This window comes from Trichomycterus rosablanca, chromosome 2, assembly GCF_030014385.1.
Source record: "Trichomycterus rosablanca isolate fTriRos1 chromosome 2, fTriRos1.hap1, whole genome shotgun sequence".
NCBI lineage: Eukaryota > Metazoa > Chordata > Actinopteri > Siluriformes > Trichomycteridae > Trichomycterus > Trichomycterus rosablanca.
Genome location: NC_085989.1, coordinates 44,568,111 through 44,640,199, shown reverse-complemented (window position 1 = coordinate 44,640,199; position 72,089 = coordinate 44,568,111). Strand labels below are relative to the sequence as shown.

Sequence of the window (72,089 nt, the reverse complement as noted above, 5' to 3'; positions counted from 1 at the left end):
ATTTGTCTAAAGAGTATTTAAGAGAGACAAGACTAGAGAGTGTTGGTCAATACATGGTACTGAGTAAATGAAGAGTGAGGTAGAAAAAACATATTCTGATATGCCAATGTAATGTTTCAAGTATTATTCCGACATATAATGTTTCAGTTTAGAATTTTTGTATAATGTCCAGATGTGCAGGTATTGTACAGAATAAGTTATGTGTATCAGTCAAGTCAAGTCAGACTCTGATTTATATATTGCTTCTTACAATGAACATTGTCTCAAATCAACTTTACCCCTTTTGAGCAAGCGGAGGGCGACAGTGATGAGGAAAAACTCCCTTAAAAATTACAGGAAAAAACCCTGAGAGGAACCAAGCTCAGCAGGGACCCATCCTTCTTGGGTGGCCTGGAGGAGTTCTTTATTGTTTAATCCAGTCTGTGAAGAAGACCTGGACATTATAAGTTCTGGACATTTTTGGTGCAACATGCCAGGTCCGTCCCATCTAGTAGGAGCACGCCAGGTTCCCGTGCCATCTAGTAGGAGCACACCAGGTCCCTTCACATCTAGTCGGAGCACACCAGGTTCCCGTTTCATCTAGTAGGAGCACACCAGGTCCCTTCACATCTAGTCGGAGCACACCAGGTTCCCGTTTCATCTAGTAGGAGCACGCCAGGTTCCCATCCCATCTAGTAGGAGCACGCCAGGTTCCCATCCCATCTAGTAGGAGCACTCCAGGTTCCCGTCCCATTTTGTAGGAGCGCACCAGGTTCCCGTCCCATCTAGTAGGAGCACACCAGGACCCTTCACATCTAGTAGGAGCAGCATTGTTGGCCCTGCAGTCTCGACTTGCAGTCATTAACCTTGGGAGGGTAAACAGGTTTCCGTCAGAACCACCTCGGGGTAAAAGAACAGAAGATGTAGTTACAATGTGGAATCGTTAAGAGCAAAATATCAGTTTACAGAGAGTAGCGGCAGGGAGTAAATCTTAAAGTAAAAAGAGTACAGGGCACCTACAGGAGCCATAGTAACAGGGAAATAAAATGAAGATGAGGAGCATGTGGAGTTGTATTTAATATTTGGACATGTAGGGAATAGAGGAGGTTATTACAGAGAGAGAAGACAGATGAGTGCTGGAATCGAGGGAAAGAACGAAAGATGACAGGAAGGGATTAATAACCGATCACAGATAAACGGGGGAAGGGGGGATGTTCAGTGAAGGATAAAGGGTTTATGGGACATAATGGGAGGAGGAAGGGAAAAAGGGTGAAGGACAAAGTCAGCCATCCATATACATGCTCATCAAGGACACACACACAGTCCATAATCAGTGGTGACATCCAGCTTTAAATGTTTACAGGCAGTAGAAGTAGTAGCTCAGCCTAGTAGTTAAGGTACTGGACTAGTAATCAAAAGGTTGCTGGTTCAAAACCAATCACTGCCAGGTTCCCACTGTTGGGCCCTTGAGCAAGGCCCTTAACCCTCAATTTCTTAGACAGTATACAGTGGTACCTTGAAACTCAACATCAGTTGGTTCTGGGAGTGGAGTTGAGTTTAAAAGGCGTTTTAAGGTATTTTTTCCCATAAGGATGTTTGGGAAACCTGTTAATGTGTTCCATGGTCCCATAGAACTGAATATATTTTAGGATAACGTAAAATAATGGGGTTGTTTTTGACTTATACACTAAAAATAACACAAATATAATATAAAAACACTGAAATAAAAAGCTGATTCTCACAATTTCTCAGAACCGAGCTGTAACACAAGTTTAAAAGTGAAACAGTGAAGAAAAATCCAGCTAAACACAGATACATGTGGAGCTTTCAGAGTGAATCTGATTGTTGTTCCACAACAAATGCAGATTCGTCTCATATTTGCACTTTGATGCCGTTTTATTGAACAAAGCAACGGTTCATTATTAATTTGAAATTAAATAAAAATTTAAGGGAATTTAGGAGAGTTTAAGGGAAAGGTTGAGTTTAAGGGTACAAATTTCTTGATAAAGGGCACTGAGTTTCGAAGATTTTGAGTTTAGAGGACGTTGAGTTACAAGGTACCACTGTACTGTCACAGTACTTTAAGTCACTTCGGATAAAAGCGTTTGCTTAATGCTGAAAATATAAATGTTGATCTCGTCTCCCAAAACATGCATTAGGTCAGGGGTGTCCAAACTTTTCTTGTTGGGGGCCAGTTGGAGTAAAAAAAATGCCACAGACTCTTTTGTAATAAAACAAATAAACATATAATAGAGCTCCCTGATTACTAACAAGCACTTTGTAGTTCTACAATTACTGACTGTTGTCCATCTGTTTCTCTGCATGCTTTGTTAGCCCCCTTTCATGCTGTTCTTCAATGGAATGGTCAGGACCACCACAGAGCAGGTATTATTTGGGTGGTGGATCATTCTCAGCACTGCAGTGACACTGACATGGTGGTGGTGTGTTAGTGTGTGTTGTGCTGGTATGAGTGGATCAGACACAGCAATGCTGCTGGAGTTTTTAAACACCTCACTGTCACTGATGGACTGAGAATAGTCCACCAACCAAAAATATCCAGCCAACAGCACCCCGTGGGCAGCGTCCTGTGACCACTGATGAAGGTCTAGAAGATGACCAACTCAAACAGCAGCAATAGATGAGCGATCGTCTCGGACTTTACATCTACAAGGTGAACCAACTAGGTAGGAGTGTCTAATAGAGTGGACAGTGAGTGGACACGGTATTTAAAAACTCCAGCAGCGCTGCTGTGTCTGATCCACTCATACCAGCACAACACACACTAACACACCACCACCATGTCAGTGTCACTGCAGTGCTGAGAATGATCCACCACCTAAATAATACCTGCTCTGTGGTGGTCCTGACCATTGAAGAACAGGGTAAAAGCAGGTTAAAAAAGTATGTAGAGAAACAGATGGACTACAGTCAGTAATTGTAGAACTACAAAGTGCTTCTATATGGTAAGAGGAGCTGATAAAATGGACAGTGAGTGTAGAAACAAGGAGGTGGTTTTAATGTTATGGCTGATCGATGTAATCCTAATGGGAAGATTTTTATACTTCTTTAAATTAAACATACCCACTTTAATTAAGATTCACTGAATCGAACACAGCTAAAATGTATCAAAACTCTGGAGCTGATGAGTGCAATCAGGATTGGCTGACCAGGGACATGTGATTATCACGTGAGTCCGTGGGAGCGTGCGAATTGTAGTCTATATTGTTAGAATCAGATCTTAAGACCTCCATCCACCCCCCAATCACAAGAGGACAAAATCAAAGCTGAGCTGAGTGATTACTTGATGTCCCCTAGTGTAGATACTGATACAGACTCACTTCAGTGGTGGAAACAGTAAACAGGCTTGTGTTCCTTTTAAGAAACCTGTAAATAACTTATATGGTTTTGCACTTTTCCTAATGTAAGGAGGTTCTGCTGCACATTATTTAAAGTGAGTTGTTTGTGAGTTATTCTTATAAAGGATATAGCTAATTAAGATTTCTATTTTGTTTTAATTATTGTTAATTATTGTTATACAGTTATTGTTATAAAGTTTGAGTTCCTTGAAAGGATAATTAAAGGTGGTGCTGTTACTATTTTTGTACTTCTGCAGTCTTTTAAATTAAAATGTAAAAAAAAAAAAAAAAAGAAATTTGAGTCTTTTTTCAATTGCATTATACAAGAACAAAAAAAAATCGAAATCGTAATCGAGAATCGGTAATAATTTAAAAATAATCGAGGTTTTTTTTTTTTGGCAAAATCGCCCAGCCCTAGTTCTAACCCAGTGGTTGCCACTGTTGGGCCCTTGAGCAAGGCCCTTAACCTTCTGGTGCTTAGACAATATATACTGTCACAGTACTGTAAGACACTTTGGATAAAAGCGTCTGCTAAATGCAGAAAATATAAATAAACAATGAGCTGTGACATATTGGTCCCCTGTCCTGTGTTCTTTTCTGCCTTGTGGCAGATGTTTCCAGGTGCCACCTGACCCTGGCCAGGATGACGCAGTTAGATACGTTCAGTGCACTTGAAGAGTTTTGCATGTGCTATCCTGGTCTGTGCTGATTTCTTTCAGGTGCACCAACTTCCTCCCAACTCCCCAGAATATGAGAGTAGGTGGATTGGCTTCTGTAAATCCCACTGCTCATAGACGTGAGTGAGTGAACAGGGTGTGATGCCCTTTAACGGATCAGTGCCTCATACAAGGTGTATTCCCAGCATGCAGCGAGTGTTCCTCATTGGGCTCTGAACCCAACACAACTCTGATCAGGATAAACCGATCACTAATGATGAAGTAATGAATATTATACTGTCATTTTAAGGTGGCGCTTTGGTGCACCTAGTACCCTGGGTACAATACAGCAACATGAAGCCTGGGTTCAGATCTTACCTCTGCTCACTGTATTAGTATTATGCATTGTATTTTGCATGTATTTGCCTATGTACTTGAGGATTTCCTTTTTGTTCGCTGGTTTCTTCCTACTTTTAAATCATACAGGAGGTGAAGGGAGGAATGGCCAGGGGCACGCAATGGATTGGCATCCTGTCTGAGGTGTGTTACTGCATTATGCTGAGTGATTCTGGGGAACCGGACCCACCACAACTCTGAAACCTCAGTAAAAATATTAGTTTAATTTGTTTTTACAACCACTTTATCCTGGTCAAACAACCTGTACGATGGGACCTTGAGGAGCCATTAATCATACTCACTCGCTCTTTTAAATTGTAGCTTGACCGAAAGAGCAAACAATGCTATTAATAAAATGAGGTCTATATAAAAAGGGTTAGCATTATGCAAATCAGGTCATATAAACTCAACACTGGGTCATGATGTGCTAAGCTACACAGCAAACTCAGGAACTGCATCACAGTATTTTTCATATGTGGTCCAATTTCCATCTGCTAAGGTGCTGTCATGCTAGCAGAACAAAACCTTCCTGTGATTTGCATAAACATTTAAAGAATATAAATAGCCATTCAACTCTCAGACTACAACTGATACCCCTTCAGATCAGAATCTTATAATATTTATAAAAGATTCTACCCTTTAGCATTATGGCTAATCCATGCCAATCTAAAAGTTCTACACACATGCAGACATTCTGTTGTGAACACCCCAGGTCGACGGATAAAGCAAGCTGTCAGGAGCAAGTAGCAGGTGGAAAACCAGTAGGATTATCACCACAAATAACATTTCATTGCCTAAGCAGAAATCTACCAGGTTTGGCTGTTTATAGCCTAATGAACAATCGCATTATACAGCAGAGATCGATAGTTCAGCTCTGTGTGGTCTCTTTTACTTTGATTTCCAGGGGAGAAACGGTTAAAGGCATGAGATAGAGCAGAAAGGAGCTGGGGGGGGAGAAAGCAGAAATGGTTAAAGGATGAGCGAGAGCAGAAAGGAGAAACGGTTAAAGGATGAGAGAGAGCAGAAAGGAGAAACAATTAAAGGGTTGAGAGAAAGCAGAAATGGTTAAAGGATGAGAGAGAGCAGAAATGGTTAAAGGATGAGAGCAGAAAGGAGAAACGTTTAAAGGATGAGAGAGCAGAAAGGAGAAATGGTTAAAGGATGAGAGAGAGCAGAAAGGAGACACGGTTAAAGGATGAGAGAGAGCAGAAATGGTTAAAGGATGAGAGAGCAGAAAGGAGAAACGGTTAAAGGATGAGAGAGAGCAGAAATGGTTAAAGGATGAGAGAGAGCAGAAAGGAGAAACGATTAAAGGGTTGAGAGTAAGCAGAAATGGTTAAAGGATGAGAGAGAGCAGAAAGGAGAAACGGTTAAAGGATGAGAGAGAGCAGAAATGGTTAAAGGATGAGAGAGCAGAAAGGAGAAACGGTTAAAGGATGAGAGAGAGCAGAAATGGTTAAAGGATGAGAGAGAGCAGAAAGGAGAAACGATTAAAGGGTTGAGAGTAAGCAGAAATGGTTAAAGGATGAGAGAGAGCAGAAAGGAGAAACGGTTAAAGGACGAGAGAGAGCAGAAAGGAGAAACGGTTAAAGGACAAGAGAGAGCAGAAAGGAGAAACGGTTAAAGGACGAGAGAGAGCAGAAAGGAGAAACGGTTAAAGGACAAGAGAGAGCAGAAACGGTTGGAAGGATCTGGGAGCGAGAGCAGTAAAGAGAAATGGATGGAGAACTGAGGTGATAAATTGAGGGAATTATGGGGGAGCTGAGACAAGAAATGGATGCAAGGGTGAGGAGACGAGAGGAGAAAAGAGTTTAGAGGAGAAGAGTAAACAAAGGAAACACATGAATGGAACAGACTGATTAACTGCACTGAAGGTTCATATATACTGTACATTCTCATCTGATTCACTATCTGACCAAATGATACAAATGAATCTTAAGAGAGCTGCACAGCTCCTGGGTCTTTAAAAAACTTGGTTTGAAACTACCAGACTTCGTTGTTTTTTCCTTTTCTGTTGAAAAAGTATAAAATGTAATTCAGTTTAAACCAAATTAAGGGCCGATATTAATCACTCACTCCTTTTAATAACTGTTTTATCTTTGTAGGTCTGAACCACCAGTAACCAGTAAGTGCAAAGCAGAAAATACACCCTGCATCTAATCTAGAGTAGCATATTCCAGACAGCCTCAGGATAGTCCAACACAGGGCATCCCAACATTAAAAAAAAAAAAAAAACACTAACATCTTACTGATCCAAGGTAGCATGAGTTATCTTGATCAGTGTTGCAGTGGGACAGTCTACCTGGAAACACTGGGCACAAGGCAGGAATACACCCTGCATCTAATCTAGAGTAGCCTATTACTCTTACCCAACACCAAATAGCGCTTTTCCACCAAAAGAACCATGGTTCTTGAACCGGTTCTGTTCGGGTTTCTTCTAACCTTGGTGTTTTATAGAGAACCGACCCGCGTTTCCACCAGTTTTTGGAAACCAAGCCTGCGTGATCAACGGTGGGCATTACACCACAAAAGTAAAGAGTAGTAACATGATGGCAGAATGTATAGATTATGTGCGAGCATTTGTGCTGTTGTAACAGAGGTTTGTTTTTATGCAAAAAGCATCGCTGAACTATTGGTGATAAGAAGACGTAGACGTGTTTGTCTCAGTTGTCGTTTTCTTTAGTTCATTGACGTGAGAAGCGTTTTGCGCTTCACTCTCACCGCGACCCTCGGCGCAAATAGCCGATAAAACATCACTAAAGTTCCACGACACGAACATCCATTTGTGTGAAATGACCATCAAATCCACTCTTAAACTCCACATGTATCTGTGTTTAGCCATATTAACTTTACATGTGGTGGTTCTGCAGCTCTGGGTTCTGAATCTGCTTCTCGGGAGAGTCGAAAAAGCTTTACACTAATAAAAGCGTAATGTGGCTGAATGTACTAAAAGTACCACACAGAAACACTAAACTTCTCTCTGTTATTACTGGTTATAAGTGCTCTGTACTGCCCAAATTCGGTCATTGTTTTAGTAGAACAAACCACGTTACGCTTTATTTTTTACGTTAAGCGTTTTTCGTAGTCCTGGAACCTCTTTTTTTTCGGTGGAAAACACACAGAACCGGTTCAAAATCAAGTTCACGAACCAGAACAGAGCCGGATCCACGTCGGTGGAAAAGGGGTACTAGTGATCCAAGGCAGCGTAATATTTATGTATTACTATTTTAACGTCATGTTTTACACTTTGGTTACATTCATGAGAGGAACAGTAGTTACTGGTATCATCAGTTCAAGTCTTTAATGTTAAACACAGTCATGGACAATTTCGTATCTCAAATTCACCTCACTTGCACGTCTTTGTACTGTGGGAGGAAACCGGAGCACACGTAGGAAACCCACACAGACACGGGGAGAACATGCAAACTCCACACAGAAAGGACCCAGACCGTTCCACCTGGGAATCTTACACAGGGCCTTCTTGCTGTGAGGCCACTGTGCCACCCAGGCAGAGTAATAAGTTATCCTGATCAATGTCACAGTGGGACAGTCTACTGCAGGAATACACCATGTGACCGGGTGCCAGTCTATCACAGGGCATTATACAGTATATATCCATTTACAGCTAGAAGCAACTGAGAATAGCCAATCCACCTACTGGACTACTGATTGGGTGTCAAAGGTTCACACCTTAAAGATGCGTAGATTGTATAATCTTACCGTTATTCACTTTGGATAGAAGCATCTGTCAAAGTAAAGGTGAACATGGGAGCTAACCAGAGTAACCCATGGGGAGCAAATGCAAAACACTTGATAAGAAACTGTGCAGCACAAACAGTATCTTGCACCATTATGCCAGCCACTGTGAATCATGTTGATACAGAACGCATTACCCAGTTCTACTGTAGATTTCAGGTAAACAATATCTAGCAAACTCATGGTAGAACTTGATTGAGGTACCATCTTCCCCTAGTGTACTTTTAAATGAGTTTTTTTAAACAACATCAGAATGTAAACAAGTTTATTAAAATAGCTAATGGCATTTGGCAGCCATATACAACCAGCTGGGAGCAATGAGAAAAGAAAATGACCAGGCAACAGCCCAAATACCATTATTTTCATAGAAATCTGTACCACCACGCTATAATATACCATCTAACTGACATTCTCAAAAGAGAAACATGAACAGAGCACATTCAGTTTTTCTGTAAAACAGCAACGAAACACATTCAATAGTTTGTTACACACTTTATTCAATTCAGCTTGCATATATATACACATATGTATAAACACTCACACCTTCAGTATTATCATTTGTGAAAAAATAACCTCAGCACATAAGAAACTAAAAGAATCTCAACATAAGAAATATAATAATCATTGTATACATCTTTTACAAATCCCTTATATTTTCTTTTGGAAAAAAAATTCACAACAAATATAGAAAATTGTAAATAAATTATAAACCAATGTAAAAATACACCCATTGTTAACCAGCATTAATGAAATATGGATCCCAACCAACCAAAATGAAACGTGGGGCATAAAGTGAAAGATATGGGGTGTAGATGAAATAGAAATGGACCATCATTCAGTCTGACAGCTTACAGATGTCTAGTGTTTGGGACACATTCAGTTAGGGAATTTGTTCAGATGTTAATCTCAAACCATTATATAATAAAAACCATGATATAATAAGAACAAAGAATCTGTCACTATTCCAATCCAAGCGTGCATCACGTCAGAGCACTGTGTACCATCTGCCGTTACATTATTCAGGTCTAAGAGGACATGATTGGTTAGAATGTACGCATTAATCCCTTACACCGAAACTCAACATAGATTAAATAAAATATAAATAACATCTCTAATCAATGTTTTATTTGGAATGTAGTCTTCTTACTGGATCTGCCTACACTTCTAAAAAAAACAAGTTCAGTAAGAACAAAACCAAACCCTGTTTATAATAAACCCAAGTCATCGTGTCCTGAATCAGTGAGGAGAGACTGGCTGCGTTCCAAAGTGCACCTGACTGTAATAAATTCTGTCCTGTTGTTGCACTATCAGTGATACTCTTACATACTGTTTGACATATAGGATTTAGGCTGCAGTAGGAAATTGCTCAGTAGCTTTCTGTGGTTAAAAGCTGTGTCATGAGGCAGTAGCGTCAAATGCCGTCAACACAGGTGGTTTGTTTGTTTGTTTATTAGGATTTTAACGTCATGTTTTACACTTTGGTTACATTCATGACAGGAATGGTAGTTACTCATTACACAAGATTCATCAGTTCACAAGGTTATATCGAATACAGTCTTGGACAATTTTGTATCTCCAATTCATCTCACTTGCATGTCTTTGGACTGTGGGAGGAAACCGGAGCACCCAGAGGAAACCCACGCGGACACTGGGAGAACATGCAAACTCCACACAGAAAGGATCCGGACCGCCCCACCTGGGGATCGAACCCAGGATCTTCTTGCTGTGAGGCGACAGTGCCGCCCCAACACAGGTGGTAAATGTAATAAGCAGATAGACTTGGTCTGTCTTAATGATTTATGCTTAATACAGATTTCTTGTAATGTTCAAACTATATGTTGTTACCCATAAAGAAATTGGAAATAATACCACAGCAATACACTGCCTGAGACTCAAAGCGACAATTCATTTAAGTCGAGTTGCTCGTCACATTTTGCAACGTTAGTTCACTTGTGCGCTGGAGTAAACTTTCAGATGCTAAACGGTCAGATTTTACATAAGATGCTGCTAAGAATGATTTAGTGGCATTTATTAACAGTCTCAAGACTCCAGTATTCTTCTGAATACTGAAAACTGTAGTTACACCTTGCCGTTACCTTCACCACAGCACTACTAAACCAAAATAAAAAAAATATAAATGCTTAATTCAGTTTTAATTGGTTTAGAGAGCAATAACATTGCATCAGTAGTGCTAGCAAACTGAAACAGCACACAGCGATTGTAATAGGAATAGTATTATAAGCTGCTATTAATAGTAGACATCAATGGGTGTGGGTTAGAAAGCTTGCCAAATAAAATGACCGTTCAGTTTTGAGAATCTCAGATTTAAAACGTTTATTGAAAGCTTGTAACTGGTAGTGGTGCTGTAGTGGGTCCCAAAATAATCAAATAATATGAGGAACATCTTCCCATCTGCAACATAATGTTCTTATTGCATCACTTTTAAGCATTCACTTTAAATAGAGCTTAGATAGAAATGGCAGTTCAGCATCCCAGACAGACTCAGTCATACATCAGATGCACATTCATGGTCTTATATTTATAACAATCCAAATTACTGGCAACCAGTGCCTACAGATGGACCTCCAGAGGATGCCTAGCTTAACAAAACAAGCACCATGTTTCGCAGCACTGGCTCGAGTTACTGTCAATTTAATCACAAGGTTACAGCCACCCATATACCCATTCTAATCACCCTGCCCTCCTCAGTCACGTAAAGCCATTTATCACAAACCCCTCTGCATCCTGTCCAGCTTGGTAAAGCCTTCTTACCTCCACACAAAAGTATAGGAACAACGCCGGTCCTGTTAACAGTCATCTCATCATTGATTTTCCATCAGTCAATAATGAGATGACTGTTCTCTTCACAGTGTTTATGGCTTTCAACTTGTTTTCCTAAACAGCTGCACAGCCCTAAAGCATTACTGCCTTTTAACATCTCAAGTTGCAGTTTAATAAAGGATAAAACCCTGTAACAAACTCAAAATACCCCAAAACGTAAGAGGGCAACTGGTTTGGGCAGCTAGATCCCTGTAACTGGTGAAGACTTATGTTGGAGAGTTCAGTAAATCAGTTGGTGACCTGCATAGGTGAACAGACTTTAAAATAATGGTATGAGTGAAATCAAGAGTTATCGCAATACTGCTGCATTTAAATGCGATGGCAATACTAGCCCCTGATGAGTTCACAACCTGAGCTTCAGAGCTAAATCTCAAACGTGCTTCCTCTTGATCTCTTTTTATTCAGCCCAATGCCTTTTGTAGTCTTACAAGCAGCCCGAAACATGGAAGTCTTCCATGTGCTGTAACGACAGTTCCTTTTTCACCAGTCAGATAGTATGGTACGGGTTGACCCAAATGCTAAGCTCCAAAGGAACAAAATTAGTATCAAGTTACAAGAATAAACCTGCACTGATACATCGAAACATCAGCGTGCAAATTTAAATTCAATGCAAAACATCTGTGCATGTTAGCAGGAGGCATGTTAATTTCCAGGCACAAACCAAATTACCCTTTTTTATGCATGTTACCCCCTTTTTCTCCCAAGTTAGCGTAGCTAATCTGTTGCTGAGGACCCAGAGGGAGTCCAAGGAGGGTGTATATTCACCGGACACACTCCCTCCCATAATTCAGTGGATTTGTGCATGAGGTCGACTTGGAGTACAGCCACCTTGGGCAACCAAGTGTTGATAATAGGGCAGTTGTAGCCTAGTGGTTAAGGTACTGGTTCAGTAATCAGAAGGTTGCCTCACCACTGCCAGGTTGCCACTGTTGGGCCCTTGAGCAAGGCCCTAAACCCTCAATTGCTTAGACTGTAGACTGTCACAGTACTGTAAGTCGCTTTGGATAAAAGCGTTTGCTAAATGCTGTAAATGTAAATGTAAATGTAAAATAACCCCACCCCTTAGTTCGGTCTTTTCCACCCAGCCGACCGGTAGCAGAGCAGACATTTGAACCCGGGAGCTCAGAATCTCGACACTGGCGCCTGAGCACCCAAACCAAACAACGCTTAAACAAAAAGTACTACTTTACGTAGAGCAACATGAGTGACTGCAGCATGACTGGGAATGTCTGACCTCAGATTGGTACAAAAACCTGAACGTTACAGTAAACCCCCCAGTCCTCTAATGGACCATCTCATTTACAAAGCCCAAACATGTTGATGTCTTAAACACTAAACAGACCCCTTTCTTCTAAATTTTAAATGATAAATAAAAAAGCTCAAACCAGATGCTGAGCTTTGGATGAACAAAATATTTACCCTCTACAAGAACATATCTAGGGATGAATCCAAACATAACCTCATTTCAATGTGTCATCTTGGAACAGGTTTGTGCCACTTAGTCAGGCTTGAGAGAAAAATGCCTTTGTAAGAAATACGCAAATTAAATAAAAAATCTAAACAAAACATCTGTGCAATGGGAGGTCAGTTACCCCAAGGGTTTAAGAGAAAGAAAATTAAGTTATCATTAAATATGAACAAGAAGTAATGCAGGTGGTAAGTTTAACAAGTCATATATTCGTGTTCAGTCATAACACCATTTGAGCTCTGTATTAGTAACAATTGGTGGAAAAAAAAAAAAAAAATCTCAAAAGGTTCAACAAACCAGAGCTTTTAAAACTCAGTTGGCCAACACTACAGGTTGGAAAGCTTGGCTGGAGTACTGCAGGTTGTAGCCACCTAGGCCATCCATAAAGGAAATCCCACCGCCACTGCTAAGAACACCAATAGCTTGGCCTGGTGGTGGGCTGGAATATGGGTCAAAGGTGCCATGTGTATGGACCGGGCCTTGAGGTGGGACATGAAACAGAGCGTTGTGGGTTAAGGGTGAATGTTCTGTATCAAAGTAGAAAGACCCTCGAGAGGCAGGGTAAACAAACTCTTTGGCATTGGGGGACAGTTGGCTAGAAACCGATCCAACCAAGGAGTGCATGGAGAGGGAAAGAGGTTTGTGCTTGACCAGCCCAGGTGGCGATATGGATGATAAAGTAGGGGAATGGGTGAGCATTCGCTGCTGAGGGGCACCGATGCTACCTGATCCACCCACTAGACCACTTCCCATGGACGTCTTCCTCATTTTGGTGGAGCCGAACTTGGTGGCGGCAAAGCTGGCTGTGGTAAAGGTGATTGGTTGGGAGATGGGTTGGTTAGCTGGGTGAGGATAGGGCATCGCTGTACTGAGTGGAGATGGAGAGGAGGTATTTGAGTGCACAGTGGAATCGGTTGGAGTAATCGGGCCTGCATAGCTGAAAAGGCCTTGGCAGAATGCCGTAGGAGAATTTGAGACTGATGGTAACATGACTGGTGATGACTGGCTTCTGATGGGTACAAAAACCTGAGCATCAGGGTTGAACCCCAAAACTTTTCCCTCTTCCAGCTCCATATCACCTTCACTGAGCCCAATTTCGTCTGGTATCTCGGAATCACCCCCTAAACCTGGAGGGTCCTCCATGTACAGGACTTTGACAGCACCCTTCTCACCGATCTGATAGGATACTTCATAAGGGTCAATCCAGATGTTGAGTTCTGGAGGAACATTTGCTCTGACCTCCTCAGTGTCTAGTCCACTCCTTTTGGCGGCCAAGTCCACCACAGGGTCTCCATAGGCTCCAAGATGAAGGCAACGGAAAGCAGATCCACGTAGAGGCGCCTCCGGGTACCAGTGTCCTTCAAATCGTGACACCAAGATCCGCTCCAGTTCCTCCCCAAACAGATCCGCTCTTCGTCGAGGGAGTTTGTTGTATAGATAGGAAACTATGAAGTTCAGTGCAACCTTTACCTCCAAATGCATGACAAAGAGACGAGAAACTCTCAACGTCCTAAATCTCTTCAGTGATAACAGGCCTACTACAGTCTCCACATGTCTCGTCAGTGATGGATCATGAGTAAGATTCTTGCAGAGACTAATTTCAAGCCTTTGTAGATGGTCAGAAGAAAAGGGGGGCAAATTCTCAGTGAAGTCTTGATGAATGACGATTTCTAACCTGCAACTCCAGACTGGACTTAATGTAAGCCCGGGTGTCTCCAGACCCACTGATATCTGGAAAAAAAAAGAAAAGAAATTAACCTTCAAACATTAAAGACGAGATTAAAAATACAAATAGGCACATTTCAGTAGATGTAACTGCTGACGCTGCAAGCATGGCTTATCTCAAATCCATCATCTGGTCCTAACGGCAGCCGCTAAAGCACTCACATTACACAGGCAACCAGAAACCACGGCAGACAGGATAGTAAAGAAGGTATACCAGTCAACCAGTTAAAGAATTGATACTTTTAAAGCTTTTAAAATCATATATGGTTAAACTTTATCTCAGAAAATTAGTCTGGAGACACTTCAGGAATTGGCTTGAATAAGAGTAGGAACAGGGTCTTCCTAGGAATGAATTTCTTTCGTTTTTTTCTAACCTTGAATTGTTTGTCAGTTGCACCTACCTCCCAAAGGCCATACCTAAAAAATAGCAGTGACTGGACCAGGCTTTGTTTCAAATTACATCCTACTTTACTGAATAGAATGTACACCGACCAGGCATAACATTATGTTCACTGACGGGTGAAGTGAATAACACTGATTATCTCTTCATCACGCCACCTGTTAGTGGGTGGGATATATTAGGCAGCAAGTGAACATTTTATCCTCAAAGTTGATGTTGAGCAGGAAAAATGGGCGAGCGTAAGGATTTGAGCGAGTTTGACAAGGGCCAAATAGTGATGGCTAGACGACTGGGTCGGAGCATCTCCAAAACTGCAGCTCTTGTGGGGTGTTCCCGGTCTGCAGTGGTCAGTATCTATCAAAAGTGGTCCAGGGAAAGAACAGTGGTAAACCGGCAACAGGGTAATAGGTGGCCAAGGCTCATTGATGCACATGGGGAGCGAAGGCTGGCCCGTGTGGTCTGATCCAACAGACGAGCTACTGTAGCTCAAATTGATGAAGTTAATGCTGGTTCTGATAGAAAGGTGTCAGAATACACAGTGCATCACAGTTTGTTGTGTATGGGGCTGCAAAGCCGCAGACCAGTCAGGGTGCCCACGCCGACCCCTGTCCACCGCCGAAAGAAGCAACAATGGGCACGTGAGCAATGGAACTGGACCATGGAGCAATGGAAGAAGGTGGCCTGGTCTGATGAATCACGTATTCTTTTACATGACGTGGCTGGCCAGGTCACTTACTTGGGAAACACATGGCACCAGGAGGCAGTGTGATGCTTTGGGCAATGTTCTGCTGGGAAACCTTGGGTCTTGCCATCCATGTGGATGTTACATTGACACGTACCACCTACCTAAGCATTGTGGCAGACCATGTACACCCTTTCATGGAAACTGTATTCCCTAATGGCTGTGGCCTCTTTTAGCAGGATAATGCACCCTGCCACAAAGCAGAAATGGTTCAGAAATGGTTTGAGGAGCACAAGTTTGAGGTGTTGACTTGGTCTCCAAATTCCCCAGATCTTAATCCAACCGAGCATCTGTGGGATGTGCTGGACAAACAAGCCCGAGCCACGAAGGCCCCACCTCACAACTTATAGGAGTTAAAGGATCTGCTGCTGACATCTTGGTGCCAGATACCACAGCACACCTTCAGGGGTCTAGTGGAGTCCATGCCTCTACGGGTCAGGACTGTTTTGGCAGCAAAAGGGGGGCCAACACAATATTAGAAAGGTGGTCATAATGATATGCCTTATCAGTGTATAATTAGTAACTACAAACAATGAAGTTAATTGCTGTGTAAAATTATGGTACCGTTTGTCCCTGCTGATCACAACAAAGCCCATACACTCAGGGTAAATATATGCTAAAGGCCATACAGCAATAAAAATAAACAGTTTTTTCCAAAGCTAAGTGCTGCACCATTAACCATAAAAATGGTGCAAACAGTGCACCAGTGCTCTGAAAAACTAAATTTAATGGTGGACCTTTTTAAATAATTCATAAAGATTTTGATTGCTTACTAAGGTTAGACATTATCTTGAGTTATAGGTTAAATTCTCCAGCATTAAAGAGATACATGCTGAAGAATTTTCTAACTGAACAAAGCCTGTGCTCATGTAACATTTGATAATTATATTCATGTTCTAACAGCCTTTAAGCACATGACCATGTAAAGCTCATTAAAATCAGTCATGTATCAGATTCTGTTATATTGGTTTACAGATTACACTTTACTATCAGGGAAAAAAGTACAGTGTACGGGGACACATTTAGGGGTTTTCTTCCCAACCTTTCTAACCTCTGAGACCACTGTTCCAATTACAGTACTTTTTAACTGGTGAGAAAATCTAGCCATTTTTATATAAGCACATACAAGTCAATCATAGGCATTGCAATTACTGTAGACTTTCTCCATCCCTACATTATTAATTAAAGCTACATAATGCTGTATGTATATTTTTGACCTGATAGCTTTTCAGAAAACAAACTATATAATAGCAACCTTTATTAGCAACTTGTTCATTTAAATAAGAGCTCAATTTTATATGTCCCGTGTTTATAACACTATCTGCAGCAACACTAGTAAAATCACTACTTATACACTGATCAGCCATAACATTAAAACCACCTCCTTATCAACTCCACTTACCATATAGAAGCACTTTGTAGTTCTACAATTACTGACTGTAGTCCATCTGTTTCTCTGAATGCTTTGTTACCCCCCTTTCATGCTGTTCTTCAATGGTCAGGACTCTCCCAGGACCACCACAGAGCACGTATTATTTAAATGGTGAATCATTCTCAGCACTGCAGTGACACTGACATGGTGGTGGTGTGTTAGTGTGTGAGTTGTTAAACACCTCACTGTCACTGATGGACTGAGAATAGTTCACCAACCAAAAACATCCAGCCAACAGCGCCCTGTGGGCAGCGTCCTGTGACCACTGATGAAGGTCTAGTAGATGACCAACTCAAACAGCAGCAATAGATGAGCGATCGTCTCTGACTTTACATCTACGAGGTGGACCAACTAGGTAGGAGTGTCTAAGAGTGGACAGTGAGTGGACATGGTGTTTAAAAACGGCATCAGCATTGCTGTGTCTGATCCACTCATACCAGCACAACACACACTAACACCACCACCATGTCAGTGTCACTGCAGTGCTGAGAATGATCCACCACCCAAATAATACCTGCTCTGTAGTGGTCCTGATCATTGAAGAACAGGGTGAAACTAGTCAGTAATTGTGAAGCTGATAAAATGGACAATGTGTGTAAAACAAGGAGGTGGTTTTAATAATAATAATAATAATAATAATAATAAGTTCAACTTCTATAGCACCTTTAACCAAGCTCAAGTTATATTAAGTTATAAATTAAATTGCTTACTATGTGTTTAAAATATAGGTATTCAATGTCAATCAATGCAAAACTGCCCTGCCATTGATAAAAACACTAACATGTAACCAGGTCCCGATTATTCATCCACTTCTCAGAGACTAAACCCACCACCAACACACTGCACTTGTGCACACAGCAACTGTTTAGCATTTATCAACCTGATACCAGGAGGTATAATCCAGCCTTTTGGTGCTGCTGGTACATGTAAATGCTGAACACAAGGCAGGAATAAACTCAGGACAGGGGGCCAGTTCGTTGCAGATATACTTACTTACATACTTGCACATTAGGGGCAAATAATAGCCGATCCACCTTCAGTCACTTTTAGGGAGGTGGGAGAACAGCAGAGTTTCTCGAGGAAACCCACACAAACATACAGAGAACGTGTGAAAAGTACATGGTCAATCCAAGGTCCTGGGACTTACGTTACTATGCAGCACCCATTCCACCAGCTGCACTGCCCTTTCTTTTGCTAATGCAAAATGAATGCAAACAGTGTGGGAGTGCCATGATCTTCCCTGTCCATTAGCAGGTGCTGGTTTACATTACATGAGATCACATTTATTTACTCACCTGGAAAGAACAATGCCACTTAATCCACCCCCTAATACAAAAACTGTACTAAAACACTAATGCAAGCACAAGCAAAACAGACCCATAACCACCGGTTTTAGATTTCACTACATTAACAAAATCCAGCATATCTAGATGGTGGAAGGACAGGACATGATTAGACATGCATAGCTATTTATAGTTTTTTTTTTTTCCAAGAGCCAACAATGAGTAAAAAAAAAAAAAAACTATGAAATAAACCCCTATAAAATAAGCCCGTCACCATAATGTCACTTTAACAAGTCTGATGGTGATAATACTGCCTATAGATGTAATCAAGAAAAGCCATTTGACATTAAAGTCCGACAATAGTGCATTTATTGCAAGGGGAATTAAATGATAAGTAAAGAGCATCTTATTTTATTAACAACATCAATAATAAACAGGTTTGCTGACATGATTTACAGGACCAGCTACAGTGTGTTATGAACGGTTTACCATACGAACATTTTGGGTTATGAATGATCTTTTTCCACTTAACGTATGAACAAATTTCGGGTTATGAACCGAAATTCGCGAAACACGTGACGTCACGAACAAGTTAAACCGTCTGTCTCTGTCTCTGTCTCTCTCACATATACATATATACATATATATACATATATATACATACATATACATACATACAGTAAGCGAACATTCGGGCAGCGTTTTTTGGTGTTTTCTTTATATTTTGTAAAATTATTATTAAAATGGCCTCAAAGAAGGTGCAGAGGAAGCATAGTGCTGAGAAAATAAATCTATTACTATTTGTTGTTGTATAATTACTCCTGCCGGTAGGTGTCACTGTGTATCAGACAGAGGGGACAGTGAGTGAGAGAGAAGAAGGAAATCGCTGAGTAAAGTATTCTTTCTTTCGTGCAATTACACCTACAAAATACAACACTATTGAAATAAAGAAGGAAATAATAGAGAAATATGAGAGTTATTGATGTTTCTGGTAGATAAATTTTATTAAAAAAAAGAAGGAAATGTATTATGGTGTATAGTACAGAACATGTACTGTACTGAAATGTGATGCGTGTTGTTTTATGTACAGTACTACTGTGTATTGTTTATTATTGTTTATTACAGGAATGTCTATTCTATAATTTAAGATTCAAGGGAGAATATACTAGTATTTATGACAAAAAAGACCATTTAAGACATTAGAAGGGTAAGGTAAAGGCCAGTGATAGCTCAGTGGTTAAGGTACTGGACTAGTAAACAGAAGGTTGCTGGTTCAAGCCCCGCCACCACCAAGTTGCCACTGTTGGGTCCCTGATCAAGTCCCTTAACCCTCAATTGCTCATCGTGTTCAGCTCATCGTGTAAATCGCTTTGGATAAAAGCGTCTGCTAAATGCTGGAAATGTAAATGTAAAGGGGTGGTTTTGGAGGTCTGGCACAGATTAATTCTATTTACATTATTTCTTATGGGAAAAATAGGTTTAACCAACGAACATTTGGACTTAAGAACAGCCCTTTGGAACCAATTAAATTTGTAAGTCAATGGTCTACTGTATATACTTTATCAGCTACATATCGGTTTGTAAAATATTACTTAATCATATTGAATACCATGAAGGTATATTACTGTTACACATTCAAGAATGTGCTTCTGAAAAGCTCGTCAGGCTGTTTATTTTTTTTTTATTATTATTTTTTTTTTAAACATATAAATCATCTAAAGATGACTTTTTTCCAGTTTTAAGACTCATGCTCTAAAACTTAACATAAAAAGTGTCTCTTATAGGGATGTAACGATACACTCTACCCACGATGCGATGTGATTCACGATACAATTTTTTCCAGATTTTTTAAACAAAATGAAATTAAAGACAAATGATGACAAATTTATTATTTCTCTTTAAAAATATAAATAAAATACTGTATTTGTGCTTATCTTTGATTTATCTAATGTCCTTTTATTTCTGAGGTAGTTACAAACTCTGCAAAACAATGCTGCAAATTTCCCTTTTCGTGTAAAAAAAACTGAAATGAAATTTTAAAACAAATCCCACATTAAATAAATAAATGAATAATACAAATAAAGAAAGTAATAAATAAATTTGGCTGGAAAATTCCGAACCTGGCAACCCTGTAGTGACGTCAACCAGGCGAGGTGAATAGCGCCAGTGCCCTCTGCTGTTTAAAGTGAATATTGATTCATTCTACATGTAAACCGATCGTTACACATGTGAATCGATTGTTAACTGTTTGTGGTGCATCGTTACATCCCTAGTCTCTTAGTATGCGAACTGCTAAATCATAGATTGGAAAAGATGGTTTTAGGACCTCTAACATGATTAATGAAGAAGTATTTTATGGTTTATGTTAAATGAACCATATGAGTATGGTATTCTTAAAAAGAACATCTCAAATTGGGCAGTCCAATCATTTAATAACAGAAAATCATAATTAGATCTGGAAAAGTCAATTATTAATTAGGCTTTAACATAAGATTTGTCTTGTGTTTGAGCTGTTAGTCTTAGGTGTGCAACCTGAATATAAATGTAATGTGTGTCTTTATACTGTGGGAGGAAACCGGAGCACCAGGAGTAAACCCATGCAGACACGGGGAGTGTTTTTAACTTAGAGTGGTGTGGCAACATACAAAAAGATTAAAGGCTGGAATTTTGGCTACGAGGTGGCTACAAAGTGAACAATATTAGCTGATTGTGTTTGCCCGACAACCATGGTATAAGACAATGCCAGCCATCCAATATAAAAGTCTGCCATGTATTTATTTCATTTGTGTGAAGTGATGATGCTAACAACTAACAATAGGATCCCAAGCCAGCCCAGTTTTACAGATGCTAGTAACTGGGTTCTACAATACTAAATTTGATCACATAGTTTTAAATTCTTTCATCATGCTCTCCAGATATTACTACCTTATTTATATGAGTGAAAATATGAAAGAGCACCCCTTTTTGCACAATGACTTGATTGCAAAATACATTCAATACATTAAATACAGTATTTACTGTGTCTATATAACATGAGCGTGAATGACTGACAATTACAGGTTTACTTAAAAATTGTAGGCTTTAATGGTCACAAGATAAACTACAGCAGAAACTCATCCCACAACCAACTGATGGTTGTTTAGGAAGGCAATCAGCCATGTTTTCTTTTGTGAGCAGTTAAGATTTTGCTGAATTAAAGGCCTCTTGTGGCTAGTTCTATAACATGACTGGCAGGAGAAATGTAAACATTTCAGATGCTGTTTTAATGTCAGTCTTATGATTTTAACAACTATTTCTTTATATTCTTTAGATATAGACATAAAACTTATAATAGTACAAATTAAACATATATAATTGCACCTCTAATAAATATGTTCCTCGAGGTGGAAGATGTCTTTAGGACCACAAAGAGTGCATGTATGTATATAAAAAATAAACATAAAAGATGTAAAAGAACATTATTAAAAAAAAAAAAAAAAAAGAACCAAGAAAATCAGGTTCCTATTTCTTTAACTCGAACACAATGATGTGTAAGTGAACTAGTCACAGAAACAAATCTATAAACCAAGTGGACTTGCTGTTCAGACCAGTGGACATAAGTCTAACTTCAATCTCAAAGTCTAATATTTCAGACAATAACACTGATTATAAAAGCAAAGGACCTGCAGTTAAACGTAAATCACTCAGCAAATAAACCCATATGGTAAGACATGGTGTCGAAGTTTAATATATGGTGAACATGTTTAATTCCCAAGCTTCATATAGAAAGTGTTTTCAGAATATAGAGCTGTGTTAATATACTTAATAGCCATGTCTGAGGTTTTCTACTTCCATTATTCTTCAAAGTTCTTATTTTTAAATCCTACATAATAATTAAACATGTCACTGACATTATTTAATTATAAAGTAAGAACAGAATCTAAACAAGCCTTCTCTAAAATGGACGACAGCTCTGTTTTACTGGTGCAACATTAAAATCCATTAATAAAAAGACACAATCAGAAGGAAACATGAAGCCACAGAGTGTCAGTGATAAAACAGCAGAGAAAATCAGTCCATGTTTAAATAGAACAATAACACAAACAGCCCTGATACAGCTGATACTTACACACAGGCTGTAATTAGATCCCAGCGTGTAGTTCCACCAGACCGAATACAAACTGATGAGCCGAATGATGGATCAGAATTGAAACACTTCACGTTATTGCACAGCGCTCTAAGAAATAATAAAAGAATGAAAGTAGATTGTGTTTTAGTGCACCGGTTTATAATGAGCACACAGGCACTACAGCGCCTCTCTGAAACTTTACTGTTCAACAACCTCGCGTTTTTATACCCTACACACTTAAACACGCCCCCAATGTGACGTAAGAGTTCGGATCTACTTTCAGTACGTCAAATAATAATAATAATACTGATAATAATAATACTGATAATAATAATAATAATAATAATAATACTGATAATAATAATAATAATACTGATAATAATAATAATACTGATAATAATAATAATAATATTAATACTGATAATAATAATACTGATAATAATACTGATAATAATAATAATAATACTAATAATAATAATAGTACTGTCAGTACTATTATTATTATTATCAGTATTATTATTATTAATATTATTATTATCAGTATTATTATTATTATTATCAGTATTATTATTAATATTATTATCAGTATTGTTATTATTATTATCATTATTACTATTATCAGTACTGTACTGATAATAATAATAATAATACTGATAATAATGATAATAATACTGATCATAATAATAATAATAATAATAATACTGATAATAATAATAATACTGATAATAATAATAATAATAATACTGATCATAATAATAATAAATAATACTGATAATAATAATACTGAAAATAATACTGATAATAATAATAATAATACTGATAATAAGAATAAAACTGATAATGATAATTATAATAATAATTATACTGATAATAATAATTATAATAATAATAATACGGATAATAATAATACTGATAATAATAGTAATGATGATACTACTAATAATAATACTGATAATAATAATACTGATAATAATAATACTGATAATAATAGTAATTACGTTATTTACTAGTCACTTTATCTTGATCAGGCTCACTGTGTGTCTGGTGCCACCTGAAAACTGAAGTTAGGGCTGCGCAGTATGACCAAAAATTTGTATCACGGTATTTTTTAAGATTCAGACGGTTTCACTGTATATCACAGTATGTTTTTTTTTTGTATGTCTGTGGCTTATTCTACTGTCATAAGTACACAGAAAATAAAACATTTTAATTTCACCACGTTTTGAGGACTATAAGCTTTGCTTGGCTCCACAAAATGACACAAAGGGTGTGTTTGAAAACCTAGGGTGCTGCCTTGCTGTCTTACTGCCTACACAGGCAGCTGCCTCAGTAGAGAGGATTCTAATAAGTCATTGACTTATAAGGCAGGTTATTCGAACACGCTACTGAGATAGCGATTCCATCAGTTTTAGCTAACACAGTTAGCCGCATGCCATTCAAACCAATGGGATGAGGTGGCACAACGCGCTCCCTCCGTTTACCGAAAACAGTTAGAATTCGCAGACAAGCCCGAATTTGCAAATAAATTACACTTGTGCAAGTTTATACAAATTAAAAATCAATAATAATTATTTAGGTTTGAAAATAACTCCATTCATTTTCCCGCACCGTCCGGCATGTTTTTTTTAATTTTTCTGTGAGAAAAGCTGTGCCTCAATGGATGCTGGGATTGCCTTCTAAGGCAGCATCGGATGCTCCCTCGTTCTTGAGTCAAAATAGCGTTGAAATTTTAAGATACCTTAAAAGGGAGGATATTAAGGCATCCAGGATTTCGAACAGCCTCCTTCTCAGAAGCATGCGTAAGATGACGTAAAATGCTGTCTATGTAGAGAGCTCCCTAGGTTTTTCGAACACACCCAGTATATGATGGAATCAGTAAATAAAACGACGTTTGAAAAGTGAATGACTTTAAATATCTCTGATTTCAGTTTGCTTATAACGTTGGATTAGTGACTGACATGAAGTATTTTCGCCCTGTAAGACATACCTAGAATCCACTGTTTTAATTATTGCACGGGTGGCACGGTGGCTAAGTGGGTAGCACCACATTCGTAATGTCGTTGTTTGTAACAGCCATGACTCGACAAACCATGCAGTATATAGTGTTTTAGTCTGTTCTAAACTGCCGACACGGCAAACAATATTATATGATTTGCTGCCTATTGAAGCCAACAGCTGTTAAAATTAACAATGTTACGGTATGCCAGTATATGAAAATCCATACGATATGAGAAATCAAAGACGATAAAGCAAATGTACCATCATATCGCCCAGCCCTAACTGAAGTATAACCCACAACCCACATTTCTAGTAAAACTACAACAGTGTTGCTTGCCTGTCGCTTGAGTATAAATATATTAATAATATAGTAGAGCAGTGGATCACATTCATATGACATTTTGTGATACTGTATATTTTGTGTTTCTAAGCTTTCATCTGTTACTAAGGTTACAGAATTGGATATAAATCCAAAAGTTATTTATTTATTTGTAATTTATTATTAGTATCAGTATTATTATTATTAATGGGCAGTATATAATTGTAGCCCACTACCGCTAAGATCTGGGTTCATATCTCAGCAGTGATATCAGCTGGCCGGGCGTCTGCACAGACATAACTTGCTGTGTCTCGGAAAAAGAGTGGGTGGTCGAAGCCCTATGATGGATGGCACTCTGTCTGGTGTATGTTTTATTTGGATCTCATACATTAACAAATTATGACCTGTGCATTGTAAGTAATGTTTTTCCATGATAAGCCTGGACTTAGTTTTTTTCCCCCCAAATATTTGTATTCTGTAATATTTGTGGTTGTTTTTACTTCTAAATCCAACAAACAAATAATATAATATATAATCTACATCCTGAATGGCCAGTAGTGTTCCATCACTAAGATAAGATAATATAAGATGCTACTACTTTATCTGTGGAGCTGTTCTTTCTGTACGAAGGACTGTGCTGTGATGTGCTGTGCAGTGCTAAAAATATATAATGTGATAGCAACAGTGCTGCTATAGGATGTCAGGTGGGTGAAACCAGTTTCAATTGGACTACAAGCAGTTGACGTCAGCAAGGAAACAGTGGTCTGCTTTATTGGTGCATTAAGGGTAATGTAGTCTTTGCTGTTAGGAGTCTAAACCAGTAGTTCTCAAAGGGGGTTCTACAGTGTTGTAATTATTATTAAATGAGATGAAAATGCTATCTTAATCTTTTGGTTTGGATAGTTAAAAAAATATACATTTTCACTTGAACTGAAGAATAACTCTAATAGCTCTTTTATACTCAATAACACTTAGTTTTATACAGTTAAAATGTGTTTAACATGATGTTTTACACACTTTGGTTACATTCATGACAGGAACGGTAGTTACTCATTATACAAGGTTCATCAGTTCACAAGGTTATATCAAACACGGTCATGGACAATTTAGTATCTCCAATTCACCTCACTTGCATGTCTTTGGACTGTGGGAGGAAACCGAAGCACCCAGAGTAAACCCACGCAGACACGGGGAGAACATGCAAACTCCACACAGAAAGGACCCGGACCGCCCCACCTGGGGTTCAAACCCAGGACCTTCTTGCTGTGAGGCAACAGTGCTACCCACTTAGCCATCGTGCCGCCCATACAGTTTAAAACAATACCTACACCAACATGTGCTATTTATCGATATCGATATTGATATCCTTTATTTGTCATATATACACATACACATGTACAGTACAATAAAATTATTTCTTCGCATATTCCAGCTTGTTTGGAAGCTGGGGTCAGAGCGCAGGGTCAGCCATCGTACGGCGCCCCTGGAGCAGACAGGGTTAAGGGCCTTGCTCAACAACCCAACAGTGGCTGCATAGCAGAGCCTGGATTTGAACCGCCAATCTTCCGGTTGATAGCCCAAAGCTCTACCCACTAGGCTACCACTGTCCCAATAAGTTATATAGTTTAAGAATGAAAATAAGACAGCAATTTGCTGCCTCTTTAATAAGTAAGTGCAATTTTAATTAAATTTTATTTATCATAAGATGACACACATTCACACTTTTACTTACTTACTCACAGCTAGGGTTATTTTTGAGCTGCCAATCCACTTTCCAGGACAACAGACAAAAGAAGGATCAAAACCAGGTCCTAGTAAACACAAGACAACTGACAACACATGATTGCATGTAACATGCAACAATTATTGTTTCTTTTTTATATTATATTATATTGACCAAAATGCTACGTGCATGTGCTGTTTTAGCCAATTTATACATTAATTTAAAGGTAACTACTCCAGCCACATCAAGCTTTCCAAAATGTTCAACATAATGAACAAATGAACTTCATGCATCCCTCTACTGGCATGCTGGCTTTTGCAAAATAATAATATCATTAACGTGAGTCACTAATAGCAGTGCATCAATGTTCACCTCTTTATTCAGTGGAGCTTTTAGATCCATTAGCAGGCCTGCATCTCTTACATCATCAGACAAATGGCTTCCCAAAATAGAAAAATAGACGTGGAGTTTAAGCTTTCTAGGAAAAAAATCTTTGCCTTTCTGAATCGATTTTACTTGCAGTTGAAATCACAAGACATTCACTTGCTTTTTGTATAAACCAGCTTGAAAAAAAAACCTCACACACTCCGGCTTTTACTGGACAGCTGCTGGAAGATCACAGTGGTCAAAGGGGAAATAACAGTATTTCAGAAACAAGACCACAAAACCGTCCACAACACATGACATAAAACTATGGGGAAACAAGAATTCAACCACTTCTTTATTTGTATTTTTTAGATGTACAACCCCAAATCAGAAAAAGTTTGGACAGTATGGAAAATGCAAAAAAAAAATGCAGTGTTTCTCACATTTACTTAGATATGTCATGTTTTGTCTGCTCAGCTTCATTTCATTTGTTATTCTTGCATTTCAGGCCTGCAACACAAAAAAAAAAGTTGGGACGGGGGCAATTTAGGGCTAGTAATGAGGTAAAAAAAAAACTAAATAATGATGGAATTCCAAACAGGTGATGTCAACAGGTGATTGTAATCATGGTTTGGTACAAAAGCAGCATCCAGAAAAGGCTGAGTCTTTGATGAGCAAAGATGATCAGAGGATCTCCAGTTTATCAACAAATGTGTGAGAAAATGATTGAAATGTTTAAAAACACTGAACCTCAAAGAGAGATTGGAAGGGATTTGCATATTTCTTCCTCTACAGTGCAGAATATCATTAAACAATTCAAGGAATCGGGAAGAATTTTAGTGCGTAAAGGCCAAGGGCACAAACTTAAGCTGAACACCTGTGATCTTCTATCACTCAGATGGCACTGCATCAAGAACCGCCACTCAACAATAGCTGATATAACCACATGGGTGAGGGATTACTTTGGCAAACCTTTGTCAAGCACTACTATACAGAGTTACATGCACAAATGCCACTTAAAACTTTACTGTGCAAAAAAAGAAGCCTTATGTTAACCATGTCGAGAAGCGGCGTCGACTTCTCTGGGCTCGGAGGCATCTAGGATGGACCATCACACAGTGGAAACGTGTATTGAATCGGCATTCCAGGTCTTTTTTGGAAAAAAATGGACACCGTGTGCTCTGGACCAAAGACAGAAAGGACCATCCAGACTGTTATCAGCAACAAGCCCAAAAGCCAGGGTCTGTCATGGTATGGGACTGTGTCAGTGCCCTTGGCAAAGGTCAGAATGTACTTGGCAGAAAAGTACATTGAGATCTTAGAGCAACATATGCTGCCTTCAAGACGTCATCTTTTTCAGGGACGTCCATGCATTTTTCAACAAGACAATGCAAAACCACATGCTGCACACATTACAAAGGCATGTCTGAGGAAGAAGAGGGTGCAGGTACTGGACTGTCCTGCCTGCAGTCCTGACCTGTCCCCAATACAGAATGTGTGGAGAATTTTTAAATGAAAAATGCAACGACGACCCCGTACTGTTGCTCATCTTAAGACGTGTTTGCAGAAAGAATGGGACAAAATAAAAGCTGAAACACTAAATCACTTGGTATCTTTGGTGCCAAAACGTCTTTTAAGTGTGGTGAAAAGGAATGGCAACATTACAAAGTGGTAAATGCTTTACTGTCCCAACTTTGTTTAAAATGTGTTGCAGGCCTGAAATGCAGGAATGGATGTTTATTAATAAATTAAATGAAGTTGAGCAGATAAAACATGAAATATCTCAGGTTCATACAGTCTGACATCAAATAAAAGTCAAAGTAAATGTAAGAAACTCTGTGTTTTTTTTTATTATTTGCATTTTCCATGCCGTCCCAACTTTTTCTGATTTGGGGTTGTATATCTTTTCGACATTGCTTTTTTTGTGTGTGTTTCTCTGTTACCTGATCTTGTCTTAAAACACATTTTGTTGACATTGAACATTGAAACTGGTGGGGAATGTGTCATCTCTCCAACACTTTTCCTCACTCTTTTTTTTTATCTCCAGACTGAACCGGCTCTTCATGCTGTCTAAAAATATTATGTCTGGTCACCTGGATGACCCAGCAGGTCAGAAAATGGTGAGAGGTCATACATATCTGCATTCACATCCAGAATGTGTGGCCATGCAGGACGCCACAGCACAGATGGCCAGCCTGATTGAGGTGTGGCTCAGTGGAGGTCAGTACCTGCAGAGAGCCAAGGTTTAGGACGTGTTAAATTTTTAGCAGTAAATCACGAAACCTTCTTGTATTTTTGCACATTTGTCACACTTGTATGGTCTAGATAGTTAGACTACTTTTAATATTAGACAAAATGTTTATTAAATTATAATTTCATTTACTGTAGGAAAAATGCAGCCCTATCTGGCTCTAAATGGAAAAAGTAATTTCCCCTTAATCAACCAGTAAACCAAATTTAATTGACAGATGGGTTCAATTTCTCTAGCCACACCCAGATATGATTACTGCCAGACCTGTTGAAACTAAACATCCCTTAAATAGAATCTGTATGGCAATGGAACCTTTTGGAAGACATGGGTCCTGTTACATCTGGGATAAAGCAAACACTTCGTCCCACCATAGGAACATCATACCAACAGTCAGTGTGGTTGTGTGACAGTCTGGGGCTGCTTTGCTTCTGCAGGACCTGGATGATTTGTCATAATTTTGATGTAACCATGAATTCTGTTCTCAAAGGAGAATGTCTGCCCATCAGTTCATGACCTAAACCTGTAGCTCAGTTGGGTTATGCCACAGATCAATGGTTCAAAGCACACAAGCAAGTTCACCCCTGAATGGCTCCAAAAGACAAGATAAAGGTTTGTTGAATGGTCAAGTTGAATCTTGTTGATATGATGTGGCAAATGATGTGGCAAATGATGCCTAAATTGGGCAGTTCATGCTCGAAAACCCTCCAATGTAATCAAATTAATACAACTATACAAGCAAGAGTGGAACAAAATTTCTCCACAGCGATGGTAAAGACTCATCACAGGCGTCTGATTGCAGTTGGTACTGCCAAAGGTGGCAAAATTAGTTATTAGAATTAGGGGGCAATTGAACAAATCTTTATATTTAATAATTGGAATAATAATTTTAAAGCTGCATTTTGTTTTAACGTATATCTTAATTGTATTTCAAAATTGGTTGAAAGATCTGTAACATTTAAATGTGGCAAATAGAGGACATCAGGTGAGGGGCAAATACTTTTTCACAGAACTGTATGCCTTAGAGTATGTGTACATGTAACCATGAGCTTGTTGGACTTCCAAAACCATGAGCATTAACATGGAGCCGCGTTAAAAATTAACATAAAAGAACAAACTCAAAGAGCCACCACAGTAACTCATACGCCAAATCAAAACAACAAGCTTAATAACAAGGTTTACTTAAAGAGGAAGTACCCGAGCGGTGCAGCGGTGTTTGAATCTCAGCAGTGCTACCGACTTGGCCAAGTCTGATGGAGGTCGGATGGAATTTCTCCTCACTGATGCTGCAATATGCTCTCTCCGTGACTGGTCTGTGTGCCAACGTAGCCTGGCTCTTTGTAAATATACAGTTTTGAACCTGAACCCACCACCGGCAGGTGATATGAAGTGGGTGGAAAATGTGTGCGTATCAAAGGGAGCATGTGATAGTCTATGGTTTTCCTTGGTCAGAAGGGAGATGGTGCAAGTAGTGGAAGTGGGGAAATAGGAATAAGGAGACTGGGTGAAAAGGGAAAAATGCTAAAGAAAATATAAAAAAAGAAGAATTGGAATTGTTGTAGTGTAGTTGTCTCACAGCTCTAGAAAACTGGATTCTATTCTTAGCTCAATGGATTGTCTGCTTGTGTTTTTTTCCACTGGAGACATGTTTATATCTGTAAGGGGATATTCTTCACTGTCCTCCTATCTCCCATAAACATCAGTGGATTGTAATGTATTGTCTACAAAGGATTTACTCGGGTGTTCTTATATCCACAGTGTGTCTGTCCTCTAAATCCTAAAGGCTTAACATGGTCACTAAAGAAAAATAGAGTTCACTGAGACTCCACCCTACTGACTGGAGACTGTTTAAAGAGATTTAGACTCAGACTTGGCTGTTTATGGTTTTTTTGGGTGGGAATGATGGTCTTATTTTCCTCCCCAAAGCATGTTTTGTTACAATGTTAACCTGTCTGACTAGAACAGTAGCAGTGCTCTAATCTTCCTAGAATGGTAGTGCAGACCTGCTAGCGCATCCCACCACTGCACCACCTGCTGACCAGTAGAAGAAGAAGAATGCTTTTATTTGTCATATATACTGTACATATAGAGGTGTACAGTACAACGTAATTCTTTTTATCGCATATCCCAGCTTGTTTGGTCAGAGCGCAGGGTCAGCCATTGTGCGGCCCCCCTGGAGCAGACAGGGTTAAGGGCCTTGCTCAAGGGCCCAACAGTGGCTGCATAGCAGAGCCTGGATTCAAACCAACAATCTTCTGATTTATAGCTTAAAGCTCTACCCACTAGGCTACCGTGGTAGCTCACGCATGATTAATAAACACCATTTATTAAAAAAAAAAAAACAGACACAGGCATGATTGGCTATGTCTGAAGGAGGGGGATGGCTTAAGCCCTGCTTTGGTGTGGTGCCCTGTCTAGAGTATTCCTACCTTGTGCCCAGTGTTTCCCAGTGGACTTAGACCTGCAGCGATCCTGGCCAGGCTGGTGAAAATAAAGAACAAAACATATTTTCTAATTTGTTGGTAAAATAATAAGCAAAAACTGAAAAATTGAGCAACAGAGTCAGGGAATGTAGTTGTGACTGTAATGAAATACCCATAAAAACTATGAACTAGGGTCATTTTTTTTTATTAAATTTGATTTATTTAATGGATTGTTTATGACACAAAGATTTTAGTTTTTTTATCTCTCTTTAACAGCCCATCATCAATGTGATTCACTGGTGAGTCATAAATTATTTCTCATAACTGACAGCATTTTTTCCACAGCACTTTCATTACTCAGTCTATCAAATGTGCAGTAATTTATCCTGTTCTTATTTGTGTTATATAGCAAGGTGAGTTTTTAACATTACCATAGTAACAGAGATTTTTCAGAACTATTCAGAACAGTAACAGTGTTTAAAGGACTTGACTTACTGTTAAAGGGTCTTTTAATATTTTATAAAACATCATACACTGATCAACCATAACATTAAAACCACCTCCTTGTTTCTACACTCACTGTCCATTTTATCAGCTCCGCTTACTGACTGTAGTGCATCTGTTTCTCTGCATGCTTTGTTAGCCCCCTTTCATGCTGTTCTTCAATGGTCAGGACTCTCCCAGGACCACTACAGAGTAGGTATTATTTGGGTGGTGGATCATTCTCAGCACTGCAGTGACACTGACATGGTGGTGGTGTGTTAGTGTGTGTTGTGCTGGTATGAGTGGATAAGACACAGCACCGCTGATGGAGTTTTTAAACACCTCACTGTCACCGATGGACTGAGAATAGTCCACCAACCAAATATATCCAGCCAACATCTCCCCGTGGGCAGCGTCCCGTGACCACTGATGAAGATCTAGAAGATGACCAACTTAAACAGCAGCAATAGGTGAGTAATCATCTCTGACTTTACATCTACAAGGTGGACCAACTAGGTAGGAGTGTCTCCAGCAGCACTGCTGTGACTGATCCACTCATACCAGCATAACACACACTAACACACCACCACCATGTCAGTGTCACTGCAGTGCTGAGAATGAACCACCACCCAAATAATACCTGCTCTGGTCTTGTGGGGGTCCTGACCATTGAAGAACAGCATGAAAGGGGGCTAACAAAGTATGCAGAGAAACAGATGGACTACAGTCAGTAATTGTAGAACTACAAAGTGCTTCTATATGGTAAGTGGAGCTGATAAAATGGACAGTGAGTGTAGAAACAAAGAGGTGGTTTTAATGTTATGGCTGATCGATGTATAACTCCTAACAATAATACCCAAGTAAACATGCCAATACAAAGCAGATTTGCCAAAATGATCAAAATAAAAAGAAAGCTGCAGGGTCACGTTTACAAAAACTTTGACTAAATGATTTGGCTTTGATCATTTCAGCTGGTCTCGGCCCAAATGTAGGTCATGGAGTGCATAATGGTTTCAAATGCTGTTCTTCCATCTGAAGCTGTTATGAAGTCCCAGTGGGGATATCTGGTGTTTGAGAGGTTGAGGTAGATTTTTTGACTCCACTGATGCAATGAAATGCAATTCCTCCCTAAAACAACAAAGAGCAAAGAGGTGGCAAAAAACGTGTACAAGAGACATAAGAGAGATGATAGTGCAGCACCATGAGAGAACTAAGCAGAGAGAAACGACGATTAATGCACAGAGCTTATTGCTAACTTTACAAAACACTTAGGACTAATAAACAGTTGTGTAAAACAGCTATGAACATAAAACATAGTATGTACTGATGACTACAGACATACTGTATTGTACTGAATGATCCAATTCAGCAATTCACCCAAATGACACTTAAAGGGCTGAGTGGGTTAGATTTGATTGACTTAGATTTTGTTCTCTTGACATCCTAAACAAAGTATATTTTGAAGACAGTTTATTTCTGAGACATGGATGGATTAACCCTAGATTTAGTCACAAAGACTGCTCAGCATGCTGGATTTAGTGATTAAAATGACTGCAGTGGCATCTGCACAAACCCATTTTCTGGAATTTTTTCTAAAATGCAATAAAATCTGTAACAAATCTGTGATTTGTTAATGCTCCTGCAGTTAACTTCAATTAACTACAAAGAGAAAAATGTTTTACTAATCAACTTCATTGTACAGTAGTTTGTACAATGCTGCCATTAAGGTGATGTATTTTTCAGGAATGTCAATGTTTTTTCAGCAAGGTGATGGCAGGCCTCATTCTGCAGGTGCTACAACAGCTTATGGATGGGTGGCTGCATGAATGAATGAATGATTGGTTAATTGATTGGATGGATGAGTAGATTTTGATGACTGGGTGGATTCATGGGTGTCTGGTTGGAGGGTTGGATGGATGGATTAATGGATTTATGGATAGCTGACTGGATGTTTGGCTGGATGGATGAATGAATGATTGGTTAACTGATTGGATGGATGGGTAGATTTTGATGAATGGGTAGATATTATGGGTGTCTGGTTGGAGGGTTGAATGAATGGATGGATGGCTGAATAGATGAACGAATGAATGATTGGTTAATTAATTGGATGGGTGGATGGATTTATGGGTGTCTGGTTGGAGGTTTGAATGAATGGATAGATGGATTTATGGATGGCTGGCTGAATAGATGAATGAATAAATGATTGGTTAATTAATTGGATGGGTGGATGGATTTATGGGTGTCTGGTTGGAGGGTTGAATGAATGGATGGATGGATTTATGGATGGCTGGCTGAATAGATGAATGAATGAATGATTGGTTAATTGATTGGATGGGTAGATTTTGATGGCTGGGTGGATTTATGGGTGTCTGGTTAGAGGTTTGGATGAATGGATAGATGGATGAGTGGATTTATAGATGGCTGGCTGGATGGATAAACAAATAAGTATTTTTAAATAACTTTATCCATTTTAAAACTGAAATGTGCGTTTTAATCACAACTGAATGACTTATTTTATTTAATATGGTATCTGGGTTTGAAGTTTGACACATTCTTCTCTTGTTTGTAAACTATTTCTCAGGAAATTCCAGTTTCACCCACTTCCCAAAATATGAAGAGAGTGGATTGTCAGTAAGGAAGTGAGGCTTTGTCCAGTGTGTATTCCCATCATGCACCCACTGTCTCAGGCTCCAATTTGGCTGCAGACCCACTGTGACCCTAACCAGGATTAAGGTTCAGTAACAATAACTACAAAATTTTGATCACACTGTTGGCATGAAAACAACGAGCGACACAAACACGCGCGCACGCAGGCGACACAGACTTTATTCTTGATCGCGTATTAAATCCGTTATCTGATATACTGTACAATCTAGTGCACTGTGTAGGGAACATAAATCAATTGTCTAATATACTGTCTAGTGCACTATGTAGTGAACATAAATCCGTTATCTGATATACAATTTAGTGCACTATGTAGGGAACATAATTAATTATGTAACACACTATCTAGTGCACTATGCAAGGAACACAAATCATCATCTAGTTATACTTTCTAGTGCACTATGTAGTGAACATGAATGCGTTATCTAATACACTATCTACTGCACTATGTAGGGAACATAAATCCGTTATCTGATATACAATTTAGTGCACTATGTAGGGAACCTAAATCCGTTAACTAATACGCTACCTAAAGCATTATGTAAGAAACATAAGTCTATTATCTAGTACACTATCTAGTGCACTAAGTAAGGAACATAAATTCTTTTCTAATATACAATCTAGTGCACTATGTAGGGAACATAAATCTATTATCTTTCACACTATCTAGTGCACTAAGTAAGGAACATAAATTCTTTTCTAATATACAATCTAGTGCACTAGTTTTTGCAACTTGGGATGTCTGAGTATGTACTGTATGTATGGGTAAGTGTAGCCTAGCAGTTAAGATACTGGACTAGTAATCAAAAGGTTGCTAGTTTAAGCCCCATCACTGCCAGGTTGCCACTGTTAGGACCTTGAGCAAGGCCTTTAACCCTCAATTGTTAAGACAGTATACTGTCACAGTACTGCATGTCGGTTTGGATAAAAGTGTCTGCTAAATGCTAAAAATGTATGTATTTATTTATTTCACTAGCAACATTAATGTTGAAGTGGCCTAGAATCACCCAAAATATTGGTCAAAGTTGTCACAAGTTGTTATTTTTTTTGTTCGTTGTTTTGCTTGCTGTACTGAATTCATTCCTTCTCGGGACCAACTCTCCAACAAGCCCTTACTAGTGAACACTAGTAAGTATTATAAATAGGATTTGAGACACAGCCCGACTATTCGCCCTAAACCGCTACGCACTGTCGTAATGCTCCCACAACATGCGCTTTCCGGTATTTGTTCCCTCTGTGTGTTAGCCATGTGATAAATGTAATGCTGATTTGTTGAAATTAACGGTAATCAAATGTAATGTAGATTAAATATTGTTTTAATCACACAAATAACTATCCACGGCACATATCGGGAAAAGGTGAGTGCTTATGACACTGAATAACACAGTTAGCTACACTGCTACACTGTAAACATGCTTACCTGTACATTTACTGTAGTAGGTCAAGTCACGGTGTTCCGTACATGTATCACTAAACCTGAACACTTTTCAACTGTGGAATAATAATCATGAATAATAATCGTGCACAGACTTGTTCGATTTTGATCAGCCAAACCCACAGCAATCCAGGCAATAACTGTAATAAATGTTACCATATATTTTACATGACTTTTCCCTATTATTAATCCCATACTGTTATTTTAATTGCTTATTTTGTATGGGGCTTGGATATGTGACGTCACGCCCTGGCTGGCTGCTATAGGATTAGAACAATCATCATCATTATTATTATTATCAAGAGCCATCAAGTTAAGTCTGACTCCTTGTGACCATATGGATCATGTTTCTCCAGACTATCCTGACTTCTATTTGGGTATTCAGGCTTCCTAATGGCTCATTCATTATTCCTCTAATTGCATCTAACAACTTGTTGCTGGTTGTTCTCTTCCTTCCTTTTTACCTTGAGCTCTTCCAGACATAACTGTCTGTCCCACTGAAGTTTGTCCATAATATAAGTTTGATTATCTGGGCTTTGAATGAAAGGTTAAGTTTGATTTGGTCCAGGATCCATTTGTTTGTCTTCTTTGCCATCCACGGTAGTCTCAAAAGTCTTTGCCAGCATCAGAGTTCACTTCTTGTCCTTCTTTTTTTAACTGTCCAGCTTTTACATCCAAAAGAACCACAGAGAAGATCATAGACCGGACAGTTCTGATCTTTGATTAGAGAGACAAGTCCAAGAACTGGAAATGTGATGTCACACCTTGACTGGCTGCAATACGATTAGAGCAATCATCATCATTATTATCGTCAAGTGCCATCAAGTCTGGCTCATTGTGACCATATGAATAGTGTTTCTCCATGACTTCTGTTGGGGTATTCAGGCTTCCTAATGGCTCATTCGTTATTCCTCTAATTGCATCCAACAACTTGTTGCTGGTCGTTCTCTTTCTTTTTTACCTTGAGCTCTTCCAGACATAACTGTCTGTCCCACTGAAGTGTGTCTGTAATGTAAGAGCTTTAGTTTCATTATCTGGACTTTGAGTGAGAGGTTAAGTTTGCTTTTTTTTGCCATCCATAGTAGTCTCAAAAGTCTTTGCCAGCATCAAAGTTCACTTCCTGTCCTCCTTTTTTAACTGTCCAGCTTTTACATCCATATAGAACCAAGAGATCTTAGTCTGGACAAATCTGATCATTGATTGGAGAGACAAATCCAAGAACTGGAAATGTGACGTCACGCCCTGACTGGCTGCAATAAGATTAGAATCATCATCATTATTATGTTCAGGTCTCGTCAAGACAATTCTGACTCCTGGTGACCAGATGAATTGTGTTCTTCCAGACTGTTGTGACTATTGTGTGTTTTGGTTTTTAAATGGCTTGTTCATAATTCCTAATTCTCTTCTGTTCTCTTCCTCTTTTACCTTCAACTCTTCCAAACATAACTGGTTTTCACTGAAGTGATTCTTCTCATAATGTGTTCATAATATAAGAGCTTCAGTTTGATTATCTGGGCTTTGAGTGAGAGGTTAAGTTTGCTTTGGTCCAGGATCCAATTGTTTGTCTTCTTTGCCATCCACGGTAGTCTCAAAAGTCTTCAGCATCAAAGTTCACTTCTCGTCCTCCTTTTTTAACTGTCCAGCTTTTACATCCATAAAGTAACACAGAGAAGATCTTAGTCTGGACAGTTCTGATCTTTGATTAGAGAGACAAATCGTTACACCTGACGTTCTTTTCCATCTGAAGATGGAACTGCGACTGTATTCAGTCACAATTTTAAGTTGCTCTGGTTAACCATGTCTGCTAAATATTCTAAATGTAAATTTGTGTTTGGTTGGTATGAAACCTTGCAGCTACATTGGATCTTTGTAAATAAGACTGGACATCTTGGGTCTAATGCATTTTATACAGTGAAAAAAAAAAACCATGACCTGAAAAATTCCAAATTACAAAACTGTTGCAGTTTTGTAAGTGAAATATTTATAGGATTTTTAAGTTATAATATAAAATTGCAAATAATTTAGGTATTTCACCATCTACTGTACATAATATTGAGAAAAGATTCAGGGAATCCAAAGAAATCTAGTCTGTTTAGAGCAAGGTCAGAAACCACTAGGGATGTAACGATACACTCTACCCACGATGCGATACGATTCATGATACTGGGTTCACGATACGATTTTTTTCTTGATTTTTTTAAACAAAATGAAATTGAAGACAAATTATGACAAAGTTTCCTTTTATTATTTCTCTTAAAAAATAAAATAAAATCTTTTATTTATCTTAATAATGAATGCCCTTTTATTTTGAAATGAAATTTTAAATCAAATCCAACATTATATAAATAAATGAATAATACAAATAAAGAAAGTATCCTCAAATAAATTTGGCTGGAAAATCCTGTACAACTCTGTGTCGTGACGTCAACCAGGCGAGGTGAATAGCGCCAGTGCCCTCTGCTGTTTAAAGTGATTATCGATTCATTTTACATGAATTGCCATTTTGAATCGTGGCACATGTGCACTGATTTTTAACTGCCTTGTGGTGCATCGTTACATCCCTAGAAACAACTGTTAAATGTGTGTGAAAACTGTTATGCAACCAAGATAAATATAGCCACATGGGCTCAGGAGTACTTTGGAAACACAGACCATCATTGCATTAAGAACAGCAACCTGAAACTCTGGTACCCAAACAGAAAGCCAGACATTTCTATGCAGTTCTCTAGGCCCAAGCTTATTCCAGATACACTGGAAGACAATGGAAATATGTTGTGGTCAGATGGGTCCATGGTTCAGCTTTTTATAAGGAAAATGTGGGGTTGAGTTCTCTGTGCTAAAAAATTAACAGACCACCCAAACTGTGATCAGAACTTCTTTTCCTGGGAAGTCATTTAGTAGTTATTTCAGCAAGGCAATGCCATTAATTATCAATAGCGTGTGTGTGTGTGTGCTTGGCTGGTCCGCCTGCAGTCCAGATCTGTGTCCTGTTAAAGTTCATGGTGCATCATGAACAGGAGAATCAGACAAAAGCAAACACAGAATCCATTTGTTAGCCACATGCAGGGTCTGCAGCAGTGGGGGATAAATACAGCCAGGGTAATTGGATATATATAGATTCGGAGAAAAAGGGGGAAATGCATAAATACAATAAAAATAGGATAATTGTATTGAGCTGGACCAATTTACTGCTAATGAGGTGAAAAGTCACTCCTGGTGTGAATGTAACATTATACTCATGTAGTCTGAGAAGGGTTGCAAGCAAGCACACACATCCTTAAATGTGTGAAGCTGGCCTCGATAAGCTATTTTTTATGTTTTATTACCTTTATTTTATTCTTTTATGTGTTGCCAAATCTTGCTGCACTTACTTTTTATAAGCTAGTTAGTTTTTAGTTTTAATTCTTTATGCAAAGCACTTTATCTCTCTGGTTTTAATTTCATGTTCTTGTAATTGTAACTATATTTGCAAAAAGCTTTTCTGAGGTTCTAGATCTCAGGATTTGAATTGCCACTGTATATGAAAGGTGCTATACAAATAAACTTGCCTTGCTTTGCCCTGACTGCTTTATTTTTTTCCCTGACCAGTGGCGGATTCTTACAAAGAGCCGTATCGCTAGCTGAGAATCACGCCAGGTTCTCTGTATTCCTTCACCACCAGTGCTAGTGCCTCAATCAGACAGTAGAAGCGTCTGTTGCAGCAGGAGGGATGGAAATCTCTTTCTGACCTTGTTTCTCAGACGTGACCGATTCTTCATGTTTAGAGTAAGTGATGTAGATTAACAGAATGATTGTTTTCTGCTCGTGTGTTGCAGTCCAGTATGTTTGTGGTGGTGGAGATGGTCGACACAGTGAGGATTCCTCCTTGGAACTTCCATCGGCAGCTCAACGATGCCATCACTGAGGAGCTCAACAAGAAACTGGCCAACAAGGTGAGTTCTGATTATCAGAAAAAAAACTCTAGTTGATTTTAGAAATAAAAAATTCTGCAGTATATCACAGCCTGGTGATTAATTTATCTCGAAACAATTCAGTCATAGGGCACTACTAGAAACAACCAAGGGTAACCAGAAGTGGGGCCATTTTTACATCACTGTCCATCAGTGTCTGTTGTATATTGCAATGGTTTTTGAGATATTGGTCAGCTGGACCACAGCAGTAATCAAAATCCGGTTTTGACTGCATGCATGCATTAAAGTAAATGTCCTCTGTTTGAAAGCTTGGGTCAGAGTGTAGGGTCAGCCATTATCCTACGCCACTAGAGCAAGTTGGGTTAATTGAATGCTCAAGGGTCTAACAGTGGCTGTTTGGTCCAGGTTAATAGCCCAGCATCCTACCCACTGCCCCAAAAAGCTTAAAGTATTGAATTGAGAGTGCCATCTCAATGTACAAGTGACCCACAGGATGTAGGTTGAAACCCTCACATGTGTTATGTGTGTCACTAAGGTGGGACAGTGGTAGACTAGTGTCTAGAGTTTGGGCTATTAGTCGAAAGATTGTCAGTTCAAATCCAGGCTCTGCTATGCAGCCACAGTTGGGCCATTGAGCAAGGCCCTTAACCCTGTCTGCTCCAGAGGTGGCGTACAATAGCTGACCCTGCACTCTGACCCCAACTTCCAAACAAGCTGAGATATGCGGTAAAAGAATTTCATTGTACTGTACATGTGTATTTGTTAATATGACAAATGCAGGTTTCTTCTGTAAAAGTCATTCAGGAAAAAATAAGTATTGACGGTTCTTGTTTCTGACAGTGTGACCATGTAAAGGTCAGTGCTGTTTTTAGGTTGGAATATCAGCTTTACACAGTATTTTCAGTTCCTCATAATCGCACCATGTTTAGCTCAAGGGTCCAACAGTGTATGTTTGGTCCAGGTTAATAGCCCAGCACCTTAACCACTGCCCCAATAAGCTTAAAGTATAGAATTGAGAGCGCCACCTCAATGTACAAGTGACCCATGGGATAAAGGTTGAAATCTTTACATTATTTATTATGTGTGTCACTAAAAAGACACGTTATCCAGGAAAAAAATGTATTGACAGTGTATAAAGGTCAGTTCAACTTTTAGGTTAGACTATCAGCTTTACACAACATTTTCAGTTCCTCATAAACACACCATGTAAGGCAAATGTTTTCTTATGATGTTCAGGTGTCAGTTTGTCTATAAGTAACTTTCTCATTTTCTCATTTCCACAGGTTGTGTATAATGTGGGCTTGTGTATCTGCTTGTATGACATCACTAAACTGGAGGATTCCTACATATTTCCTGGAGACGGAGCCTCTCACACCAAAGGTACAACAACCACTGAATCAGAACCTAAAGTCGGAGATGTACAAACTCGTAGAGTATACAGAAGACCCTTGACTTACGAATTTAATTGGTTCTGAAGGGCTGTTCTTAAGTCAAAATGTTCGTTAGTTAAACCTATTTTTCCCATAAGAAATCATGTAAATAGAATTAATCCGTGCCAGACCTCCCAAACCACCCCCTTACCTAACCCTTCTAATGCCTTAAATGGTCTTTTTTGTTATAAATACAACTATATTTTCCCTTAAATCTTAAATTATAGAATAGACATTACTGTAATAAATATTAATCAACAACAATACACAGTAGTACTGTACATAAAACACACATCACACTTCAGTACAGTACGTGTTCTGTACCATACACCATAATACATAACATAAGTGCTTTACACCACTGCATCCGACGCTGTGCATTGCGCTTGGTGAAGGTTTGGATGCAGCTGCTCGGCCATGGAAACCCATTCCATGAAGCTCTCTACACACTGTTCTTGAGCTAATCTGAAGGCCACATGAAGTTTGGAGGTCTGTAGCGATCGACTCTGCAGAAAGTTGGCGACTTCTGTGCACTATGTGCCTCAGCATCCTCTGACCCCACACTGACATTTTGTGCGGCCTACCACTTAGTCGCTGAGTTGCTGTCGTTCCCAATCGCTTCCACTTTGTTCACTGACAGTCGACTGTGGAATGTTTAGTAGTGAGGAAATTTCACGAAGTTGCACAGGTGGCATCACGGTACCACGCTGGAATTCACTGAGCTCCTGAGAGCGACCCATTCTTTCACTAATGTTAGTAGAAGCAGTCTGCATGCCTAGGTGCTTGGTTTTATACACCTGTGGCCATGGCAGTGATTGGAACACCTGAATTCAATTATTTGGATGGGTGAGTGAATACTTTTGGCAATATAGTGTATGTACTGTATATAAAGCACACATCAGGAATCAGGTGAATTTGATCTATCCACCACTGTTGTTGGTCAAATAATTCTTCAGGCTGAAGCTTAACTCATTTTCTATTCTTTTTTTGGTATGCAGTTAATTTTAGGTATGTGGTGTTTCGGCCGTTCCTGGATGAGGTTCTGGTTGGGAAAATCAAATACTGTAGTCAGGAGGGAGTGTATGGTAAGACTCACTGCTGTATCCCTTTTCAGAGTTTCCTCATAATGTGTTGTGATTACTGACCAGATCATTCTAAATAAGCAATTTTCTTTGTGTGTGTGTGTTGCAGTCAGTCTCGGCTTTTTTGATGACATCTTAATCCCACCAGAGTCTTTACAGCAACCAGTTAAATTGTATCCTTTATAAGGAACTACTCCTCTGAACCTGCTACGTGGTGACATTTGGCCAGTTCACAGTTAAAGATACTGGACGAAGCACTTTAACCAAAAATACAAAGCCAACAGCGTCCTGTGATCAGAAAGTGTGCACTGATAAAAAAAAAAAAAACTAGTGAATTAACACACACTGTGTTAGGGCTGTTGCGATTGGTCGACCTAGTCAATGACGTTGACGCAAAAAATGCGCCGACGTCAATATTTTAAGTCAGTGCATCATTTTTAAAACTGTTTGTAAATGATCCTTTTTAATTTCTACAATGTTTCCATTCATATAAGCGTTCATATGATTCCCTCTGCACTACTTGCTGCGTACATGACCTAAGTCATATTTGGTCCAGTCATTGTTTGGTGCCATTAAGCGCAGTCTTAAAATGTGGTTTGTACACTGTGCAAAGCCTTGATGGTATACCACAGCAACATTAGTGCGATGTTGCGATGTTTCTTAATCGTGGAGATCTTGGAATACCGTATTCCTTAGCGAATTCAGTTAGGGCACATTTTTATTTCTATATTGCTTCATTAAGCTTCTTAATCGTGGAGATCTTGGAATACCATATTTCTTAGCGAATTCAGTTAGGGCGCATTCACACGTGCCGTGCACTTGCTGCATTGGGCTCGCAATTTTTGCAGTTGCCGCGGCAATCAAAGCGCAAAAAGCTTCTCATATGAATGCACCTTAATGCTTACCACTTTGCTACCGCTTAGAATTTGAAGTAAGTTTTGAGTGAATGTGGAGGTTATAATCGGGGCTCATTCTGTCGTTACTGTATGTTGGACTTAATGAGACGTGCCTTCATCTAACTATTTTATTTCTGCTATAAGTTTAAGCACTTTGCTTTGTGTATGGAATACCATAAACACATGTTGCACTTTGTTTAATATGGAGCACTTGAGAATTTGATAATATGGACATAAACTCTGTTTACATTTAGTTTTGTGCCATATTGTTATGCCATACAGTTTGTTGTTAAAATAAAAGAAGCTTAACTTAGATTCTGAATGACATTTTTTAAAGGAAAATTAATCATTTAGATCAGGGGTGTCAAACTCATTTTCACCGAGGGCCACATCAGCATTATGGTGGCCCTCAAAGGGCCGATTGTAACGTATCCTGCTGTGATTGCAGTCTGTTGTTTTTCTTGGAGGCTAAATTCTGCATTTATATTGTCCTACTTTACCACAGACACGGCCTCATAACACAAGAGACGCACTGTTTTCTCTTCCTGAAGCACAAACTTGTTTTCACTTTCATTACATTTCCTCCTTCTGCTTAATTGTCTTAATTATCTTCTTGTACATTTTAGGATCATGTGTAAATATGTGTAACATCATCTACTGGCGGGATGTGTCACTTTGCAGGTCACAAATTCAGCATGCATTTTGAAAGATGCAGTTTGTTTAGGATTTTACAGTGTATTTTTAAGACAATCATTCTGCCCTCACTAATAGTTTATCCCCCTTTCCCAGCTAGACAGACAGACAGACAGACAGACAGACAGACAGCTCCCTTCAGAATACAGTCGGTTTATTTGCTTCCCAGCTGTGTGATACACTGTGTGCATCAAAATGAAGTAAAAATACAAACAATAAAAACAATGAAGAACCTAATACAGTAAAGGCACACAGCTGTAGTCAAGTGTTACATCTGGTACAATATGAGATTTAACCAAACGTAAAATAGAGGTAACGAGTTAGCATTTTGTGTAAAGATACTAATTGCTATAGTAACGTAACAACAGTATTTAATTATGGTAAATTTGTAACTAAAACGCTGTGATATACTCACTAAACATTTACTAACAGCTGAGAATATAAACGCCACTACTTACAGACGATGCTTTGGTGTTATATTGCAAGATAATTATTTGTATTTATTATTATTGTTTACATTACTACCCGCGTTCTTTTGCCGTAAAAGTCACATGGCTTCTCAGCGAAGGTCAAAGTTAGTTGCCATGACTACGATGTCACCAGTTGCAGGTTAAAGGCGCAGGAGTCCCATTAAATTATAAGCGCGTCTCTGTAACGACTCGAACCATCACAACTATCGTACAGTCGTTTAAGCTCTCGCGGGCCACATAAAATGACGTGGCGGGCCGGATCTGGCCCGCGGGCCTTGAGTTTGACACCCCTGGTTTAGATGAATCGACTAATCGATAAAATAGTCTATAGATTAATCGAGTCGTTAGTGGCAGCCCTACACTGTATGGAAAAAAATATCTCGAAGTGTACACCAGCAACCAGGGCTAACAGGGTTTGTGTTCCTAATAAAGAGGCTAGTAATTATGACAGATATAATTGAAACAAGCAGTTACAGTACACAGATTTTAGATTTTATTCCATTACATGTATGGCATTTAGCAGACACTTTTATTCAAAGCAATACAATTCAAGCAGTTGAGGGTTAAGGGCCTTGTTCAACTGCCCAACTGTTGTGGTCGTGGGGCTTGAACTAGCAACACCCTGATTATTAGTCCAGTGCATTAACCGCTAAGCTAGAACTGTCTCTGTTACAGTGACATCTCTGGTGGTTTCTTCTGGAAATTTGAATAATGTTAAGAAATAAAATAAAGGGTGGCACAGTGGCTCGGTGCATAGCACTGTCGCCTCACAGCAAGAAAGACCTGGGTTTGATTCCCAGGTGAAGCGGTCTGGGTCCGTTCTGTGTGGAGTTTGCATGTTCTCCCCGTGTCTGTGTGGGTTTCCTCCGGGAGCTCTGGTTTCCTCCCACAGTACAAAGACGTTCAAGAGAGGTGAATTGGAGGTACTAAGTTGTTTATGACTGTGTTTGATATTAAAAACTTGAACTGATGAATCTTGTGTAACGAGTAACTATCTGTCCTGTCATGAATGTAACCAAAGTGTAAAACATGACGTTAAAATCCTAATAAATCAATAAACATTTAATTAATGGCACTTAATCACATTAATCACAGGCACTTTAGTGAGAAATGGCATCTGTTGAGCTCTGCACCTGATGATTTCTGATGTCTCGTTCTGATTAGCATTGTTGTTGCTGTAGTATCATAATGCTACTGCAGTTACTAAAGATTACTTAGGAGTGACGTGTACCTTTCCTTGACGGATGCCTGCAGCGATGAAGCCGAGCAGGTGTGGGTGTGGGAATACGAGACAGACGAGGGAGCTCACGATCTCTACATGGACCGGGGTGAGGAGATCCGATTTCGGGTTGTGGACGAGATCTTTGTGGACACGTCTCCCACCGGTCCCACTAAAGATCCCGAGCCTCCTGCTAGCAATGCCAGTGCTGCTCCGGCTCCAGACGACAGCGCACAGAAGAAAGAGGCTCCGTACACACTGATGGTGAGAACCCCAACTGAAAGTATCAGGACTGAGTTTTTAACATAGAATTAGTAAATAGATGACATATATCAGCATCCAGTTCAGGCTAAAACACGAGAACACTGGGCACAGTCTAGTAAAGTATCAAAAAATGTTATTTTTAAAATTAACAGGAATGAACAGTGAGATTGTGGGTAAAGCTTATACAGCTGATTTCTAGGTCAGTTCCCCTCCACCCACTTCCAGGATGACACTGTGGCTCTGTGGGTAGCACTGTTGCCACACAGCAAGAAGGTTCTGGGTTTGATTCTCAGGGTCCTTTCTGTGTCTGCGTGGGTTTCTTCTGGGAGCTCCGGTTTCCTCCCACGGTCCAAAGATGGGCAAGTGAGGTAAATTGGAGATACAAAATTGACCATGACTGTGTTTGAACTGATGAATCTTGTGTAACCAGTAACTAACTACCTGTCCTGTCATGAATGTAAGCAAAGTGTGTAAAACATGAAGGTAAAATTCCAATAATTAAATAAATAAATAAACCACCCATTTCCACTCTCTTAAAGTCACATATGCCCAGGATTTGCCAGCCTTGCATGGTCAACTCCTGAGCCTGAACAGCTTGTGGCCTAGTCGGGGCATAATCTGCTGAGGTCCGGACTATAAGGCCAACGCTTGTTCTGCTACATCATTAGGACGCAATGCTTACATATTGTAAAGCAAATAAACTTGAATTGGTTTATTTTACCTGGTATTCAAGGTGACTTGCAATTGTAAATGAATACAATCCAATGTATGGTTAAGGTTGTGTTTATGGGCCCAACAGTGAAAACATAGCACTGGTGGGCCTTGAACCAGCAACCTTTTGATTACTTGTCTGCTTAGCTACCACTGCCCAGCCACAATAATTCATTATGATAGTTGAGTGATGTGATAAAACCTTGTTGTTTGGCAATGCATGATAATTCAGGTTTGTTTACAGTCATTTCAAGTCATCCGGTTATGTGATTGTTATCATGTAGACAGGTCATCACCGTACCCATAGTAGGTTTCATTCAATCTTAGCAGTGTTCTCCTTTCTGGTATGCTAAGCTGTTCGTGTTCTTTTCTTCAGGCCTCCATCAGTGAACCTGGACTGGGTCTGCTGTCCTGGTGGAACAGCTAGCAATAGTAGGAACTTTGGCCTCACGCACTTCCTTTACAGAGCTGATTCACAGGGATAAACATCTGTGTTCAAGAGCAGCTGCTCTGTATTGTGGTTCAGTCATCGTCATTGCAGGCTCATGAATGGAAACATCTGGAATGACACAAACATCACAACTGTGTTTTGCCATTACATGACTTTGCTACTGAAGGTGTCTAGAGAACATGAATATACTTCAATTGTACTGAGAAATCGCCTGGCAGGTAAAAGCCTTGTCCTGATGCGAGGCACTGAGACACACGCTCATCAAATTTGCATGGACGCCGTCTCTGTCTCAAAAATAGATGACCTTCCTTTCAAAAATAAGTTGTACCCAGTATGCTGCAGTAATCACGTGACGTTGCTGCTAGTCTTACTCATCGTGAATTCTGATTTTTATCTTACTTAAAGAGGCCTTAGAAATAAATGCAAACCTCTATAAAATATTTATTTATTTTGCTTTAAACCTTCAAAAAAGTCAAACCACATTATGGAAACATTTTGGTGCTTTATGTTTAATCAACCAACATTGTGGATGCTGGATATTACTGAGTGGTTGTATAATTCTACCAGATTGTAATAAACAGTTCTTCTGTACATGTGCCGTTCTCTGTGTTCATTTTTCATTTCGTGTTTTACCACTGCTTCTTCCTGGCCGGGGGCTCAGTGGGTCCAGCTTCCCCAGAATCACTGGGCTGTGTCTTTGTTTTTTGTTTTTTTTTATCTCAAGGACTAAATCTCATTGGGGTGCTCTGGTAGCACAGCAGTCTAACACACTAGCCCAATGAAGCAATGAGCAGAGGCTTCACTTTGAATCTCAGTGGTGGTCAGGTGTGAGGAGGTGTGTTGGTCAGCAGGGTGCACTGGAAAATTTGACATGTGCAAATATGGGGATTAAAAAAACACTAAAGAAAAACATGCCTTTGTAAGTCACCAGCTCTGGACTCTAACACTAGCGTATTATTGCTGGGATCCAGGGTTCGAATCCCTAGCAGTTATATTGGCTTGCCAGGCGTCTACATACAGGCATGATTGGCCATGTCTTGTGGTGGCTGAGGCCCACAAGGGATTGGCGTCCTGTGATTCAGATAAAACAGGATCCACTGCAACCCTGACCAGAATAAAGCATTGGTAAAAATGAAAAAAAAAAATGATGGTGTTAATTCTATAGTAACAAAGATCGTGGTTTGGTTTAATACCTTAATTCCGAATTAAGATACTTTGTACCATGATACCCTAGAAAACTGTGTATCCAGTAGCAACTGCAGTGTCACATTCTAAGAATTGATTAGGATAATATGGTTTGAGATACAGCCCTACGTCGGATGGAGGGGGTAAAGCACGCCACTACTGGACTCTGGAGCAGTGGAAACATTGTGGGGAGTGACGAATTACACTTCATCTGGCAGTTTAATGGACGAGTCTGGGTTTGGTAAATGCCAGGAGAACCTTACCTGCCTGATTGAATTGGGTCAACTCTTAAGTGTGGTGGGGCTGGGATGATGCTATGGGGTTGTTTTTGAGAGGCTGGTATAGACTTCTTAGTTCCAATGAAGAGAAATCTTAATGCTACAGCATACCAAGAGATTTTGGACATGCTTCCAACTTTGTGAGAACAGTTTAGGAAAGGCCGTGTCAGTTCCAACATGGTTGTGCCTACATGCACAAAGCAAGGTCCATAAAGGTGTGGTTGAAGGAGCTTGGTGTGAAAGAACTAGGCTGGCCTGCACAGAGCCCTGACCTTTACCCCACTGAACACTTTTGGGATGAAATAGAATGGAAATTGTGAGCCAAGGCCTTCTAGTCACAAATGCTCTTCTGAATGAATGGCCAAAATTTAGAAAGCCTTTCCAGAAGAGTGGAAGTTGTTATAGCATCAAAGGGTGAGTTGATTGCATTCGAATGCCTATGAATTTAGTATAGGATGCCATAAAAGCTCCTGTAGGTATAATGTGTAGGTGTCCCAATACTTTTGTCTGTATAGTGTATGTTTGCTGTAATGCTCTTTGGCTCATTCGGACCTTAAAAAGATTGAGTTGAAGCCGGTGTTGAAGGGGCATAGAGTTAATAAACTTCACTTGTTAACACAGACCCATGATATCAATCCATTCAACATCAGTGGGATTAATTAAAGTGTTAATTATAAATCAGGCCCAACTGCACAAAATCTCAGTGAATACCTGCAGTCATGTTCCAAAACCTGGTGGAAGCTTTATGAGCAGCAGTGGCGGAATGAATCCATTGTTCCATACTAATGGTTTTGGTCATGTGTATTAGTGGTCAACCACTTAAGAACCATGATATGAATCCGTTTATCAGTGGAATGAATTAAAGTGTTAATTAAGTCAGATACCACTGCACAAAATCTCAATGAATACCTGCAGTCATGTTCCAAAACCTGGTGGAAGCTTTAAGAGCAGCAGAGGCTGAAGAAATATATTGTTCCATACTAATGGTGAGTGTCCACCAACCTTTGGTCATGTACACCGATCAGGCATAACATTAAAACCACCTCCTTGTTTCTACACTCACTGTACATTTTATCAGCTCCACTTACCATGTAAGAGCACTTTGTAGCAATTACTGACTGTAGTCCATCTGTTCTTCAATGATCAGGACCACTACAGAGCAGGTATTATTTGGGTGGTGGATCATTCTCAGCACTGCAGTGACACTGACATGGTGGTGGTGTGTTAGTGTGTGTTGTGCTGGTATGAGTGGATCAGACATAGCAATGCTGATAGAGTTTTTAAACACATCACTGTCACTGCTGGACTGAGAATGGTCCACCAACCAAAAATATCCAGCCAACAGTGCCCTGTGGGCAGCGTCCTGTGACCACTGATGAAGGTCTAGAAGATGACCAACTGAAACAGCAGCAATAGATGAGCGATCGTCTCTGACTTTACATCTACAAGGTGGACCAACTAGGTAGGAGTGTCTAATAGAGTGGACAGTGAGTGGACACGGTATTTAAAAACTCCAGCAGCGCTGCTGTGTCTGATCCACTCATACCAGCACAACACACACTAACACACCACCACCATGTCTATATGGTAAGTGGAGCTGATAAAATGGACAATGAGTGTAGAAACAAGGAGGTGGTTTTAATGTTATGGCTGATCGGTCAACCATTTAAGAACCAGTACATAAATCCATAATACTTGCAGTCATGTTCCAAAACCTGGTGGAAGCTTCAGAAGCAGCAGTGGTGGATTAATCCATTATACCATATTAATTGTGAGTGTCCACTGATCTTTAGTCACGTACATTAACGGTCAAACACTTAATTGTTTTAATAATGCACTAATTACTGTCACATAGCTGATTCATAGCTGATGCATACTAGCGTACTAAATAGTATAGTCATGCGGAATGGGATCGTACTATTGAAGCGTGCTGTTTAGTATGGTAGTGCGGTTGAGGACACAGCCCTCTGTTTCCCGCATACACACACGCATTCACGCCCCGCCGGTTGTGGTGTATGATTCAGTTTTACGTTGCAGAATCGTGAGTATCAGAAGACAGAAGCATCTCTGAGCTCCAGCTACATCCAGTGGACTTAAAACCTGTGAGTAATTAAAGTAATGTGTAATAGTTATAAATGAGATTATATTCCGCTGGGATTTATAACCATTGTCGGTTAAGATCCCGCAGTCTGAAGCAGTGAAGACTGAGGACGATAAAAACAAACCGGCTTAATTGTACGTTCAGATAAATATAACAAGTCTTAGTTTTGTGTGATATTACTGTGTTTTGTGTCTTTTATATCTTTAAATTGTCCTGTTTGGAGCCGACATGACCGTTTTAACCGAGTTTCACTTCTTTTTGTCTCATTATGTTAAGCGAAGCTTCTGGAAAACAGCTGATGTTGCCAAGCTACAGCTGATCAGATTTTTAAATAAAAACAAGCAGGTCGCTCTGTATCTAAATACATAAAATACATAAATACATCTGTATTTTTAAACAAAAGCGAATTGACTTAAAATAATAAAGCATGATTAATCACATTAACATATGTTTTACTTTTGAACTTTTATATAGAAGTGTTTAGAAGCATATATTTATGTAAGTGAAATATACAACTAATTCTAATTTGCTAATTGGCAGTATAACGTTACATGTTAGGAATTAGGAACTAACATTTATCCTCATTTTAAAGCAAATATGCACTCTATTTTACATTTGAGGTTACTCTAATATTCTATACATATTTATTTGTAAATACTGTTTACAAAACGCATGCCTAGTAATCTCTTGAAATATCTTGTCCATTCATATTTCATATTTAAAATGATTAATTAGCCCTATATTTAAGGTACAGTGGTACCTTAAAACTCAACGTCAGTTGGTTCTGGGAGTAGCGTCGAGTTTAAAAGACATTGAGTTTCAAGGCATATTTCCCATAAGGATGTATGGGAAACCTGTTAATGAGTCATTCTACAGAAATGGTGGAAATGCATGTCCCTTACTTTTTCAGCCTGCTAAAACATATGATTAGCCCAAGTAATCACATTAATTGTATACGTATATTTAATAAATATGGACTGTCCCTGTAGTAATGAAACAAAGTTTATTTATATAATCTTCATTGCTTTAATTTTAACTTTTTATTTAAAATGTCTAGATTAAGAAAGTACCTTGTCCCTTAGATTGAACATGGGTGACGAGCTTTGTACTTTTCATTTAAATATATTTGTTATTAAATTAAATCTAATTTATATTTACCGTTAACATTACATTACATTTGGCTACTCCTGTTTTTGTGGTTTGTAAAGAAAAAAGTACAATTGCGAATTAAATAATTTCATGCAATGATGTGCAAACATGTACAATTACATTAAAAATATAATATCTTGGTGTCATCAGTCCACCACTCTACCTTTAACTAAATCCTGAGGTTGTAATGAGAACGTCTTTTAAAAAATTAACATCAATGTTGGTTGACTCTTTGGTAACACCAATGACAAACAAACAGCTCAGATTCTTTATAAAAATACATACAAATATTTAAAATAGATTAAGGTTGACTTTTTGTTGATTCATCAAATTTTATTTAAATAGTGTAATTAAATAAGTTTAGGGTATGTTGGAAGATTTATATTTTAGCATTTGTGTCACCCAGTTTCCACCTTTTTTGTAGAATGATCCACATGCGAATTCAGATTTTGGGTGGAATTTCAGTTGTTCCTCTAATCCAAAGCAATATATGCACTTTTTTTTTTATTTCTCCAATGTGTGTCATTTAGGTGAGCTGGCTTTATTGGTTGTAGAGGTGTAAGTGACAGTTTAGTTAATGAATTACCAGTTTTAACTTTTTACCGCGAAAGCCGAGAGAATAAATCATCCAACTTAGACAGTTTTCGTTAGTTAGGTGGACAAACACAGTTGGATATGGATTTATATATTTTGGAAATATTCTGGAAACATACAAGATGGCCGCCAGGAAGAAAAACAAGTGGATTTTATTCCTAATAGAACAACACACAGATATAGATTTGGTTTCAATTTGAAGACGAGAAGCTCAGGTAAGCAGCGGTTATAATTTTATGCTGCTGTGTGGTTGATCTGGGTTGCGATGCTGCTGCTTACTGTACCCTTTTATTTTGCAATGATTATCAAATCTTAAACTTTTTCAGTATCTTTTATGCTCATGTATTAGAAGTAAAACTGACATCATAAATGTGAACAAAGCAACAGTCACACACACTTCGAGTTTAAGGTAAAACTCGAGTTTAAAGGTATACATTTCTCAATGAAGGGCGTCGAGTTTTAAAGATTTTGAGTTTAGGGGACGTCGAGTAACAAAAGTACTACTGTACTTTTTTACATTTTAGTTTCTCCTAAAAACTGAACCATACTCACCTGACAGATCCCAATTTTGTCACTGTGCTCATTTGGATTTAGGTACAGTATACTAGTGTTCCAATACTGGCCTCAAATGCTGAACAATGTAGGATTACACTTCACATTTTGAGACGTTCCTTTTGTGACACAAATCGTCCACATAAACCTGGACGACAAGCTTTCTTCAAGCTGCCACCATCACACATTCAATGTTTCCATAACTTGCTTGCATTGATTTACCTTGGTTACTGTTGGTATCTGATTGGTACTGGTGTCAGCTGACACTTAAAGCTTTGACTATTAAAGCCAGATTGAAAATAGGAAAATATGGCCAGGATATTCATGGTTCTCGAATTCCTGAATCCCAAATGTATTCTTTTCTCTTATGAAGTAGCCAGGGATGTTTCATAATACTGAGTTTAGAAAGCAGGGTGGCTTTACAGTCAGCAGAACTGACTGGCACTCCAATGTAGTGGCACAAATACTGCACTGCTGAGAATTGAAATACAATGATTGTACTGCATTTTGTTTTAGCACATTTAAAGCACCACACAGTTTAATGTAATACAGTGTTTTAAGCTGAAGTCTATTCAATGCCGACACAAATTCAGATTTTCATTTGTTTAAATGCAAACCTACATGTATTGTTTTCTGTTAAGAGGTTGAGCAATGCTAAATCAGTGCAATGGATCATTTCATTTTGGCACGTATTTTGCATGTGACTGGAAATTTTATATTTTATTAGTTATTTGCATTTAACTCATATGTTTTTGCTTTCTTAGTTAATTAGCAGGGGTAGAAGAAACTGATTTCAGAATTCCAGAGACTGATAACAGACCCACACACAGCTGTGTTAGTAACAAACTGAGCCTTCTTCTAAAATGATAAAGTTTGGTGTGGAAAGTTGACCTTGAGCTGGGTTGCTGAGAAGAGTTAGCCTGAAGGGGCAGTAAAGCGGGGTATAAATACTGCGACAGGGCAGACAGTAGTGGCCCTTTCTCTCCTGTATGTGTGTGTTTGCATTGAGATTGGCCCTCAGCTGAGTAATAAATTTATTATTTGCTTTTATCATTAGCCCGGTTGTCTGTGTCAATCTTTAAGGGTTATTTTGAATTCCCACAACACATGTCACTATGGAAGAGCAATGATGTGTGTGATGTGCTTTTCACATTTTGCCACTGTAGTGATTGCATTTCAATTTAGCACTGATTTCTCTCTTCGTAGTTATGGCTATTTGGCCTTTATCATTCCCTTTGTCTAACAGGTGAATGCCACTGTCAAATGTATTTCCATTGCACTTCTTGACCACTGCCGCATGGATGACAGTCACACAGGAGACTACAGAGAGCTTTAATGCGCACAAAGGAACAGGTTATATTATCTATGCCACTTGTGCCAGCACCTTAACCCGACAGTAGAAATCTGTGTTACAGTGGCAAAGAGTTGCCTTTCTTTCTTTAGACATGGCCAGTGGCACTGCTGAGACTCAAACCCAGGTCTCATCAGTAGTGAGCTAGGGCATAAGACTGCTGTGCCCAAGCTATTTGTAACCTTTGCCCCATATAAATAGTTTTTAACATGCTTATAGAAAACAATTAATTGCCTTACTATGTTTACATGGAATTAAAGACCTCTGTAATTGGTCAGTGTTGCTCTGACTGAAATATCTATTAGGTTTCCTGTTGGATTCCTGATCATTGTTGATTCTGGCATTGTCAGGCAAACACTTTACTGTTAATATCATTTTACTTTACCCTAATACAGCATGCATCATTGTAACCACAGCTGTAAAAAGCCTTTCTTGTAATCTAACCACACTCATATGTAACTGGATTCTACTGGGGCTTTGACTGGAACCATGCTCTCTTCTCAGATGAAACGAAAACTGAGCTTTTTTAGCAAAACACACTCAAGATGGGTTAGGAAGGATGACACTGAAAATAATCTGATGCCCCCTGTTAAGTATGGTTGAGGGTCTGTGATGATGTGGACTTATGTTTGGCCCTGGAAACCTTGTTATTGCACATGGCATCATGGACTCGCCTAAAATGTTCCTTTGATAATGAAATGATTAATCGTCTAAGTAACAGCGTTTTTAAGCCATGTTGCATTCCATTACACTCTGTTAGAGAGTAATATTTGCCACATGATGTACAGAAGTCACATGAGCAGGCAGATATGGACATAAAATTATCTTTATAAAAATGTCTTTCTTTAAAAGTCAGGTATTGATCATTTATTAACGTAAATTAGTGCCCACTGCATATCAAGTGCAGGATGCCCGCTGATTATTCAGCCAATGGCTTCACCCGTCATTACTCCTGTTTGTATTTTTTTTTAATCCACATTCATACTGTTTTATCTTCTCCAGGCACTTATAAAAATGATAGAGGTGGATGAAAAACCATGTGTAAAACTGTAGAAAGCTATATAGTTAATACACCTACATCAAACTACACAGCTGCATGGTACGTCTGTGATTTTCAGACACTGTATAATCGGACTGTGTGATGAGATCCTCTCTTTGCCCTCTAGCGTTGTGTATTATAAAGGGTGTAACAGTCAGGAACGTGGCTTCATTTACAACCCCAAATTAGAGACAGCTGGGACAGCATGGAAAATGCAAATAATAAATTTCTTACATTTACTTTGACTTTTATTTGATTGCAGGATGAACCTGAGATATTTCATGTTTTATCTGCTCAACTTCATTTAATTTATTAATAAACATCCATTCCTGCATATCAGGCCTGCAACACATTCTAAAAAAAGTTGGGACAGTAAAGCATTTACCACTTTGTAATGTTGCCATTCCTTTTTACCACACTTAAAAGACGTTTTGGCACCGAGGAGACCAAGTGATTTAGTGTTTTAGGTTTTATTTTGTCCCATTCTTCCTGCAAACACGTCTTAAGATGTGCAACAGTACGGGGTCGTCGTTGTGGCATTTTTTCTTTCAAAATTCTCCACACATTCTGTATTGGGGACAGATCAGGACTGCAGGCAGGCCAGTCCAGTACCCGTACCCTCTTCTTCCTCAGCCATGTCTTTGTAATGTGTGCAGCATGTGGTTTTGCATTGTCTTGTTGAAAAATGCATGGACGTCCCTGGAAAAGATGACGTCTTGAAGGCAGCATATGTTGCTCTAAGATCTCAATGTACTTTTCTGCATTAATGCTACAATCAAAATTGTCTGCAATCAAATAAAAGTCAAAGTAAATGTAAGGAACACTGCATTTTTATTTTATTAGCATTTTCCATACTGTCCCAACCTTTTCTGATTTGGGATTGTACAAAGACATTGTCGCTTCTTTATTGGCTTGTGAACCCTAATAGTAACCAACTGATTTATCTGTTGGGTCATAATATATAGTGGTGTAAAAAAAAAGTAATTATCACCATTCTGGTTGCTACAGTCCTTATATACGTATTTGTCACACATTAGGGATGCAAATTCTATTAATTTTTTAACTAAAAACTGACTGCCTGTCCGGCTCTGACTGACTGTCAGAGTTTTTCCACCTTCCCTTCTTATCTGGTCATATCCTATTGCTTTTGCTGCTTCAGGTCTATAATGACACTGAGAGCAATAGACTATCCTGCACTTCTTCTGACACAGCGTAGTTGCCAACTGCTTCTCAGAAAGCCAATTGCGCCTGTGTAGGCACCCAACTTAAGCTTGACATGTCAGTGGTGGTGTGCTAGCGCATTATGCCACTGTGCCACTGAGTTTCATGTTTGAGCTTGGAGTCAGAGTTCCACCTTTATACTGTGAGATGATGGAAAAATCCAGGATCGAATCTCAGCTCTACACAGACATGATTGGCCATGTCTGAGGGGTTGGATGGCCAAGGGCCTGTGCCCTTGAAATGAAGCATCGCAAATACTTTAATTATCTGAAATCATTTACAGTGTATCACAAAAGTGAGTACACCCCTCACATTTCTGCAAATATTTCATTATATCTTTTCATGGGACAACACTATAGACATGAAACTTGGATATAACTTAGAGTAGTCAGTGTACAGCTTGTATAGCAGTGTAGATTTACTGTCTTCTGAAAATAACTCAACACACAGCCATTAATGTCTAAATAGCTGGCAACATAAGTGAGTACACCCCACAGTGAACATGTCCAAATTGTGCCCAAATGTGTCGTTGTCCCTCCCTGGTGTCATGTGTCAAGGTCCCAGGTGTAAATGGGGAGCAGGGCTGTTAAATTTGGTGTTTTGGGTACAATTCTCTCATACTGGCCACTGGATATTCAACATGGCACCTCATGGCAAAGAACTCTCTGAGGATGTGAGAAATATAATTGTTGCTCTCCACAAAGATGGCCTGGGCTATAAGAAGATTGCTAACACCCTGAAACTGAGCTACAGCATGGTTGCCAAGGTCATACAGCGGTTTTCCAGGACAGGTTCCACTCGGAACAGGCTTCGCCAGGGTCGACCAAAGAAGTCGAGTCCACGTGTTCGGCGTCATATCCAGAGGTTGGCTTTAAAAAATAGACACATGAGTGCTGCCAGCATTGCTGCAGAGGTTGAAGACGTGGGACGTCAGCCTGTCAGTGCTCAGACCATACACCGCACACTGCATCAACTCGGTCTGCATGGTCGTCATCCCAGAAGGAAGCTGACGCACAAGAAAGCCAGCAAACAGTTTGCTGAAGACAAGCAGTCCAAGAACATGGATTACTGGAATGCCCTGTGGTCTGACGAGACCAAGATAAACTTGTTTGGCTCAGATGGTGTCCAGCATGTGTGGCGGCGCCCTGGTGAGAAGTACCAAGACAACTGTATCTTACCTACAGTCAAGCATGGTGGTGGTAGCATCATGGTCTTGGGCTGCATGAGTGTTGCTGGCACTGGGGAGCTGCAGTTCATTGAGGGAAACATGAATTCCAACATGTACTGTGACATTCCGAAACAGAGCATGATCCCCTTCCTTCGAAAACAGGGCCTCATGGCAGTTTTCCAACAGGATAACGACCCCAAACACAACCACCAAGATGACAACTGCCTTGCTAAGGAAGCTGAAGGTAAAGGTGATGGACTAAACCCAATTGAGCACCTGTGGCGCATCCTCAAGTGGAAGGTGGAGGAGTTTAAGGTGTCTAACATCCACCAGCTCCGTGATGTCATCACGGAGGAGTGGAAGAGGATTCCAGTAGCAACCTGTGCAGCTCTGGTGAATTCCATGCCCAGGAGGGTTAAGGCAGTGATAATAATGGTGGTCACACAAAATATTGACACTTTGGGCACAATTTGGACATGTTCACTGTGGGGTGTACTCACTTATGTTGCCAGCTATTTAGACATTAATGGCTGTGTGTTGAGTTATTTTCAGAAGACAGTAAATCTACACTGCTATACAAGCTGTACACTGACTACTCTAACTTATATCCAAGTTTCATGTCTATAGTGTTGTCCCATGAAAAGATATAATGAAATATTTGCAGAAATGTGAGGGGTGTACTCACTTTCGTGATACACTGTATGTGGCAGCACAATAACAGAGGCAAATGACAAGTCAAGTAATTATTTTTTTACTCCACTATGTAATTTCTTTAAATGGATTATGAAAGAAAATAGTTCTGCATCAGACAGGCCGACTGCAAAGTGCTTCTCATATAGTATACGTAAATAAAGGATGCACTTGTGCAATGCAGTTGCTTCTAAAAGCCCACTCTGAGCTTCCAGATGAATCAAGTGTCAGTCTGTGTTGTTGTTACGACTCACTGTCATGATCTGGTTATTAAAATGGCCCATTGAGATTAAAAGCAATGTTCCCTCCTCATTTAAAAGTGTTTCTGTGTTGGTTATTGCCCTGCTGCTCCCAGTGCCACATTTTGTGAGGAACACTTTGTTCTGGCACAATGCGGCTCTTGTGCGGCGGCCCCATGCGTTCACGTGGGGACGAGGCGGCCTGCATATAAACAAACTGCCGTACAGCAGCATACACAGCAGCTTTGTTTACACCACAGTCAACAAAGTTTCAACGATCCATGAGAAAAACGATCCACGGACGTAGTGTACAAAACAAGCTTGTCAGAATCTGTTTGACAAACAATCCTGAGGCTGAAGAGACTCATCTGGGTTACAAAAGCCATTTTAATGGCTTACTGTTTCAGTTAGAGATCAAAGGATCTGTTCGACTATACACTGCAATCTACAATTACTGACTGTAGTCCATCTGTTTCTCTACATACTTTTTAGCCTGCTTTCACCCTGTTCTTTAATGGTCAGGACCCCCACAGGACCACCACAGAGCAGATATTATTTGGTGGTGGATCATTCTCAGCACTGCAGTGACACTGACATGGTGGTGGTGTGTTAGTGTGTGTTGTGCTGGTATGAGTGGATCAGACAAAGCAGCGCTGCTGGAGTTTGTAAATACCGTGTCCACTCACTGTCCACTCTATTAGACACTCCTACCTAGTTGGTCCACCTTGTAGATGTAAAGTCAGAGACGATCGCTCATCTATTGCTGCTGTTTAAGTTGCTCAGCTTCTAGACCTTCATCAGTGGTCACAGGACGCTGCCCACAGGGTGCTGTTGGCTGGATATATTTGGTTAGTGGGCTATTCTTAGTCAAGCAGTGACAGTGAGGTGTTTAAAAACTCTCTGATATGTCTGATCCACTCATACCAGCACAACACACACTAACACACCACCACCATGTCAGTGTCACTGCAGTGCTGAGAATGATCCACCACCTAAATAATACCTGCTCTGTAGTGGTCCTGTGGGGTTCTTGACCATTGAAGAACAGCATGAAAAGGGGGCTAACAAAGCATGCAGAGAAACAGATGGAATACAGTTTGTAATTGTAGAACTACAAAGTGCTCCTATATGGTAAGTGGAGCTGATAAAATGGACAGTGAGTGTAGAAACAAGGAGGTGGTTTTAATGTTATGGCTGATCAGTGTAGATCAAAATCAGCTTATTTTGTCTAACATATTTACACAAATTAGAGGTTTCTGACAAATACACACAGAGACACCTTAAACCAGGGTACAAAGACGTTCAAATGAGGTGAATTGGTTATTCAAAATTGTCCATGACTGTGTTTGATACTTAAAACTTGAACTGATGAATCTTGTGTAACCAGTAACTACCGTTCCTGTCATGAATGTAACCAAAGTGTAAAACATGATGTTAAAATACTAATAAATAAATAAATAAATAAAAGACGTGGGAGAAAGCAGAGTACCAACAGAAAACCCAGATCAAACCCTGAAATTGTGTGACACCCACTTGACCCGCTGTGCCAAATTGAAATATAATGCTCAGTAATACAGTCACTCAGTCTTATTTCTCTCTGTCTACTACAGGACATCTAACAGGATTCATGTGTGTCTGACCACACTGTGAGTATCTCTCAGCCTCAAACTTCACTCGGCTCTCACAGTACACACCAGCAACCACACAGTGTCCAGCTTCATCCAGGTCTGATCAGCCCAGTGCTGAAGTCACCCACTTAAGCCATGGCAGAACCTGAGCTGAAGGACTCGTCCCTGCGCTCACCGAGTCCAGCATCTCACTCTGTCTCATTTCCGTTCAGGAGGGACGGCAGTCGGGTGTGGGAGAAAATACAGCTGCCCAGCCCTCTGCCCACCAAGCGTACACGAACCTACTCTGCGTAAGGAGCTTAACTTCTAGTATTTACATGTTTTAATACGTCTTTGCATGCCAGAACAACTTCAGGTCATTATAATTTTAACCCTTTCCATTGAAGATTATATGACTTGCTTTCTTAACTTCTCTGTTATGTACTGTTAACTCACTTCAGTCTAATCTTTCAAATGCCTCCCATTAACTTGAAATTGTATGAACACATTTGAAGACATTTTAGTCAGACTAAAAATAACGTAGAGGAAATTGTGTAATACATTTTACAGTAAAACCATCACTGCTTTATCCAGCTCACAAAACAAATATACCACACCTCCCAAAGAATGTGTCTTTATACTTATACTGGTGCTGGTCATAAAATTAGAATATAATGAAAAAGTTGATTTATTTCAGTAATTCCATTCAAAAAGTGAAACTTGTATATTATATTCATTCATTACACACAGACTGATATATTTCAAATGTTTATTTCTTTTAATGTTGATGATTATAACTGACAACTAATGAAAACCCCAAATTCAGTATCTCAGAAAATTAGAATATTACTTAAGACCAATACAAAAAAAGGATTTTTAGAAATGTTGGCCAACTGAAAAGTATGAACATGAAAAGTATGAGCATGTACAGCACTCAATACTTAGTTGGGGCTCCTTTTGCCTGGATTACTGCAGCAATGCGGCGTGGCATGGAGTCCATCAGTCTGTGGCACTGCTCAGGTGTTATGAGAGCCCAGGTTGCTCTGATAGTGGCCTTCAGCTCTTCTGAATTGTTGGGTCTGGCGTATCGCATCTTCCTCTTCACAATACCCCATAGATTTTCTATGGGGTTAAGGTCAGGTGAGTTTGCTGGCCAATTAAGAACAGGGATACCATGGTCCTTAAACCAGGTACTGGTAGCTTTGGCACTGTGTGCAGGTGCCAAGTCCTGTTGGAAAATGAAATCTGCATCTCCATAAAGTTGGTCAGCAGCAGGAAGCATGAAGTGCTCTAAAACTTCCTGGTAGACGGCTGCGTTGACCTTGGACCTCAGAAAACACAGTGGACCAACACCAGCAGATGACATGGCACTCCAAACCACCACTGACTGTGGAAACTTTACACTGGACCTCAAGCAACGTGGATTCTGTGCCTCTCCTCTCTTCCTCCAGACTCTGAGACCTTGATTTCCAAAGGTAATGCAAAATTTACTTTCATCAGAGAACATAACTTTGGACCACTCAGCAGCCTTTTTGTCTTTAGTCCAGGCGAGACGCTCCTGACGCTGTCTCTTGTTCAAGAGTGACTTGACACAAGGAATGCGGCAGCTGAAACCCATGTCTTGCATACGTCTGTGCGTGGTGGTTCTTGAAGCACTGACTCCAGCTGCAGTCCACTCTTTGTGAATCTCCCCCACATTTTTGAATGGGTTTTCTTTCACAATCCTCTCCAGGGTGCGGTTATCCCTATTGCTTGTACACTTTTTTCTACCACATCTCTTCCTTCCCTTCGCCTCCCTTCGCCACAGAGCTCTGTGAACAGCCAGCCTCTTTAGCAATGGTCGTCTTTTGGACAACTGTCAAGTCAGCAGTCTTCCCCATGATTGTGTAGCCTACAGAACTAGACTGAGAGACCATTTAAAGGCCTTTGCAGGTGTTTTGAGTTAATTAGCTGATTAGAGTGTGGCACCAGGTGTCTTCAATATTGTACCTTGTCACAATATTCTGAGATACTGAATTTGGGGTTTTCATTAGTTGTCAATCATTATACATCATCAACATTAAAAGAAATAAACATTTGAAATATATCAGTCTGTGTGTAATGAATGAATATAATATACAAGTTTCACTTTTTGAATGGAATTACTGAAATAAATCAACTTTTTCATGATATTCTAATTTTATGACCAGCACCAGTATATTGTCATCAAATAATTTTTTTTTTTTTTGCAAATGCTTCTCAAATGCTAATCCAACTTCTTTTCCCCTTTAAAATGTAATTTTTTTAAAATGAAGATTTAATTGATTACAAATTGTTAAGCAGCTTTTGTGGCTTTTATCATAAACAAATGAGTAAAAATGAAAATATGAAACGGACCAAATTATAAAGACAAAATAAAGTAGACAGATTGTTGCCATTGAATTACACATATGTGTTAAACATGCCATAAAACCCAAGTAAATAAATAAATAAACAAATGAGTAGATTTGTTAGTAGTAATTTAATGTAATTTTAATTATTATTTTAATTTTAATTTATTTAATTTTGTTAATCTGTGGTTTAAAATATGCTAAAAACTATAATCTGTGATTTGTTCATTTTCTTGAACCTTTATTTATTTAACTAAAGTACAAAGAAAACAACTTTTAATGTTTTGGCTGACCAACTTGAATGTATTTTGTAAATATAAACAGGACGGCATGGTGGCTCAGTGGGTGGCACTGTCGCCTCACAGCATGAAGACCCTGGGTTCGATCCCCAGGTGGGGCGGTCCGGGTCCTTTCTGTGTGGAGTTCTCCCCGTGTCTGCGTGGGTTTACTCTGGGTGCTCCGGTTTCCTCCCACAGTACAAAGACGTGCAAGTGAGGTGAATTGGAGATTGGAGACAAAATTGTCCAGGACTGTGTTTGATTTTAAGTGTAAAACATGACGTTAAAATCCCAATAAACAAACTAAAGCAGCTTGTATGTTTAGATTATTTTACCTTTAAAATGTGATTTTTAATGAAGAATTAACTAATGACAAATTAATAGGCAACTTTTTTGGCTTTATTATAAACACATAAATGGAATGTAATTTAATTTAAATGATGATTTTAATATTAATATATTTAATTGTATTAATTTGTGGTCTAAAATATGATTTTTTAAAACTTTTATTTACAGTATTTGACAACAGTACAAAGAAAATGACTTAATATTTTGGCTGACCAACCTGATTGTATTTTGTAAATATAAAGTTAGAATTTAATACATCCAGCACACTGGACAGTTTGGGGCAGCAGCAAAATAATACGTTTATTAGACTTTTAAGTTCTGCTGTTTAAAAAAAAAAATCCACAATAAGCAGGTAAATTATAACAGGTGAGGGAATCATGACTGGGACTTCAACCACAGAGAAATTTAGGCTTACAAATTTTTACCAAAATATTTTTCAGTGCTTGATCACCAATAATTTAGGTCTTTCACCACCTACAGTCCACAATTGTATAAAAAGATTCTGGCAATTTTAGCAAGGATTCTGCATGTGCTATGCCGCTTCACAGACACAGAGTGTGTGTTCTTGACTGACCTTCCTGCAGTCCAGATCTGTCTCCCAAAATATATGGTGCGCCTTGAAGAGGTGAATCAGACGATGGTGACCACAGACTGTTAAGCAGTTTTGCATCAAACAAGAATGAGAAAATTCCACTTGCAAAACTGCAACAATTAGTGTCTGACTATTCCCGAACCATTAAGATGTCTCATTAGTAGGAAAGGCGATGTAGAACAGTGGTAAACAAGCCTCTGTCACAACTTTTTTGGAATGTGTTGTAGTCATTAAGTTATAAAAAAAGTTTATATTTGCAAAACATAATGAAGTTGGTCAGTGAAAATGTTGGAAATCTTTTCTACTTTTATCAGTTAAATAAAGTCATTATATTCAGTCCAAATTTTAAGTTACTCTGAGTTAGGGTAAGAAATATCTTTTCTAACATGGAGATACAGAATACGAGTGTGTACTTGTTTATTCCAATAATCAATGTTGATACACCAGCCAGGTAAAACACAATATGGCAAAACCAAATTGGGACTAGCCATTAATAATGAATCTGTATAACAGATCAGGTTTAAAAAACTACATCACAAATGTAAAGCTGAGAACTGTGGGAACTAGAAAAACCAAAGAACTAGACTTGGAAAACACAGGTTTACAACTTCTGACATGACCGAATTTTTAACCACAAAGTGAAATAGAGAACAAACAACATTGGGAAGCAATAATAAGGAACCATTAACTGAGTGTTACCAAAGACAGGATGCTTTGACCATGTAAGGAAAGTGAATGCAAAATATGAAACACACTTATGGAGAGGATGGAATAATGGTGGAATTGACAGCTTTTATGAATTAAAAAGAACCCACATCACCCAAGCAAGCATGTCTGACTTGTTAGTGAATGGAAATGTAAATACAGTCAATACTGGTGTTGTGTGTGTACAGTACATACAGTTATATATTTTATTTGTTTCTTTTTATCTCCAGCACAGTGCGGGCAAACTCAGGTCCCATGTTTAAGGGTGTGTGTAAGAACTTCTCAAGGTCACAGGGTCACGGATTTATCAGACCCGCCAAAGGTGGAGAAGATATTTTTGTCCACATCTCTGAGTAAGTCACCAAACCAGTGTTTTGCATAGATTCTGTTAGCAGCTCAATGGTTAAGGTACCTGACCTGGGCACTACACATTGTGTGCATTTTATTGTGTAACTGGAAGCTCTGGAAGTCTGTATTTATGTTTTAAGATTTTAAGGTAGTTGTCTTCAAGTGAAGTCAAATTTATTTGTATAGATCATTTTACAACAGACATTGTCTTAAAGCAACTTTACAGAATCCAGGACCGACAGACCAAAAACCCCTGTTGAGCAAACCGAGGGTGACAGTGGCAGAGAAAAACTCCCTTAAAATTACATGAAGAAACCTTGAGAGAAACGAGACTCAGGAGGGAACCTTCATCCTTCTTGGGTGTCTTCTGTTCTTCTCCATTCTTTTTCGTACTGCTGTAACTAGGGATGCACCAATCCAACTTTTTCAGTTCTGATACCGATCCGATACATATACTTTGCATATCGGCCGATACCCGATACCGATCCAATACCATTGTTGAATTAATAAACCGTATACTTTATTATGTGGGAAAGGCATCAGGATCGACTTATACATTACTAAGTTTGCAAAACAAAATATAATTAACACAGATATAAATGTACTGAACTGCTATTTATTTGTCAATAAAATAATAAACAGGCATCTTAATATTTCAGTGTTATTTTCACTCAACGAGTAAGCATCCGATGCTGCCTTGGTGACCAAAGCAATCCCAGCATTCATTGCGGGTCGGCTGTGCTTTTCTTACAGAAAAATAAACATGACTTGACGGGCAGAGAAACGAATGGAGTTATTATCAAACGTAAATAAAATATTACTGATTTTTAACTTGTATAAACTTGTACCGAGTGTTTTTATTTGCAAGTTCGAGCTTGTCAGGAAATGTAACGGTTATCGGTATATGAAGGGAAATGTTATATTGACGTTAGCGTTAGCGCTGTGCTACCTCAGTTCATTGGTTTTAATGGCAAGATGCTAAATCCGATACCCGATGGAATCGCTATGTAACGCATTCGAATAACCTGATTTATGAGTTGATGACTTATTAGAATCCTCTCTACTGAGGCAGCCGATTATGTAGACAGCAAGGCAGCTCCTTAGGTTTTCGAACACACCCATAATGTAGCTGCTGACAATGAGAAAAACAGTAGTAGCTTAAATAACTTTTTCAAATAAACGTATCCGTAAATATTTAGTGCAAACAGTAATTCAAAATAAAATATAGCAGCTAAACCTGAGTAATAAACATGTTGCCATCGAACTTGTTGGCATAGCAAGCAAGTGAAATACCTCCATGCAGCTGACTCTTTGGCTCGCTCCATGTTGCTCTTTTTGTTTGTGTTATACGCCATACGTCAGCAGCACGTCCTGTATGGGCTTAGCACGCGTCACAAACGAATTAAAGTGAACGTATATCGGCCCCATGGATCGGTTTAATTATCCGATATCCGATCCATCTCATTTTGGTAATATCGGGACCGATATCCGATCTTAATATCGGATCGGTGCATCCCTAGCTGTAACAAGTGGTTGGTTCGAGCCCCATTGCTGCCACACTTGGACCTTTGAGCTTGGATTGTATTCGCTTTGAATACAAGCATCTGCTAAAAGCTTTAAACATGGTCATTGTTCCGTGCTGATTTTTGTTTTTGTCTTTAAAATAGCATATACTAAACAAGATCAGTGAGATAATGAGGAATAGTGCCCTAGTAGTGCTCACTACCCTTGTAAGGCCACCATCGTATTATGTTATCAGTTCTGAAGTGTAGTGTTGTAGTGTAGTCCAGTATCTGTGAAGCCTAACCTGTATATGCAAAACCAAAGATTTTATTGACATTAAAGAGATTATGTGAGGTGTTTCTTGTGTTCGGTGCAGCTCATTTTCCAAGGTCATTTAGATTACTTATTGCCTGGCGGCAACTTCAAGTCCCACAGTTGGTACAACAGTTACGAAGCACTTAGAAGATGTAAATCACCTAAACCATAACAGATAAACCTAACTGCTGGTAAACAGACAGCATGTACTCATTAAGCTATATGGTCAAAAGTGTAGGGACACCTTGTTTGTGGAAGGCAAGGAAGGAAGGTCAGTAAAGACATGATTTGATGAGTTTGGTGTAAAGGAACTCCAGTGGCCTTGCAAAAAGCTTTGACCTCAACCCCAAAGTAGTAAGTAGTAGTAGAACTTTATTGTCACTATAAATTGCAGCATGTACAATTACAGCGAAATTAACCATCAACCTGTCCAGAACATTCAATGACAAGGGAGAGACAGGACAGGAAGACAGGATAAGAAAACAAGAAATAATGAACACATAGGGAAAGTAGGAGATAAAAAAAAAAACAGCAACCAGATTGTGTTCCCTTAAGGAGCACACTATGGTAACACGAAAAAAAAAAAACCCTTACAGCACACAAGCACATATAAACATAACATAACATAATCACACAACCAGCCACGGGTTAGGGATGTGGGGATGTGAAAAAGTAACCACTACGGGAGGCAGCCATCCGGCGATTCGCAGCTATACCAGCGCGCGCTACGGACCCGTCCTACCATAGTGGTGGAATGAAGCTGAGAGTGGAGACGTTGGTTGGGGTTAGGAGAGTTCTGTCAGCAAGAAAAAAGTCTGTACAAAGTTCGCGATAACATGGCTGTTTACAGCTCTTACTGTCCAGAATGAAAAACAGTCAGTGAAGGGGGGGTAGGTACGTCGCAGCAGATCCTCTGGAGGAATTTACTTATCAGCGAGGCCGTTGCTGATAACAGGGGAGCCAAGAGCAGAAATGACTTTTGTTTTGTCTGAGCACTATAAAATTTTAACACGAACTCTCAGAATTAATGCGTCTCTGGTTCACCTCATTTCGCAAAGCCGTAAGTTTCTCCAAGATGGAATTCATATTGCGATTAATAATCCCAGTCTGAGTTCCAACGGCTTTGCCCACCATATCAATCAAATTGGGCAGTTTCTGGGGACCTTTGACAACTGACCCAACTCTTTTAATTTCCCGATACAGCAGGGCGAATCCAATCAGCAAAAACCCCACAATCAAAGTTCCGAATAGATAAACATCCTCCACGTCCTCCAATGAAAGAGGTGCCAGGCACACGACCCTCCACTTCTCCCACGAGTCCATCGTGTATCCTGCCATCTGCGTTCCGTCGGGGCATGTGGGTTCTCCCGAACCCGAACTTCTCGATGAGAAGATGGTGTCAATAGCATTCAGAGACCATTTAACCAATTCCATAATTTGTTCTTTGAGGAGCAGTGCTAGAAAAATCTCTGTAGAGCAGAGTAGACGAGACAAGACGATACAGGAGAAGCCAAGCAGGGAAGATAAGGGAGGAGGAGGGAAAAGTGCGTCCGTCTTCCACAAGAGCTAGATAGAATAGGAAAACTGGATCGCCTATAGGAAGTCATGTTATGCCAAACACGAATCATTTACAACTCGTGCAAGGACCTTCACCAGCCAGGATAGGTCGCCCTGAGAAGCCCTGTCAACCTGAATCCCTTAGTCATGGTCAACTGTGAATCAAACGTCAAGATTGTACAAACCAGTTTGGCTCTTTGTTTTTCTGTTCATATGATTGTTTTAAATCATAGCCATGTTTACTACAGTAAGCAGTCTTTTCATTCAATAAGCTTAAAGCCTTGTTGACATAAAACACAGAGTAGTGTTAACACTACTGGCACTACTGACTAATGACTGGTTCTCTGGTGGTGCAGTGGCCTTATGTTTATTTGTCTGGCAGAGCACCCACACAGACACTGTTCACTGTTTGAGAAGTGAAATGGTCAAATGGGTTGTTTATTGTTGCTGCAATTGCAGCCTCTGCAGGCTGGTTGAGGCGGTTAAGGTACTGGACCAGTAATCAAAGGTCGCTGGTTCAAGCCCCACCACTGTTAGGTTGCTGCTATTGGGCCCTTGAGCAAGGCCTAACCCTCAATTGCTTAGCCTGTATGCTGTCACAGTACTGTAAGTCACTTTGTATAAAGGCGTCTGCTAAATGCCGGAAATGTTATATACATTTACGCATAGCAGTGTGTGACTCTCTGGACAACCGTATAGGAGACCCTGTCTCTCAAAGGTTATAAGAGGCAGTCAGTAACTTCATGCGTGTCTGTGAGGGCTACAGAAGAAGTAACAATTGGCAATTTGGATACAGCTTAATGACTTTCTATTATCATGTTTGCTAAGTGATAAGTTTTGCACCCCTATTTGACAATATTTCTCTGTGAAATTGTGAATAATTTAGTGTTTAAATCCTTGAATTTATTGTATTGCATTTTGATTTGTTCTGTACAGAGTGTGTTATCTGGCTGACAGTCCCCTGTCTGTCTTTTTTTTTCCAGCATAGAGGGGGAGTACGTTCCAGTAGAGGGTGACGAGATGACGTATAAAGTTTGCTCCATCCCCCCCAAGAACCAGAAGGTGCAGGCAGTAGAAGTGATGATCACACACCTGAACCCTGGAACCAAGCATGAGACCTGGTCAGGCCAGATTATCAGCTCATAGGATGCACCATAAACCTGGATCTCACACTGAGGGCTGTCTGGGGAGGGGGGATCGGGGTTTTATTTTTATTGGAGGACAGAGCAGGTGAGAAGATGAGGGAGAAGGATGGATATGAGAAGGAGATTAGGAATGTGATTGGCTGGTGCTTGTTTTTGTTGTTAAAAGGAATATGAGTGAACAAAGAACTGGTTGGAAATGAAGCAGTTGGGAAGTCTAGCAGTATATGGATCAGAGCGATGGACACTGAGAGACAGTTGTAGAAATAGAAGGGCAAGTTATGCCATTTCATTTTTTTGAGGGGCGGGAAAGGTACAGAATTGGCCATGGTTGACGAATAGATGCAGATTATGGAAACAGACCCTTTATCATGGTTATACAGGCCATTCCACCGTATGGGTGCCATTTGCGTGTAGTACCTGGATTAAATTAAACTTTATTTTTTAATCTTTGTTCAACATTGAATCTAGTAACACACACTTAACTACTCAGAGTGTTTATTGGTCAATCTCAGGCAACTTTGTTTCATTTTTACAAGGTTTCTAAGTGGAAAATGGTTGTATATAAGTAACAGGACTGAATTTTTAACATATAATTAGTCAATACATGAAATATAGCAGCATGGAGTTCATGCTAAAAGCACGAGAACACTGGGCACAGTCTAGTGATTTATCAAAAATGTATTTTTAAAATAAACAAATAACAACTAAGAACAAATGTAGGTAACAGAAATGAACAGTGAGATTAATCTTCTCAGTCAGAGCTACAAAATTATCAAACATACAGGGGAAAAAAGGAAGAACTTACTTTTGCTTTTAATGTGGCTATATCTTTCAGTAGATATAGATCATAATATTATATCATAACAGAGGCATAACATGATGATCACTGAAAGGTGAAGTGAATAACACTAAGTAAATAACAATCTTCATCACAACACCTGTTAGTGGGTGGGATATATTAGGCAGTGAGTGAACATTTTAACCTCAAAGTTGATGTCTTAAAAGCAGGAAAAATTGGCGAGCGTAAGGATTTCAGCGAGTTTGACCAGGGCCATATTGTGATGGCTAGACGACTGGGTCAGTATCTATCAAAAGTGGTCCAAGGAAGGAACAGTGGTGAACCGGCAACAAGGTTATGGGCGGCCAAGGCTCATTGATGCACATGGGGAGCGAAGGCTAGCCCGTGTGGCCCGATCCAACAGACGAGCTACTGTAGCTCAAATTGCTGAAGAAGCTAATTCTGGTTCTGATAGAAAGGTGTCAAAATACACAGTGCATCACAGTTTGTTGCGTATGGGGCCGCATGGCTGCAGACCAGTCAGTTAGGATGGTCAGTTGGTCATAATGTTATGCCTCATCGGTGTACATTTCTGTTGAAATTTTTGAGAAGGATGAATATGTCAGGGTAACAGGACTAAGTGAAAACCTAAGGACATGACTAAAACGTGACATGTCTAAAAGGATTTTAACCACATTATTATACATTTCTTATGAAAAATAAATATTAAAAACATAGATGGGATATGGAGTCACCAAAGAGTGCAAGGATAAAAAACATTCTGAAAGATTTTACTCATTATATTTCATTATATTTTATTAAAAAGTGTTATGTTAGAAAGTGGGGACTAAAAAAATTAAAAAATTTTAGTGTTATAGGGAGTTTTTATTTACATTCAAACTACATATCTTAACTGTGCAATTAGATCAATGTGCAGGACACTTTCTTATTAAAACACTTACTCACATTTATACATGTAATGTCCTGGGACGGAAATGGCACCGATTCGGCGGAATGGCCCATCAACTAGCATCCATAGATGTCACACTAAGCAGTGGACTCACAGACGCACTGGCAGTTAATATTCTACCTATCAACAAGTACAGTAGTAGACATGTACACACACCTGAGAGAAGTGTTTGAGAGAAGAAGAAGTGTTTAGAATCCATGTTTTTCTTTAAGACTAAATAGATAGGCTATATGTACGCTATATGTCAAAAAGTATTTGGACACCTGACTAGGAACTTGTTGGACATCCCTTTGCAAAAAGAAATACTGTTAAAACAGAGTGACCTCTATGTGATCTTTTCAGCTATTTTCTGAGAAGTCGTCTCAAAAGACTTTGAAGTATGTCTGTGGGAATTTGTGCCCATTCAGACAAAAGAGCATTTGTATGGCTGGGCACTGTTCGAAGCTTCAGTTGATGTTCCTGTTTATTCCAGTTCAGTGCAGGGTACTGGAGTTTCTTTAAACCAAGATTTTCTTCATGTTCTTGATAGAGCTTGTTTTGTGCACAGGGGCACAGTCATGCTGGAACAGGAAAGGGCCTTCCCTAAACTGTTGCTGCAAAGTTACTTCCATTATATAATTGATTTATTACATGTTAGCGAGTGTTGTCTGTAAACACACAGATGCAGCCACTATATTAATTTAACACGGTCAGTATAATGATGCATAATATCTTAATCATTTTTGTGAAGAAATAGTAAAATGTCCTCATGAACAGGGTTTAAAGTCTCAGACGTGTAACCAAACACTGGGAAATCTGTCATTTAATATTAATATTATACTCTGAAATCACGTGTCAAACGAGAGCTTAAAAGACATACGATTGTCTTAAATTACACTGTAAAATCATACATAAACTATCTAATCTTCCATAATTTATGTTGATTTTGTGACCAGCAAAGTGACTGCATCCACATCCCGCCACTAGATGACAGTGTTTCCACATCAGTGTTTAATTTAGGAGGTTTTCCAACAAGTGACGTTAAGAAATATCTACAAATAATCCCAAAATATCCAAGAAAAACAAATTGAGGCAGAAGG

The 72,089-nt window shown here is 39.3% G+C and overlaps 3 protein-coding genes across 4 annotated transcripts; 2 read left to right on the top strand and 1 right to left on the bottom strand.

Annotated features, from left to right (window-relative positions):
- Positions 1-12,706: 12,706 nt before the first annotated feature.
- Positions 12,707-13,934, bottom strand: LOC134309230 (protein Tob2). 2 transcript variants are annotated; one of them, XM_062990878.1, is made up of 2 exons: positions 13,406-13,934; positions 12,707-13,315 (listed from the first exon to the last, which is right to left on the bottom strand). In XM_062990878.1, exons 1-2 carry the CDS (start codon positions 13,932-13,934, stop codon positions 12,765-12,767), a joined length of 1,080 nt encoding a protein of 359 aa, XP_062846948.1. In that variant the 3' UTR covers positions 12,707-12,764. The 2 variants fall into 2 exon arrangements, with proteins under 2 accessions (XP_062846948.1, XP_062846947.1); XM_062990877.1 differs by having other exon boundaries at positions 12,707-13,934.
- Positions 13,935-35,599: 21,665 nt separating this feature from the next.
- On the top strand, positions 35,600-47,519 carry polr3h (polymerase (RNA) III (DNA directed) polypeptide H). The gene is made up of 7 exons (XM_062990875.1): positions 35,600-35,724; positions 39,617-39,733; positions 40,996-41,092; positions 42,141-42,227; positions 42,334-42,397; positions 45,538-45,766; positions 46,854-47,519. The coding sequence occupies exons 2-7, from the start codon at positions 39,623-39,625 to the stop codon at positions 46,902-46,904; spliced, it is 639 nt and encodes a 212-aa protein (XP_062846945.1). The 5' UTR covers positions 35,600-35,724; positions 39,617-39,622; the 3' UTR covers positions 46,905-47,519.
- A 2,890-nt stretch (positions 47,520-50,409) lies between these two features.
- Positions 50,410-69,707, top strand: csdc2b (cold shock domain containing C2, RNA binding b). The gene is made up of 4 exons (XM_063016246.1): positions 50,410-50,493; positions 60,106-60,413; positions 64,625-64,747; positions 69,101-69,707. Exons 2-4 carry the CDS (start codon positions 60,259-60,261, stop codon positions 69,261-69,263), a joined length of 441 nt encoding a protein of 146 aa, XP_062872316.1. The 5' UTR covers positions 50,410-50,493; positions 60,106-60,258; the 3' UTR covers positions 69,264-69,707.
- The last annotated feature ends 2,382 nt before the right edge of the window (positions 69,708-72,089 follow it).

Bases quoted from the DNA above. Each gene is read 5' to 3' on its own strand.
- LOC134309230 (XM_062990877.1), bottom strand. From the start codon at position 13,934: ATGCATTTGGAGGTAAAGGTTGCACTGAACTTCATAGTTTCCTATCTA.
- polr3h (XM_062990875.1), top strand. From the start codon at position 39,623: ATGTTTGTGGTGGTGGAGATGGTCGACACAGTGAGGATTCCTCCTTGG. The intron at 39,734-40,995 runs GTGAGTTCTGAT...TCATTTCCACAG, and splicing joins ACAAGAAACTGGCCAACAAG to GTTGTGTATAATGTGGGCTT. The intron at 45,767-46,853 runs GTGAGAACCCCA...TCTTTTCTTCAG, and splicing joins AGGCTCCGTACACACTGATG to GCCTCCATCAGTGAACCTGG.
- csdc2b (XM_063016246.1), top strand. From the start codon at position 60,259: ATGGCAGAACCTGAGCTGAAGGACTCGTCCCTGCGCTCACCGAGTCCA. The intron at 60,414-64,624 runs GTAAGGAGCTTA...TTTTATCTCCAG, and splicing joins CGTACACGAACCTACTCTGC to CACAGTGCGGGCAAACTCAG. The intron at 64,748-69,100 runs GTAAGTCACCAA...TTTTTTTTCCAG, and splicing joins ATTTTTGTCCACATCTCTGA to CATAGAGGGGGAGTACGTTC.